Genomic DNA, 72,089 nt, shown 5'->3' with positions numbered 1-72,089 from the left:
GGATCCCTGTCAATACCACTATATAAGGGCTTGCATCTGGAGGGAGGTCTAATATGGGTAGTTCCCGGGTGTTGAGTGCCTGATCCGCTACTAGTGGCGCTAATTCATCAGGTTTTGCGGGTCTACTCCCATGTGGTCTATTTGTGATGCCAATATTCAAACGATCCTCTGGCCTCTCCACCTATGTCTACCCGCTGTCTTCCCTTGGGCTGGGTAGGCCTTGGTCCTTGCTATTAGTAGTTCCCTCTGTTGTGTTCTTCTTTGCCTCCTCTTGGCTGGGTTTAACCTGAACAATTTCATTGTTTGCCCCTCCCCTACAATCTTTCGGCTGTCCTGCCTTAGGGTGAATGCTAGTCTCAGCATCCCCCCTCCCCATGGGCCAAGGGCCCTTCTCCCGTGCGACCTTGTGTGATTACCCGCGAGAGGTGCCCTTCTATTACATTCAGCCTCTCGTGCAGGGGCCCCAGGTGAGAGGTTAATAGCGTCTCCAGCTTTAACATTAATTCTCTGTTGCTTCCCTGCAGCATTGCTGACTCACTGCAGTTCGGGCACCGAGTGGGGATTGTGGGTGCCCCTTCTCCCATAGCCCCTTTTGCTTTCACTCATTCCCTCTGCCTTGGTTTTTTAAAAATGTGTGGTCCCCCTCTCCTTGAGCTCTTAGCTGGGGCCTTGACCTCACCTGGGGTAGTAGTCATGGTTGAAATACCCTTGGCCTGCAAGGTCTTTTTAGAGCGGGTGACCACCTCTCCACTAGGCTCTGGGGTGATTTTTTTCTCTGCCTCCTGATTAGATATTACCTCCTCCACTTCCTCTATCCCTGTTAGGTCAAGTGTCATGGAAATGCGGCCTAATGTACCCCTCCCCCTCTTGTGTAGAGTTATGCGACTGATCACAGTCGTCGTCCAATAACTCAATGGCTTGTGGAGGTGGATCCACCCCTACTGTTGATAAACTAGTGTGAATTATAGACTTGGTGGTGGCCCTGTCTGCCGTTGTGTGTTGGCCAGGGGGAATCCCAGTTAAGGGGGATGGGCACCTAGCTATGGAACCCATGGACGATCACTTTTGTTCTATTAACTTGTCCAGTGAGAGCCTCTTTTCAGTTAACTGAATTTCGTGGTTTAAAAGAGATTCAGCCCCTATTAGGAAAGCATCCAAAGTCCCCCTTACTCCTCCTCCCACAGCTAAACTTGCCTCTTTGCGTTTACTCATATTACAAACGGTTAAGACAGTCCCCAGAGTGTGACAAGAATAACCTCCTTGCGGGAGTGCAATGTTCAGTACCTTGAGATGGAGAACACTCAGGCACGTCTCAGTCCTTCAAGCCCTCTTTATATCTGTCTCCTGCGGTTTGGCGGTGCAGATCCATGCCTGTAAATTGCAACCCACTCCAGCCCTAAACCTTCAAAGGATTTCCTCTTGACCCTGGTAGTTCTGTTGGTCCGTGGATAGGAATTAAGGGGGTGGCACAGCCCGGTCTCTTTCGGCCCTTGACGGGCAGCGCCCAGGCATGCCCGCGCACGTCCCGCGCTGCATTGGGGCTGGGGAGATTTATGCGCCTCCTGGCGCGTGTCCGCTTTATCGACGCGCTACCATTACGACACAGCCATCACAATGCAAGTCGTTACAATGACTTGCGCTGGAGGCGCTGGATTTAGGAATAGTATAATTTACTATTCCAACTACAGCCCACGTAACAGTAGGGAAGCTGTTGGAATAGTAAATCATGCTATTCCTTAGTATATAGCGCCATTCAGTGCAAGTCGTTGTAACGACTTACGTTGTGATTGCTGCGTCGTAATGGTAGCGCGGTGTAAAGCCCGCGTTGTAATGGCTGTTTCCCAGTAGGTAGGCAATAGGTAAACATGGCTAGAAGTTATTAAATAATAACTAATGTCAAGGAGGTGCTAAAATTATAATCCAAGGACTGCTTAGAATTGTATTGATAAATCCAACAATATGCTATTATTGAATTTATCCTAAAATGTACAGACAAGACGTTATAAGACTTTTTTGTCTGTAAGTCAAAATTCAGCCATCCAGTGGTCTGTCCGATTAGTCATAGTTAAGTGGATTATGAGGTAACCCACCCTGATGCCTTTTGAGACATTGACAACAGAATACGTCTTACCGCAAGACAATTCCTTTTACACAATTCGATTATGAGATCCCTAACTACGGCATGGGGAGACATTACTACTGAACCAGAGACACATCTTCTGTTATAATACCTGCATGTTATGGGTAAAGAGTCACACATTGTACATTGGTTAGTGGAGGCATTACTTATTCACACAATGAAACCCATGGGTCTATTGCGAGAGCCGTAATTGGGAGGAATCATGGTTTCCGTGAGCCGTGTTGGCTGGCTATAAGAAATTCAAATTATATCAAGCCCCAGTTTACAAGTCTCGAAGTGAAAGAGATCCCGAAGTTGTAAAACAACTAGCCCCCCTACTAAAGAAAAGTGAAAAAGAAAAGAAAATAATTCCAACCGGAATGGAACGGTGTCCTGACTTTACCCCAGCCCTGATGAGGCCCAAGATATGTCCGGCTGAAACACGTCGACCTTTTAAAATGGAGAAGCCCCATATAATTATTTTTTTTTATAAATAAGTGCGAGAGTGCTTTAATTAGAAAGGGACTTAGGAATTGTTGTCCAATGATGTACTCCTCATTGATTAGAAAGGGTGATCTCTACACAGAATGCTTTTGAATACAAAGGATTGGCATCTGTATTAGTGAGTAGGGTAAAAAGTATTCAAGTATATTCTTATATATTGTATTGGTTATTTGAAATAAGGTATATCATATAATTGTGTTCAAATATATATATAAAAAATCAATTTGGAGAACTACAGTTTGTGTTGGTGATATTCATTAAATAATCTGAGAATTTGGTTCAGTTGGATTGATATTTTCCTACCCTTGTATTGGTTGTGACAGTATTGATGCCAATGCATTACCTATTGCATCTACAGTTTATATATGCCCAGATGCGTTTGGAGTAGAGGGCTACTCCGTTTTTGATATTACTGTTATGGGCAAAGGGTCACATATTGTAAATTGGTTAGTGGAGGAATTACTTATTCGCACAATGAAACTCCGACGGCTCTCTGAGAACAGTGGGAAATAGATAGAGGACAACCATGGATAGATAAAGCATGGAACGCAATACTGGCTAGCTCCACAAATATGCTGAGAAGGTCGAAGTTCAAACGTATACAAACATATATAATACAGAGGGCATACCTTTCACCTGACAAAATAAACAGATATTTTCATATCCCCACTTTGACATGCACACGTTGCCTACAGGTAGATGTGGACCTCCTGCAGATGCTATGGTTCTGGACCTCCCCTGACACCTATTGACAAACAGTCACCACCACACTCGCTACATGCACCGACGAGTCATTAACATACACTTGGGAAGTCTGTGTATAGGTCCTTTATCCTAGATCTAAGAAAAACAAGGTCACCTCTAGATTTATTGATCTAGGATTAATCGTAGCAAAGTGACTAATAACCTAGCGATGGAAACATACTGACCCCCCTGCTGCTGCCAGCTGAAAAAAGTCACTTTCAGCGTGGGCACAAGCAGAAAGCACAACACTGTGTAGAGAGGAAATTGCTGGGTTACGTAAATACGGAATAGCGCAATATTGGGACACTACCCTCATGGAATTCATACATGGGAACCGGGAGGAAAACAACACTTCCTCACAGGAAAATGATGCGAGGGGTGAAGACACAAATGTACAGGAATATCAAACTCCGAAATTCAGGGTAAGAGCTGGGTTTATACTAGAACATGGCCCGTATCTACGGAACGAAAGGAACTCCAAGGGAAACGCTACAATATCTGCTAAGTTGAGTCTCTTGTGGCGCGAGTAAGATAGTAAACCCTACTAGGGAGGTGTTGGAACTGACACGCATATGTTACAAATACACTGACCCAGATGTGGTGAGTTGTTGATGGCACTATTAGTATGTTTGAGTGTTTAAGAAATTATATCTTGTTTTGCATTTTCCATTGGCCCAAATGACATATTTAGATGTAGACCTCGACTGGTTGCCCTTACAGGGCAGAAGGATAAAGAACGAATATCACAGCTGGGGAAATATACATTATGAGCAACTGAAAGACACAGAAGTACAATTATTTGGACACTGATATTGGACATAGAGTACAGTGGACATTATACATAATTGTTTATACTGCTATGAAGAACGAACATCAGACTCAATAAGAACTGTAAATGAAATAGCACTGCAAATCCTTAAAATGTAATATGCATTGTAATGTCCATTAACATATGTATACATGTAGTTCACGATGACTCTGGAAATTTTTTAAAAACGCAATAAAGATATTAAAATAAAAAATGAGGTGATAAGTAGCCCCTGGGCTTATAGAGCCCTTCTGGAAAAGCATGGTTCTGCTACAGAGGAATGCCAGACAGGGGGGGGGGGGGATTGTAAACAGTATTCTTCAATAAAAGGGGGAGACAGTTTCATTTACACCTCTACCCTTTGAACCCAGCCAGATGGTAGGATTTAGGAAGGAATGAGCAAATGCAAGGAAGAGAGACTATGGAGATTAACCATCCTGATGGTGTGTTTAGCCAGCTCTACTCTCTCTGCTGGAAATCAGCCATGTTGAATTTTGGAGAAATTATGCTCTCTGGTATACTATAGTGCATCACTATGGACGATATGGTCATACCCTGGGGTGTTGACCTGCGCCTCACTGGACAGTAGTGCCATCCTGCTTGACCCAGAGAACTTGGAATATGTATCTGATAGAGGCAGAGCCTCTCGGATATGCTAATTGAAACTTAAGGAAGAAGATGGGTCCATGCTGAAAGTTTGATTTGCACCAACCAGGCCCTGCACTCTGACTGACTTCGCCTCCTGCACAATCTGGCACTACAGCGGTATGGATGAAACCTGCTTCAAAAGGACTAAAGAGTGACCTCCCTGCAAGCTACTGGTTAAGAGAGCTCACCTGGCCCATCATCACCAAGAATACCCATCCTGGAGTACTACCAGTGGATTTGTAAGGGTTTTGTTCAAGTGGATTGTGAGAAATGAAGCCCTAAACTTTCAAGGACCAACTTGGAGCTTCCAGACCGTTGGAGTAAGTGTTGGACACTTTGGAACCCTCAAAGGAACTTCAGAAAGATGTTCCAGAAGGTTGAAGCAACTTTGGAGAAAAGCTCCATAAGGCGACCGACTCAACCTGGCTAGCCAAGCTGGCAACCCTCAACCACGAGCTGGCCTGCTGTCCAGGTTTGTGCAGCTCAAAAGCTCTGGAGGTCCAACTTCCAGAGTTTAACCAGGAGTTGGCTGAAACCCAAGCCGGCGAACCCTCACTGAAGCCGGTCCGGTGAAGAGCAGAGAAGGACCCATAAAGAAAAAGCTTTGTAAAAGTTTCCAAGTCCGCACGTAGTGTTGTGTGGCGTTTTAGGCTCTGAGTGAATTTTCCCGACTCATTCCCTTATATAGGTGCAATTCACATTGCCCTAATATAGACATAGAAATCAAGACCTTATTTAGACATAGCCCATGCACACCATATACAGGCATGGCTAATTCCACCCGTTTAAAAAGTCACAACGATTTCTAGGAAAATCAGCTTAAGCAGTTAGGGAAGTTCCCCTTGCTTGAATATTGATTTGTCCTAGAACTCATGTACTTTGCAAAGAACTACTATTCCCTAGGGGTTCTTTCCTGACGTTATCATGCCCGACTTTACATCAAACTAGACACCTTCAAGGAATAAATATGCCTTCACTTGCTCTGGCAAGACACAATGGTTCTGAGCAGTTCTACTAGCTACTTGCCCGACGGAGCTCGCTGCAGCAAGTGCCGAAGGAAGCCGACCCTCCAGCTGACGCACTTATTGAGAAGCTGTCCTTTCTCTCGCTGAGAATCCAGCTCCAGTGTTTCCAAACTCCCCTTGCGGTGTGTTGGGAAATCGAGTCCCGAGACAGAGATACCAGACCTCCTTCATTCTAAACTAAGGTATGGAGCTGATTAGAACCTAGGAGAAATCTTGGATAGATTCTTGGCAAAAACAACTAAACCTATGCTACACAATACTTACTTCTTCCCGCGTACTAGACTTAAGTTAGGTACATTGGGGTAGGCGTATTTAGAAGCACCAGTTGAGTATTTTTAGCCAATATTATTTATGTATGTATTTTTATATGACTTAGAAACCATACAATGCACTTACAGTATTATTCCATAATATTGTTCCCGCTGTACGCATTATACTTTACAGCCTGATTAACGATTGTAGCAGTTCATTTCTTTTGCATGAGAAAGTAGACTGTTCAATAAACCCTTTTATTGAAAACGTCCGTCTCTCTATTTCTCTGCACCTCTGTTGAAACGAAGCATGCACGATTGATAGGGTGAAATAGTTATCTATTGTTTCCGTGACTCTAGAGATGCATTTCTTATTCTTGGGATACAAAGTTGTCATGTTTATACGGTTGTCAGAAACTACAGCCTGATTCATGAAGCAAAATTGCGAGCGCAATAGCTGCGAAAATGCTATTGCGAGCGCAATTGACAAAATCGGTATTCTAGAAGAAACAAGCGAAATCGCAAACACAGAATTGCGAAATTGCAAAAACATTCGCAGAATCCCTGCAGTAGACCATTAGCGAATCGGAATTTGCGAGAAACCACGGATTCTGCGAATAAAATTGCGAAATCGCAATACAATCGCAATCGCTATTCATGAAAAATCGCAAATAGCGAAAAAACCCTAAATCGCTGTTTGCGAGGCGCCATTTAAGGACAACCCAAAGCAGGTGGTAACCATCAAAGCCATTGGAAAAAAATATTTGAAAATCCGTTGCCCAATCAGTAACAGGTGCAGGCCTGACCAAACACACTTAAGGAGATGCAGCATCCGCATACGGAGTCTCACAATGCCAGGACTCTACATGGTGGTCAGGCGGCGAAGGCTACAGCGAGCCGCACGTAAGAGACGCAGAATCCGGGAGAGGATATTCCACCAGCGGGTCACCCTGCTGGGCCAAACCAGAGAGCAAATATACGCAAAGTACCGCCTGAATGGGCCAATGATCATCAAGCTAATTCAGGACCTTGACCCCCTGATGCAGCACCCAACAAGGCGGACCAATGCCGTGCCCACACATGTCCAGGTATTGTGTAGCCTGCACCTTCTGGCCTCCGGGAGCTTCCAGGGGATAGTTACGTCTGCTGGGGGGATATCCCAGCCCACCATGTCCCGCTGCCTAAGGAGTTTCCTAGACGCAATGCTGACCCAGCTACACCACCACATCAAATTTCCCACCAGCCAACAGGATTTTGATGAGACCAAGCATCAATTCTACAATGTTGCGCATTTCCCACATGTGATAGGATGCATTGACTGTACCCACATCCACATCTGCCCACCAGCTGCAACGGAGTACATGTACCGCAATCGCAAGTCCTACCACTCCCTCAACATCCAGATGGTGTGCAATGCTAAGCCATACATCACGGACATAGTGGCACAGTACCCGGGGAGTACACATGGCTCCTTCATATTCCGGCACTGCGGCCTCCACACACGACTGGCCAGGGGAGACTTTGGTGAAGGGCACCTACTTGGTAAGTACACTTGGCCCACAATGTTACACTGCGATGAAGTAGCTGCACTGCACAGGCACTCACCCTCTGCTCCTCTCATTCAGGTGATAGTGGCTACGCCCTCCGTGAATACCTCCTCACCCCATACCTCAACCCTGCTACACCACAGCAACGGCGCTACAATGTTGCACACATACGCACAAGGAATTGCATTGAGAGGGCATTTGGGCTACTGAAGATCAGATTCCGCATACTACACAAGACTGGTGGGGCCATGTACTACAGTCCTGATGTGTGCTGCCGCATTGTGGCTGTGTGTGCAATACTACACAACATTGCTACCAAGCGCCGGATACCTGTAGAGATATCTGGCAGTGAGTCGGAAGGGGACGACCGGCCACCTGCACATGTGCGCCATGCACGCGGGGAGAACCCAGCTGAAGGACACAGACGCCGAAACCACATCACAATGAACAGTTTCTACTGTACCCACTCCCCTCACCCAACAAATCACAATTTCATGCCAATGTAAATAATGACAGGAGGCCGATGTACGATGCTAGAATAAATATTATTGTTAAAGGCACAATAATAATGTAATGTTGCCATTCTTTACATGCATTTAGCAAAATACAAGTGATGCCAATGGTGTTCAATTTGAACGTAATTGTTTAAGGACAAGGATACTATCAATTATCCCTCTCCACTACACACATTTACAATGACTCAATCCAATGTCCTACTTTTATGTTCATCTTATGGTTAATTTTCAAAAGAAACACCAAACACATAAGTGATATCGTTTTTTTCTTTTTAGTAATCTTTTCCAAAATTTTTTTTTTAGAGATCTTCAGTATTGTAATTATACACATCAAAAAATACACAATATCTTTTTTCTTTTGTCAAGCAATTTTCAACAAGACATACAGGCAGAAAAAACAAATAACAAAATAACATTTAGACAATTGTTAACCCTTAATCCATGGGTTATGTCTGAAGCCCAATAGCTTACAACTAAGGAAAATTGGAAATGTCTCTTATAACCATAATTCCTTTTTCGAACACCACAATTGTTTTTGGGAGTTGGTGAAGCACAACTCAATGTTTTTATGGCTTCACAAGTCACTCCAACTCCTCGAGCATATATCTCATATTTTTTCCAAGTAAAACAAAGTGTGTCGAGATCAATAATCAACTGTCGACGCGTTTCGGCCTGTCAAACAGTTTCAGGCCTCATCAGGACAATGGGCAAACAAAACAAGCAGTACTTTACCTAAGACAAAAATCAAAAAATACAATAAATAAGCAATAAAAATACTCACATTATCATGACATTTATATTCACGGACACAGGCACCCAAGGGTGCCACTACCATTCTAGAGGGAGAAGATCTTCCCTGAGGTTGGGGTCTCTAATAAAGTATCACACCAAAATAAAGTAAAATAAAATCCAAGGTGATTCTAGTCAACAATGTGATTGTAGTAAGAAACCACCACCAAGTGAGTACATTCAAAAGTACAAAAGACCAAATCTCAAGTCTCCCTTTTCCTTCTAACCTAAATACACCCTGTCAACATACATTATTATAATAATCAAACCAAAAACAAACCGAACACACCCTCCGTGAGACTATTTGCGTCACCTACCACATTCACTTCTGGTAAGTATTCCCAGTTATATATCAAAATTCTTCTTCGCTTTGGTATATCACACCAAGCATCTCATTTGGCAAATCTTCATATTTGCAGAACAACCTGCAATATCAACATGTACACAATCAAAACTAACTAAATCAAAATTGCAGGATACCATCAATCCCGGCTATTCACCCTAAGGCCAATTATTTATGAGTTAAGGTAATTCATATTCATATATGTATCCACGTTTAAAATTTTTTTGCCCTGTCCAAACTGGCAATGTCGACATAAAGATCACAGTATCACACTGTAATAATTCATAAAAGAAGGTCCACCTTTCCCCATTTAATCTGTGGACATTAAAGACACATGCAGTTATATTAATTACAATACTAGAGTACCTACGAGTCCTCAACACGTCTAATTCGCCACAATCATTGGCGATGTGTGAAAGCATACCATCAACTCGAGATTGTTTCGAATCCTAAATCGGCAACACATGATGTTACACACCGACTCTAAAGTGTAAAGTGTACCTGGCATTCAAATGCGTGAAGAAATCCAACGGTCCGGTCTGAACAAAGATACGGTCATTACAACCGCCCAGCACCGTCAAGCGTCTCCAAGTCACGCCAACTCTACTCTGTAGATTCGTTCCTCACAGTCACCGAGGAGCTACCATACCACTACGGCTCTCTAACGCGCATCTCCGCGCCAATTTCAAAGTGCCGCAAGCGAGGAAGGACTGACGCCCAACAACACGAAACCAAACTAAAATGGCCGCCATTAAATGCAACGTTCTCGTCACTACTTTAGAAAACAAACCTACTTGCTGCCAATTAGACAGCCAATGTCGCTGTACACAGCCTAAATTATCAATCGTGGGCATACATGGAATGAATAAATTTAATATAATTCAAATAAAGTTGCCAAAATAAAAATGAAAAAATGAAAAAATAATAATAAATCAATCGTGATAACAGCAGAATAATCAAAAAATATAATTAATGCTATACCGAATTGTCCCAAAAATTACACATTATCACCCGTGTGAGACCGTACCCCTCTTACAATCTATAGCCTCAATTATTAGCACAACGAATATTTACTGTAGCAATTCATTAAAAACACATAACATAAAATATGTACAGTCATTTGGCATAATGGTTATGAAATCCATTATCTTATTCAGAATGTGCACAATAACACCTCACGGTACTCTTCCTCCTACATAGTTGAACTTGTATGGATGCTATCCCTAAAGGACACTCAACCTATCAGGGACCACATTTCATCTTTCTCGTTCAAACCAGTTTTAGATGTTTGATATTTCTCAATGAGTCTTGCCTCCAATTGGTTCAATTTGGTTTCAGTGTCTGTCTTATTTCTGTTAGTAACCACACATAGTACCGACCAGTGTATGTCAGTAAATGAGTGGTTAAGTGTCTGGTAATGGTCGACCAAAGGAGCCCCCAAGGTCAAACATTTAATTCTAGATTTATGCTGTAAGACTCTCGCTTTAACAGCTTGGGTCGTTTGTCCAATGTAAAAGCGATTACATGGGCACCTGATACAATAAATCAGGTTTTTAGTATTGCAGTTGGAAAAATGCTTTTGAATGTGTGTGTATCCATTGATCTTGACCTCTTTGGAATCATTTGTCATCTCACAAGCCACACAATTGTGGCATCTGAAATGGCCAACGATTGGGGGTAATTTAAGTAAATCCCTAATAGTAGTAGATGCTGGTTTTGTGGGATTACTTTTGGCTCTTACCAATTGATTGTGCACATTTGAGCCCTTCTTAAAAGCAAAAAGTGGTTTAGGTATCTCAATGTCCCCTAGTAGTTTCCAATTATTTTGGATTATCTTTTTCACTTTGTTTGCTCTTGGGTCATATGTCAGTACACAAGTTAATGGAGTGTCATTTTGCTCTTTAATTTTTGGTGTCAATAATGTCTCACGGGGCGTGTACCATGCTCTCTTGAGTGCCACTTTAGTTAGTCTCTTAGGGTATCCGCGAGAAATCAATTTCTCTTTAAGATGGTTCGCATGTAAAAAGTATTGATCTTTATTGCTACAATTTATTCGAATACGAAGAAACTGCCCATAAGGCAAATTTTCTTTCAGTGACCTAGGATGTCCGCTGCTAAAATGAAGTAAAATATTTCGATCCGTCGGTTTCGTGTATAAACCGACAATCAATTTCCCTTCCTCATGTTCGATGTAGACATCTAAAAAGTTTATTTTCAAGGGATCACTAGACACCGTAAATTTGAACTCTTGGGTTCTGTTATTCAACCAAGTATGGAACTCAGTCAATTGTCCTGAGTCCCCATTCCAAATCATGAAGATATCGTCTATATAGCGACACCAGAGCCCACATAGATGTTTAAATGGGTTGGTGTCGCTATATATCCATCTCTTTTCAAACTGATCCATGACTAAATTCGCAATTTCTGGTGAAAAGCTGCAACCCATCGCGACTCCTGAGATCTGAAGGTATAACTTTTCCTTAAAATTAAAGAAATTATTTTTTAAACAGATCCTAGCCAGTTGAACAATAAATTCAGTCGGCACTTGATGGGGACGTTGTCTCGAATCCAAGGCAAACTCACACACACTCAGAGCATCCTCCTGCGGTATATTTGTGTATAGTGATTCGATATCAAAGGTGGAGAGTAGTTGTTTCGTGGGATCAAAGTCCAACCCCTCCACCTTTGATATCAAATCCATAGTATCTCTTATATATGACGGTATTTCCTTCACCAATGGGAATAAAAATATGTCAACATATTGTGCCAACGGTTCCAACAGGGAGCCACACGCTGCCACAATGGGTCTCCCCGGAGGAACCGTAAGAGATTTATGAATTTTTGGTAAAACATAAATATTAGGAATTTTGTTATGTTCGCTATTCAAAAACTCAAATTCATTCTTACATAACCAACCGGAGTCCAAGCCTCCTTGAGTAATGTTTCTGATTTGTTCTTTAAGTCGTAGAGTGGGATTGCCATCTAATTCTCTGTAGAATACCAGGTTAGAGAGTTGGTTATTAATCTCTTGTTCATATTTCACAGTATCCCACAGCACTATCCCACCCCCTTTATCTGCGGGTTTCACAGTAATATTCATGTTTTGGGCAAGATTTTTCAGTGCAAGCATTTCTAGTTTACTACAGTTGGTTTTGTAGAAGCATTTTTTATTTTGGAGTAAATCCAAGTCTCTAAGTACCTGATTTTCGAATATTAAAATTTCTGGAGGTAACAGGATGCTTTCAGGTATAAATTTCGATTTATTTTTGAGTCCACTGATGTTAAGTGTTTGTTGGCTCTCATGTTCTAAAAAGAAGGCTTTCAATCTTATCTTTCTTAGAAAGGCCAAAACTTCAGTCTTAGTATCAATGGGATTTTGTAATCTTGTAGGGACAAATGTCAAACCTTTAGATAAAATTGATATCTCATGTTCAGACAAAATATGGTTGGACAGATTATAAATTGGAATAATGTCTCTTATTATCTCGTCCTGAGTATGCAGTGTTATCGCCTGTAGGTCTTCTTCCTGGTTCGAAATGGTTCTGTTTCCTGAGTTTGATACTGGTCTCCCGATTGGAAGGCCATCTGTGGTGGGTATATATCCCCTTGATAATTGTACCCCCGCCATCTCGGTCCCCCTCCCCACGGTCTGAACCTTCCTCTGTTGAGAAAAGGAGGTCTAGATCTAGGATATTGTTGGTAGGGAAAATAGCCACTGTTTGATCCTTGGCTGGAATCCGATGAAGTATCTGACCAAGTTATAAATTTGTTTCTGGACCTTCCTCGATACTGCAAATTCAATGAGTTGGGATTATTGGTGGTAAAGAAATCGTCCTTTAAGTACGGATATATTTCGTCTATCTTGAAGTTTTTTATGTCTCTTGCTACCTTAGAAATTTTCAAATTGGTATTATAAATGGTAAAATCTGCAATTGTTTTTTCAGCTGCTTCTAAGAGTTTTTTAGCATCTTTAATGGTGCCATCTCCTAGGATCTCTTTCTCCAATTCCTCAATGGCCCTCAGTTCTTCTTCATTCAATCTAAGTGCCGTTTCTACTGAAAGGGCCATCCAGTCAATTGAACATTTTGTGCCTACTCCCCCAAAACCTTTCAAATATGTCTTATCAGTTATAAAAATAACAGGAATATTTTTCACCTGTAACCCTACAGGGATGGTGTTATTTTTAAGGTGTTCAGAGAGTACCTGCGCATGTAATTGTGTGCGTATGTTTTTCTTCTTAAGTTGTTTAAGTTTTTCTATTTTATCTACTTAGCAATTACGGCTTCTCCTTTATCTCCGCTAAGCAGCGAAGGTGTTTTGGATACTAGAGCATTTATCTGATCTGTACTATAAGTCACCGTAATTGGTTCTGACATATCTTGTGTCAGATTTATAATGAACTCTCTCTCAAAATCGTAGCTGTATCAACGTGAAAAAATGTCCTATTTCCTCATTAATTATAAACATAAATATACAAATCACACACATTAATAACCACAGATGAACAGCACAGTACAAGAAAGCTTTCTTGTGGTCCAACGTTTATGGACCAAGGATCTAATCCTTAGTAGACCCTCACACTTAAACAAGTGCAAATAATTCTCTAACAAAAACAGGGGGTACCCAATTAACCACTAGGCATCTGGGTAAATATACATTTAGCAAAATACAAGTGATGCCAATGGTGTTCAATTTGAACGTAATTGTTTAAGGACAAGGATACTATCAATTATCCCTCTCCACTACACACATTTACAATGACTCAATCCAATGTCCTACTTTTATGTTCATCTTATGGTTAATTTTCAAAAGAAACACCAAACACATAAGTGATATCGTTTTTTTCTTTTTAGTAATCTTTTCCAAAATTTTTTTTTAGAGATCTTCAGTATTGTAATTATACACATCAAAAAATACACAATATCTTTTTTCTTTTGTCAAGCAATTTTCAACAAGACATACAGGCAGAAAAAACAAATAACAAAATAACATTTAGACAATTGTTAACCCTTAATCCATGGGTTATGTCTGAAGCTCAATAGCTTACAACTAAGGAAAATTGGAAATGTCTCTTATAACCATAATTCCTTTTTCGAACACCACAATTGTTTTTGGGAGTTGGTGAAGCACAACTCAATGTTTTTATGGCTTCACAAGTCACTCCAACTCCTCGAGCATATATCTCATATTTTTTCCAAGTAAAACAAAGTGTGTCGAGATCAATAATCAACTGTCGACGCGTTTTGGCCTGTCAAACAGTTTCAGGCCTCATCAGGACAATGGGCAAACAAAACAAGCAGTACTTTACCTAAGACAAAAATCAAAAAATACAATAAATAAGCAATAAAAATACTCACATTATCATGACATTTATATTCACGGACACAGGCACCCAAGGGTGCCACTACCATTCTAGAGGGAGAAGATCTTCCCTGAGGTTGGGGTCTCTAATAAAGTATCACACCAAAATAAAGTAAAATAAAATCCAAGGTGATTCTAGTCAACAATGTGATTGTAGTAAGAAACCACCACCAAGTGAGTACATTCAAAAGTACAAAAGACCAAATCTCAAGTCTCCCTTTTCCTTGTAACCTAAATACACCCTGTCAACATACATTATTATAATAATTAAACCAAAAACAAACCGAACACACCCTCCGTGAGACTATTTGCGTCACCTACCACATTCACTTCTGGTAAGTATTCCCAGTTATATATCAAAATTCTTCTTCGCTTTGGTATATCACACCAAGCATCTCATTTGGCAAATCTTCATATTTGCAGAACAACCTGCAATATCAACATGTACACAATCAAAACTAACTAAATCAAAATTGCAGGATACCATCAATCCCAGCTATTCACCCTAAGGCCAATTATTTATGAGTTAAGGTAATTCATATTCATATATGTATCCACGTTTAAAATTTTTTTGCCCTGTCCAAACTGGCAATGTCGACATAAAGATCACAGTATCACACTGTAATAATTCATAAAAGAAGGTCCACCTTTCCCCATTTAATCTGCGGACATTAAAGACACATGCAGTTATATTAATTACAATACTAGAGTACCTACGAGTCCTCAACACGTCTAATTCGCCACAATCATTGGCGATGTGTGAAAGCATACCATCAACTCGAGATTGTTTCGAATCCTAAATCGGCAACACATGATGTTACACACCGACTCTAAAGTGTAAAGTGTACCTGGCATTCAAATGCGTGAAGAAATCCAACGGTCCGGTCTGAACAAAGATACGGTCATTACAACCGCCCAGCACCGTCAAGCGTCTCCAAGTCACGCCAACTCTACTCTGTAGATTCGTTCCTCACAGTCACCGAGGAGCTACCATACCACTACGGCTCTCTAACGCGCATCTCCGCGCCAATTTCAAAGTGCCGCAAGCGAGGAAGGACTGACGCCCAACAACACGAAACCAAACTAAAATGGCCGCCATTAAATGCAACGTTCTCGTCACTACTTTAGAAAACAAACCTACCTGCTGCCAATTAGACAGCCAATGTCGCTGTACACAGCCTAAATTATCAATCGTGGGCATACATGGAATGAATAAATTTAATATAATTCAAATAAAGTTGCCAAAATAAAAATGAAAAAATGAAAAAATAATAATAAATCAATCGTGATAACAGCAGAATAATCAAAAAATATAATTAATGCTATACCGAATTGTCCCAAAAATTACACATTATCACCCATGTGAGACCGTACCCCTCTTACAATCTATAGCCTCAATTATTAGCACAACGAATATTTACTGTAGCAATTCATTAAAAACACATAACATAAAATATGTACAGTCATTTGGCATAATGGTTATGAAATCCATTATCTTATTCAGAATGTGCACAATAACACCTCACGGTACTCTTCCTCCTACATAGTTGAACTTGTATGGATGCTATCCCTAAAGGACACTCAACCTATCAGGGACCACATTTCATCTTTCTCGTTCAAACCAGTTTTAGATGTTTGATATTTCTCAATGAGTCTTGCCTCCAATTGGTTCAATTTGGTTTCAGTGTCTGTCTTATTTCTGTTAGTAACCACACATAGTACCGACCAGTGTATGTCAGTAAATGAGTGGTTAAGTGTCTGGTAATGGTCGACCAAAGGAGCCCCCAAGGTCAAACATTTAATTCTAGATTTATGCTGTAAGACTCTCGCTTTAACAGCTTGGGTCGTTTGTCCAATGTAAAAGCGATTACATGGGCACCTGATACAATAAATCAGGTTTTTAGTATTGCAGTTGGAAAAATGCTTTTGAATGTGTGTGTATCCATTGATCTTGACCTCTTTGGAATCATTTGTCATCTCACAAGCCACACAATTGTGGCATCTGAAATGGCCAACGATTGGGGGTAATTTAATACTACACAACATTGCTACCAAGCGCCGGATACCTGTAGAGATATCTGGCAGTGAGTCGGAAGGGGTCGACCGGCCACCTTCACATGTGCGCCATGCACGCGGGGAGAACCCAGCTGAAGGACACAGACGCCGAAACCACATCACAATGAACAGTTTCTAGTGTACCCACTCCCCTCACCCAACAAATCACAATTTCATGCCAATGTAAATAATGACAGGAGGCCGATGTACGATGCTAGAATAAATATTATTGCTAAAGGCACAATAATAATGTAATGTTGCCATTCTTTACATGCAAGCAGTATTGCGCCATACTGCTCCAGACAATACACAGGACATGCTTCTATCATCAACATGTCCCTGCCAATGTACAGTTAAGTCAAGTGCGCCTCTGGCGCGCGGCACCCAAACGCCTCTCTGGCTCTTCCTCTGGGACGGCACGTGACCCTGCAGTGGGCCTGGTGCTGCGGCGTAGCACACCAACCTGTGAGGCAGACAGGCTGCTGACACTGGAGGTGCCCTCACTGGTGTCGTCCCCACCAACATTGGCTGGCCCAGTAGGATGTAGTGCCAGTACAGCACTGGTGACCTGCTCCAAGACTCGTGCCACATCCTCGCAGCATTGCACCATCTGCTGCTGCATAGCCAGGGACCGACGTGAGAGCTGGGAGGTGGCATTCCCAATGACATAGTTTGAGCGCGTGTAGGCTGATAGCCGCGTCAGTAGCTGGTGGTGGCGGCGGTGGGCGGTGTTGCGCTGCGATATGAGGGCTGCAGTGTTAGCCTCCATGGCAGTTGTCATGCGCTCTATCCTGTTGGACACATTTGCGACATTGCGGCCAATGTTGTGGAGCTGGAGTTGGATAGCCCCTTGCCGTCGTGCCTGCAACTGATGGATGCACAGCATCCGGCGCTCTATGCTGAGCCCTGGCACGCGCACAACCATCCCCCTCCTGCCGCTGCGTGCTGTGCTCTGCTGGCGATCCCTGCCATGCCTGCTGTGCTGGCTGGCCACAGTGGGTGTGCTCACTGTCACCGCAGTAGCAGCACCAGATGTATAGGGTCCCGCTGGTGGTGGTGTAGCGGTTGTCAATGGTGCAGCGCCTGATGGTGCTGGCGCAGATGGTGGTGCTCTGGCAGCAGGGATAGGTGCAGCACCTGATGGTGCTGGCGCAGATGGTGGTGCTCTGGCAGCAGGGATAGGTGCAGCGCCTGATGGTACTGGCGCAGATGGTGGTGCTCTGGCAGCAGGGATAGGTGCAGCGCCTGATGGTGGTGGCCTGGCTGCGGGGATAGGTGCAGCGCCTGATGGTGCAGGATGTATGGCTGTTGGCACCTCCTCTGCATCCTCTGGTGCCTCGTCTATGAGCAGCCTGTCGCTGTCGCTGCTGTTGTTGTCAGCGCCACCTGTGAGGGGAAGTGGACGTAGATTAATTGCATGTATCTGTCACACGTGCAGTTGCTACATGCATGCTGGCTGACATTCCTTGACTGGCTGTGGCATTGCATACTTTGGGTCATGTCTGGCTGCATTGGGGTTTTTGTACATTGTGGCCAGACTACATGTCCCACAATGCTTTTGGGCATGACCTAACCTGCATGGATTGCATGACTTGGGATGATTATGGGAGGCTATAGGGTCATGGCCATTGTTAGGGGACAGGGTCGCAGTCGCATGCCACTTACCTTGGCTGTCTTGGGTGGGTCGGGATGAGTCCAGATTGATGACCCCTATGCACGCCTCTCGCTCAAGTGTGTCCTCCACGCGGTCCTCCAAGGGGGTGTTGGGAGGGACTGTAGGATCTCCACCTCCAGTAGCCAGGGTCTCGCCCAGCCTCTCCGCCACCCTCTCCTTGGCACGACCTCGGAGGTCGTACCACCTCTTTTTCAGCTCCTCGAGCGACCTGTATGTCACACCCACAGCGTTGACTTTTGCGCCAATCCCCAGCCAGATTCTGTGTTTCTCCGCCTCAGGCACCCTCCTGGAGTCCTTTCCAAATAGTTTTGGGTGGTTGTCAACCACTCCGTCTATCAGGTGCTCCAACTCCTGCTCAGAAAATTTGAGCTTCCGCTTGCGCCCGGTGTCACTGGGCCCTGGTGCTGCATTCTCCGCCATTGCTGCAGTCACAAAAGTGAAGGATTAGGAAGTTTGGAGGTATCCTGGAAGGAGCTCTGTGAGATGCAGCCTCGAGATCAGCCTCACTGTTCTGAATGGGGGTGGAACCTGCGGATGGTCGAACGGGCGACGGACAGATTTCCAGAAATATCGATGGAGTCCCCATTGGAACCATGAAGGTATATATCTCTCCCTTATAAAACCGGTGCCCTCTGATTGGTGAAACCATACACTCCTATACAGTTATTCCGAATGGATTGAAGACCACGTTATTTATCAATATAATCGGTGAACCTAGGAGAATTTATCGACTGTGAATCTACAGACCATCCTCAGAATACTTACCCGGCATCCATATACCAGCTGGTGGACTGATTCCCAGATTACACTTCAGATTGCAAGCAATCGTTCGTGCTTCATCCGCCATTTAAGATATTGGTGCATGAATACAGACTTCCTGAAGAAGGCTTACGCCGAAACGCATTGAAAAAGGAATGCACTTCTGTATTGTTTTATAATAATTGATTCAACTGTTTATTATTTCACCGTTTGCACATGTATTGTCCTTTTTATATATTGTATTTATAATGAATCAAGAAAAATAATTGCCATGAAAAAAAGATGTTATAAAAATAAAATATCATAATAAATTAGCACTAGAGTGTTTCTAGTCATTAGTAGGTTAGTTTTCTCTCCCTTTTTCAACCAGGCACATAACCCGGTGCACATTTGCTCTCCTTTTACCCCCATATGCTGAATGGGGGTGGGAACTGCCTGCTTTCTGGTTGTGATGTCATCACTGTGCTCAAAATGCAACTTCCCGTTTTTGCGATCTCGCTAATTGCGAGATCGCATTTAGCGATCTCGCAAATTGCGATTTCGCAATTCCTACACGGATTTTGACGGAAATAGCGATTTTTCTGCGATTTTTAAAAATCGCTAACGCTTTTTGCGGCCGCGTGAAAATCGCTTTATTTCCTCGCAGATTTTCATGAATGCCAGTCTGCGAATTCTAAATTGCGATTTGCTGTCAATCGCAATTTAAAATTCGCAGAATTCGGTTTTCATGAATCAGGCTGCTAATCCCTTCTTGTGAATTCAAGAAAGTTTCTAGTGACCTCTGAGCTAGGTCGATAGAGACCTAGTCGACCTCAGTCCTACGTCTAATCTATATTAATTTTATTTATTTATTTATATTTTGCGATTTATAGAGCGGGCAAATACCCGGGGCGTCTCGGCGCTACGGACTGCTGTGGATGGAACCGGATAGAGAGCTTATTGATTAAACAACCAGGTTTTTAGCATTCTTCTAAATGTAAGAAGAGATTGAGAGGATCTGATCTCCAACAGAACAGTTTTCCAAAGTTTAGCCGTGGTAACCACAAACCTTCTGTCGCCCCAGGAGGCTGTTCTAGTGCGTGGCACCATCAGCTGAAGGGCAGTGGATGAGCGAAGTGCCCTATTGGGTGTGTAGATTTTTAGAAGGTTAATGAAAAACTCGGGTCTGTTGTTGCACGATGCTTTGAAGGCAATGCAAAGCATCTTGAACTTTATCCGTTTTTTTACTGGCAACCAGTGATAGTTTTTGACAACATGAGAGATGGATTTAAACTTAGGTGTACCTGAAAGAATTCTAGCTGCTGCGTTTTGGAATGTTTGCAGCTTTTGAATAACCCGCTTTTGGGCATTTGCGAACAGACCGTTGCAGTAATCTATAGAAGACATAACCAAGGTGCTAATTAGAGTTTTACCTGCATTCAGAGGGAGATATGGTAGGAGTTTTCTGATCATGCGCAATTTGTGAAATGAAGTAGATCCCACTGAGTTGGTATGGGTGACGAAGTTAAGTTTATTGTCAAATGTGACACCTAAATTCCTGGCCTTGGTTACTGGGATTGGTGGGGGGCCCATGGAGGCAGGCCACCAAGTTTGTGACCAGCCAGGATGGAGTTTGCCAAAGATCATGACCTCTGTTTTTTCCGAGTTTAATTTGAGGCAGTTGCTGTCCATCCAACTACTGATGGCGAGCATGCCTTTCTAAAAATTAGCTGCAACCCTTTCTCCATTGTTGTCTACTGCCAGCACCAATTGAGTATCATCGGCATAGGAAGTAAGGCCCATCCCGTAGGTCTTGATGACTTTGGCCAGTTCCGACACATAGATATTAAAAAATAAATCGGACTCAGGGATGAGCCTTGAGGGACCCCACATGGTAGGGCTAGTTGGGCAGAGTGGAAATTGCCTAATGTTACCGACTGGGTGCGGTTAGTGAGAAAGGATTGCAACAGTTCTCTGGCCTTATGTTGGATCCCCATTTTAGTGACACGGTCGATCAAGATGGTATGATCGACCGTGTCAAAAGCCGCAGAGAGGTCCAACAGGATGAGTATTGCTATTCCTCACCGGTCCATAATCATTCTAATGTCTTCTGATGCCTTAATTAAGGTGGTCTCAGTTCCATGTCCTTTACAAAACCCAAATTGAGAGCCGTCTAAGTGATGGTGTTCTTCTATGTACTTGGAAAGTTGGGTATTCATAAGTTTTTCTACCACTTTTGCTGGAAAGGATAGGCTAGCTATAGGCCTGTAATTTTTAGTGTCAGCTAGGTCTAGGTTGAGTTTTTTAAAAGTGGTTTTAGAATAGTCTTTTTCTAGATGGAAGGGTAGGTACCAGAAGTAAACATTATGTTAAAAACGTTGGCTAAAGCGACTGCCACCTGCTCAAAGAATGGAATGAGTGCGTCCGGAGGACATGGGTCATTAGCTGATCCTGACTTTATGGAGGACATTATGATAGGGATGTCTTCAGGGGTGATGCATTCAAATTGATTAAGGCGGCGATCTGAGTGACCGTTTTTCGGGAGTTGGTCGGCCAACTTTGGGCCCGATTAGGATCGCGGATGGACTTGAGTCCGGACGTGACCCCTCAGGAGGTAGGAACGTCCGCAGGGGCTGCGGCTTTCCCTCCGAGCAGATTAGGATGTGACCGCCAGGGTGGCGGTCACATCCACTATCTTTAACATTGCGGCGGGTGCAGCTTCAAGCTGCACCCGCCGCAAGGTGAAAAATGCATGCATCGCATTTGCATGCACAAAGCAGCAGGCACCGCGCGCTACCTGCTGCTTTGTGCACGCAAATGCATGTGCACCCCCCCACCCCCCTTCACCCAGGGGGCATGCAACGGGCCCCCAAAGTGGCAGTCCGTATGCTTTTCCACGGCGGGAAAGCCGCCGCAGAAAAGCATGTCTTTCCCACCATCCTAATATGGCTGACGGTGTCTGATAGACACCGCCACCATATTGTAGCTTTTCCGCCGCGGTCGGAAGGCGACCGCGGCGGAAAAGCGGCGGATGGACTTCTAGTCCCCCCAGCCATCCTAATCTGGCGGGGGGACATTGAAGGCTCCGTTGCGGAGAATCCGCATCCTCCGGGCCGGCGGTGGCTTCCGCCGGCCCGGAGGATGCGGATTCTCCGCGATCCTAATGAGGGCCTTAGTGTGTAATGCGAATTCAGTATAGATATTATTCAAAAAGTAGTCCAGCAAGGAGTTGCACAGTGACTGGGAAGGAATAATGGGAGCAGTTGTTGTGTGACCTGAAAGTTTAGACACTACTTGATAAAGTTTTTTGTTGGAATTTTTCGATAGTTCAAATTGAGTAATATAATGTTTACTTTTTTCTTGTATGATCATACGTTTATATTTGGCAAGCTCCTTTTTATAAAGAAGTTTTCCTTCACTAGTATAAGATTTGAGCCATTTCCTTTCTAGGTTTCTACAGACTTTCTTTTGCTCCCTGAGGGATTCCGTGAACCAGAGGGCTGATTGGGCTGTTCGATTTTTAGAGATGGTCTTGTTTGGGGTTAGCAGATTAAAGGCATTCTCTAGCCAATCAGTATAGTTGGCCACGGCCGTGTTGGGGTCTGATGAGGCCTCTGGTCGGGTGGTAGCCAGATGGGATTTAAGAAGAAGGTTATCTATCTGTTTCCATGCTTTAACAACATCTGGCTTACCAGAGCAGGCATAAGTGGGGGGTTTGCTGTCAATGGGGATGCCGAAGATAATTAAAATCACCTAGGATAGACGTGGTGTCTTCAGCTACTGTGGATTCAAGAAGGTTGCCTAGACCGGCCAAAAACTCTGTTCTGGATCCCGGGGGGCGGTATAACAGGATACCTTTAAATGTTTGGCATGGTGTGAGCAGGATCGTAAAATGCAGAGCTTCGCAACTGGGAGAAAGGATGGGATCTATTTTAGTGATTAAATGGCTGTGAAAGACTATTTCCAGGCCGCCTCCTTTTTTATTGTGTGGTCTATCTTGCTTTAAGACAGAGTATCCCTCAGGTGTGGCCGCTACGAGGTCAGGTCCAGATGCATGGTCAGTCCAGGTTTCAGTTATAAAAAGGACATCAATGGTGTGATGAGTAAGTAGCTCTGCTATCTCCTCCTTGTGTTTACCTAAGGAGTGAGCATAGATAAGGGCCATGGTGATATTTCCATTTTCTTCTTTATGCTGTAGAGCGGTGGCCTCAGAAATTGAGAGGATAGATGGTATAAATGTGCAGTTTAGACAGGGTTTAACTGACGTATCTGCCGATATTTCTAAAATTAGATGGGAGCAGTCTTTATTTGCAGTAGGTCTTAATTTGAGAAGTTCAGTACCTAAGTACTGAATTTTCCTCGCTTTCTTGGGGGCACAGCCAGGGGAGGTGGCCCTGGGCCTGGTCCAGGCGCAGACGGGCGCAGAGGGGTTTGCCTTTGGCGTGTCCGCTGCGCGACTGCACATAATATGCTGGCTAAATGGGTCCGGATGCGCCAATAGACTAGAGCGCTAACCCCCGCGACCGGAAGAAAGAATATGCTACCCAAGTGCCCTCCGCGCAACGGCACTCTGCCGCATTGGACCAGGGCGAGGGAGCAGAAGTAGGTGTCAAAAAAGAAGGTAAGGAGTTGTCACAACAATATTTAAAATATTTCCACACACAATAGAAGCAGGGTTAAAACCGTGTCATTACGTGCATTTAGCAGCTAGTAGCTCTAGTAACAGACTTCTGCGTCCACCGCGTGTCCGCATAATGTGCTGGCTAAATAGGATATATAGGATTTATTATTCCAATGTGCAGAGCCTATTGGGATTATAGGAACTACACTACATGGCGCCCAACGTTTGGTAAGGCACTAATTTAATGCTAGATACTAAAGTAACTCAGTCGTGCTTTTCTCAGAGACCCCTTTTTCCCGTAAATACTCCAATAAACGTCTGGAGTGGGTAAAAGGATAAAATATCCGCCATAACTTAGTAGGACGAGAATCCTATGTATTAGTTTTGGTTTTGTTCAAAGTTGAAGTATACAGTGTTCCACAATATTGTGCACCTTATCCTTGTTTCCTTGAAACTTGCTCTGCAACCTTCATTAAACAATGTAAGTTAACGGCGACAACAACGCGACCGGTGGAGTAAGAGCAGCTGCAGCCCTACCAGGCCTAAACGTTACAGGCTTTAATGAAGATAACCCAGATGCTATAATCATCCCGGAAAATTTAAGGAAAACCATCACTATAAAACTTATAACAAATGGCCTGTCATCAAGAGGTGGTAGGGTAATTTTTGTAATCGAGGCATATGAATATCGGCAGACAGAGGAATTCTATTCATGGATTATCTTCCCTGAAGCAAATCCAGTAACACATGTGTTTCACTTCTACAAAGAAGAGGAACATCCAACGGCATACACTCCTTTCGAGGATATTGAAATTCCACTGCATGCGCTCTGGTTTAAAGGCACCCTACAACATCAAAATCACATTACCAGGCTCGGTCCACTAGGTAGACCAGGAGCATCATGGCCAGTTTTAGCCAGCTATACACCATACCATGCCATTGAAGAAATATCAGGTGCGGAACTATTAGTTCAACTGAAACAACTAATCAAAATACATAGACAATTGGTTCAATATGTCATGCGGACTCTAACAGTCCAACCTCCTATAATGATTCCACAATACACCCCTTACCAGGGGAACACAAATAAAATCACACCACAGACTATACAATCGGTCATTGGTAAATCGCCCGCAAAACGGGAACAAATACCATTCTGGATAGCTCAGAAAATAACTCAAATAGAGGCAGTATTTTCTGATACTACCACGCATGAGAAACACAGGATTCTGACAATCTGTTTACCAATGGGGATCACACTACACCTGGAGGACTGTGACACTTGGGGTACAGTCTTTGCTGCAATCTACACAAAAACACATGGTGCTCAGTCTATGGCGGTAATACCAGATGTCCTGAAACAGATTCAAAATTAATACGGGTCAGAGCCTGCTTTGAATCTAGATATGAAACTACTGAAAGATTTCAAACAGGTCTCAACAATAATATTAGCTAATATTAAAGGTGAGGCAGCATCCGTGGCGATCCACCAAAAATTAAGGAAATTTGATGTAACTGAGCAACCATACGAACTGGCCACAATAATTAAAAAATCCTATGAAGAACTAGGTAGAGATAGTTTGGGTGGGAAACCAGTTAAATGTAAAAATTGTAAATTGATACTTGTATAGCGCACTACTCACCTGCAAGGGTCTCAAGGCGCTTGTACGAATACCGCTGTGGAACCCATCCTGGCTTTCCCTGTGAGGCATCCACTCCTGGGCACCCCCAAGGTGGAAGCCAGGCATCCTTAGCATTGTGGGGGCCGTTGTGGAGATTAAGCAAGCTATTGCCCAGAGTTGCAGAGTGGGACTCCATGATTGGAATAGGCACCGAGGCGAGAATTATCAGGTCCGTGGAATTTTGAGCCCAAGACCCGCAGAGGCAGGGAATTGAACCCTGGTCCCGGGCTAGACCTCTGCATCACTGTTCCTAAAAAGAAGTGGGAAAACACGAAATAAACTTCTAAAGAGAAGCGTTCTCAATCCCGAGGTAGGTCTCCTCAAAAGGAGCCCTCTGAAAAGAGGTATAACCTTAGGAATAGGGATAATTTGAGAAAACCTGATAGATATCAAGATACTGAAACACGTTCCTCTCGTACCTTTCAGACTTCCTCCCAAAAATCTGAAAGAAGAGGACGGTCAGAAAAAAAGGAAGAAGGCGTGAAGTCCAAAGACGATCAACACGATCCAAAAATAAAAAAACACAATTCACCAAAAAGAAGATAGCAGGTCTAAAAATCAGACATGCCGAGGATCTTGAATACACAACTCAAGAACTAGGAGTGGGCTTAGACAGCGCAGCAGAAGTAAACATAGCTCACAAGACCTTGAAGGATCATCTGGAGACAGTGGACTTGAATGAGTACATCCAAGTTGAAACTGCAGATACCAGGGTTAGCGTACCCCATAAGTTATAAGTTATAAGTTATATGAACTAACACTCCGGATGGAGGGGGATATAACTAGAAAAATAGGAGCACTCTTTTGGGAGAAGCTCTCTAAGGGTTATGAGATTCTTCTTGCTGAACAAGACTGGCCACCTGAATTTGTCAGGGAGTGCTCACATGGCGAAGACATCATTATGCCAGCCTTCTCCAATCATATTCCAATTCATTAAAAATACACCTATGCCAGGAAATGGGCAGTACCCAGGCTCCTGCATTATATAAAAACCATTTAGGATGGGATGAGGATTCTCCTCAGCATAAAATCCAGTTAAAAACTCAACCAACTGCACAAAGGCAGTATCCAGTTAAGGAAGAAGCTAAAAAACAAGTCAGGGAGATCCTAGATCAACTTGAATACCAAGAGGTAATTGAAACATGCACCTTGTCAATGAACAATCCTTTGTTTCCTGTCTCCAAACCAGACAATACATATTGTCTAGTTTTGGATTACAGACATTTAAACTCCTCTTGCAAAACGTTTGCAGTACAAAATGCACACAGTGCAGCACTAATGAATAACATTGTGCGTAAAAAATATAAAATGACATTAGATATTTCTAACGGTTTCTTCTGTCAAAACATTGCACCAGAAAGTAAGTATTTGACCGCTTTCTCAATGATGGGGTGCAGCGTCAATTCTGTCGTCTCACCCAGGGATTCAAGAATAGTCCAGGGTTATTTTCAGCCAGAGTAACAGAGTTACTACAAACGTATGATGATGAGGCATTATCATATGTTGATGACATCTATCTAATGGACGATGACTTGGATAGGCACTTGAACAGGGTGAACACCATAATACTTGGCTTCGCCTCTGAAGGGTATAAATTAAATTTTAAGAAATCGAGAATTGCCCATCTCAATGTTCTTTTTCTAGGATATGAGTTATCAAGTGAAGGCAAAAGCCTGGCAGCAAACTTTCTAGAGAAATGTGCAACCTCCAAAGACACTGAAAAACTTACAGTCAATTCTAGGTTTCCTAAATTTTGGAAGAATTTACATTCTAAACTACGCAGAAAGGGTTAAACCTCTCTAGGAATTAATCAAACCTGATTTCAAAACAACTAATTGGACTCAAACACGCACAGAAATTTTGCATTCAGTGCAAACAGACATGTTAGCAACAACACATTTACAGACTTGCGTAAATATACGCAACCTTGGAATCCGAATCATTCCAGCAAGATGCAGATTCATGTACTTAACCTTTAATAAAGGAGAAAAAGTACCAATAGCTTATAAATCACACTTGTACACACAAGCTGAAATGAAATTCACTTCTACAGAAAAAATTCTGGCAGAGGTTCAAACTGCAGTAGCAAAAGAGAGAGCCCTCTCACAGGGAAAACGCATTATGGTCATTACTACTGTACCTGCCTTAGAAGCAGTGACAAAAGTGAGCATTCAAAATGCAAAGGCTTTACATCCGAGATAGATACAATGGGTTAATTCTCTTGCTGCAACAGACGTTGAATACTTTTTTTACCCCTATTTGAAAACACAAGAATTTCTACAATACGAACAAGAATGTCCTCCCCTGCCTACTGAGATTCTGTCTCTAGAACAGTATGAATGTATAATTTATACAGATGGATCAGCATAGCCCGCAATTGGGGGTAAACAAGTTTATAGTGCTGCGTGCGCGATCATTAAAGGTCGCTGGCGCGATGGTAAATTCTGATCAATGGTCACAAAAATGCAATCTCTTTGAGATTGTAGAGCTCAGCGAGCTAAACTACAAGCATTCAAGATGGCGCTTGAAAATACTGATCACAAATTCCCCACACTCATAGTGTGCGATTCTTATTACTGCGTTCAATCTTACAATGAATACTTGTAGAGCTGGATTCAAAACGGTTTCAAAGATGCAAAAGGTGGAACAATCAAGCATAAGTTGCTTTGAGAACATATAGTTCAGTTACAAAAAGAACTACAAAAAACTCATGTGATCCATACACTGAGTCATCAATGTGATGGCGTTCACGTTGCAGGGAATTCCTTGGCTGACGAAGCTGCGATGGCAGCTGTGCAAACAGATTCCGTAGTTGCAATCACTTGTTTGAAAACAAAAATAGACAGCGATATAATGCAAGCTGTCAATGCTTCAATAAAAGACAGTGGTAAAACACTTCTCAAAGGCTTTCCACTCAAATACTCATACATAACTGATGCAAATAATGTTCTGTTTGCTCGAATCCCTGGAGTGGGGGATAGAGTAATTCCAAACATGGAACATAGATTAGGACTTATTTTAGCAGCACATGAAGGTCTCTCTTCTGCACACGCAGGTGTTTCCGCCACAGTGTCCTTATTAAAACAGAGAAACCGGTGGCCGCACATGAGGAAAAAAACTAGCTACTATGTTTTAGAATGTGAAATCTGCCACAAAAATGTAAGTCTTTACAGTGAAACGTCCTGTGCAGACACCCTTTTTAATTTCAGATAAACCATTAGCTTGTGTTTACCTGGACCACTGCTGTCCCTTACAGAGGGATGGTAACTAAAAATATATAATGGTCGCAGTGGATTCGTGCTCAAGATTCATTTGGATGTGGCCTCACCGTTTGGCTGACGCCCGAACGGTTATTAAAGATTTGCGAGTCTTTATCAGCACATACACAGTCGGCACGCTACATTCTGACAAGGGTCCTGCGTTTAGCTCTCGAGCTCACATGGAGGCCATAGCCAATCTGGGCATTGCATTGCGGTATTCTAGTCCATTCCATCCTGAGGGAAATTCGGTAGTGAAGAGAAAAAACCGGGACATAAAGCAATCTATAACAGCTAGGGTATTAGGCTCGGGTGACGGGTGGGTCAAATATCTAATAAGTGTCCAACGTAGTCTTAATAGTCTGCCAAGAACTTCTATAGGGGGTATCACGCCATATGAAATCCTTTTTGGAACTAGAATGATTGTCCAGGACCTTCATCGTCACACTTCAGTGGTAGAACAAAAAGCTTTTGATATCAAAGACCGTTTGGCTGTTTTGCAGGACTTACATGAAACAAGGAAAAGTCAAAGCAACACATTGCAGAAGCCCTCCTTGTAGATGTTCCGGAAGAATTCCTAAAAAATCAGTCCCAACTCCTGGGTTTGAGGTCCTAGTTGTAGCGTCCCCTTCCACTTTTATTTCCCTGATGTATTTCTTGGCCTGGTCTGATTTAACTTTCCAGGCCAAAACCTTACCTCCTGCCTCTCCATACTCGAAGTATGAGAGCTTACTTACCTCCCACTTCTTAGCCACCCTATCTTGGAGTAAGTTTTCCAAGTTTTTTTTTAATTCCGCCCGCCTTTCTTGATCAGCTAAAGATCCAGTATCGAAGTCACCCTTCTGATCTAAGAGAGTCAATTCCCTCTCTATGTTTGTGGTCGCTTCTCTAAGGAGAACCAAACGGCCAGGGACCTGTGGCTAGATAAGGTCAGATTGCCTACGCTCTCATTAGAGCAGAGCGATTGTTTGGATAAGGCAATATCAGAAGCAGAAGTCAGCAAGGCTATTAGTAAACTGAAGCGGGGGAAGGCTGCTGGGCCAGACGACCTGCCTGGGGAGCTGTACCGAGTATTGGGTCCGGTCATTATTCCAACCTTGACTGCCCTCTTTAACAACATCTTTGTAAATGGCGTGGCGCCTCCTGAGCCGTGGAATGAGGCAACTATCGCCTTGATCCCCAAACCTGGCAAGGACCCGACTGTTTGCGGGTCCTATCGGCCGATCTCGCTCCTGAACAATGATTATAAGATCTTTGCAGCCATTTTGTCGGCACGGTTTGGGAGCGAGATCGGCTCAATCATCCATCAAGACCAGAAGGGATTTATAAGGGGGCACCAGTTGGTAGACCTCACTCACGACCTGGTTGGTGCAATAGACATCGCCTCAGCTTTTGTTCTTCCACTGGCTACCTTGACCTTGGATGCTACCAAAGCATTCGATAGGGTCAATTGGCCCTATCTGGCTGCGGTATTGAGAAAATTTCAGTGTGGGGCTAAGTTCTGTCGAGTCATCAACCTTTTATACAGGGACCCCAGGGCCAGACTGCTGGTCAATGGTGCCCTCACTGAGCCCTTCCAAATTATGAGGGGTACGAGGCTGGGCTGCCAGCTTTCCCCGCTTTTATTCAATTTATATATTGAACCCTTCGTGCAAATATTGAGAGAGGAACATAGCATTCCCCCTTTTGAATTCGGAGGTTGGGTAAAAAGGGTATGACGTTATGCGGATGACATCCTTATCTATACAACCGACCCAGTTCAAGCTTTTCCCGTAGTCATAAAAAGGGCGGAGGAATTCGGACAGATTTCGGGGTATGAAATCAATGCGGGGAAAACCGAGATCATGACCTGGAACATCGACAATCGACAACTTGTAGTGACTCCATCCATGCGCTACTTGGGAATAAGGATCACTCAGGACATTAGTACTATGGCACAGATTAATCTGGACCGGGTCTTTCAAGAATGCAGGGTGCTGTTAAAATCTCGGTCTTTCCTCCCATTGACTGTTCTCGGGAGAATAAGCTTAGTAAAAATGTCCATTCTCCTCAAATTTACGTTTATTTTCAACTCCATCCCATTAGCCTTCGATTCAAAACAACTGCAAAAATGTCAGCAGGAAATTAATTCCTTTATTTGGTGTTACAAGGCAACAAGGCTGGCATGGAAGAAATTAAGGAGGAGGAGGGAAAAGGGAGTGCTTGCATTGCCAGACCTAGAGTACTATGCTTGGGCATTCCTGCTGTCCCATTCAAGGATGCTGTTGAAAACTCCTTCAAGCTCTTCAAAAGGGATTATGTTTAAGGCCATGTTAACTGGGGCGAATCTGCCACTTGACGGATTTTTAATCAAATTCGGAGATCAGAGGTTTTTCAAGAAGGTGAGGTTGAAGATCTTACAATCTTTGGCGAAGGCTTGGGCGCAAATTAAGAGAAGAGCAGGGTTAGCTTATTATTCCAATTTCACCCCAATTTGGGATTCCTCAGGGCTTCTGCTGTGCCTAAAGGATAGTCTTGCAGTCCCCATAAAGGAGGCAGGGATTCTAACATGGGGAGAGTTGCTAGCAGAAGGATCATTGGTAAAATGGGAGGAGTTATATGGGAGGGTTGGCCCAGCCTTATCTGGATTCACACACATACAACTCATTAATTGGTTCCGGGAGTTGATCAGGAAAAAGGTTCCAGTCGGGAGGAGTAGCCTTTTGGAACAACAACTGGTAGAGAGGCAAGCGGGGAGTAAAGAGGTAGCATTTTGGTACTGGACTATTCTGGAGGAGGTAGATGGGAAGTTTACTCTCCCAGAAGAATTGTGGGGAGGGGTCTTGGGTGCTCAATGTGAGGACTTATGGACAAGATCTTTCATTCTCCTGTATAAAGCAGTTAAGCTAGCTTGGTTGAGCCGCAACCACCTGTTTACGATACATCGAGCCTACCTTTCCCACTTAAGGCTATCCAAATTTCAGCCAGGAAAGTGTTGTAACAAGTGTCTCCTCCCTGCAGCCTCCGACGTCCACATGTTTTTGGAATGTCCCCTTATAAAGGCTTTCTGGGATGAAGTAAAGGGCACCCTGGATTCAATCCTTAAAACATCACTATCACTCACCCTGTCCCTAATAATATTTGGTCTGGACAACAAAATTATCGGGCCAGCAAGGACCTTCTTGTTTTATGCAATCCTCCTCGCGAGACGGCAGATCTGCAAGTTTTGGGTCGATCCGAAGGCACCACTACATGCAGGTTGGCTAATGTCACTGTACGAAACATCAACGGCGTATCTGGGCAGGTCTTGTAGTAAACGAAACCTCACCTTTTGGAACCTGTTGGTTCAGTGGAGTTAGATCGATCGTCAGGTTCACCAGGGTTTATTTTTTTTCCCCCGGGTCCGATGATTATGCCGACATACTCCACGGTCCTGTTTGTGGCGTCGTCCGATAAAGAGAACAAACTTGGTCTAACAGGCTGAAAGACGCCTTGATGGAGTAAGAATTTCCTGAAAGCATCTTCCGCCAGTCTGGTATCTTTCATCAGGCTTAGGAAAGGATTATGTTCTTGCCCTGTGCCTAATGACACTCAAGGTGGTTGGCGTTTTCAATGGAACGAGGGTTTGGCAAATGAGGACATAAAAAAAAAAACACATTGCAGAAGCCAACTACCACTGAAGCGGAACCACCCATCCCAGCAAGGCCTGCCAGGATTCCAAAGATTGGGGATCTAGTCAGAGAAAAGATTGTGGACAAGAAGGAATTTGGGCCTTCTTACAGACAACCAGTACCTGTCCTAGCCATCCACTGATGAAGAACAGTGTTACTACCGTCCCTTGCTGGAAGAAGGAGAACAGGTTCGTATCCATCGACCTGGTAAAACCACATTATGTGGCCGATCATAAGTAATAGGCCAAGTGGGCTCCAGAGATATAGCAGACGACCAAATCTGGCTACTATCCAAGAGGTTCAAACTGAGAGACTCATCATCTTTGAAGACTCTGCATTACAGAATAAAGGACTATGCAACAAAGCCATGGAACTTGTGCCTCTTGAGGCCCAAATAACAGTTTGTCAAGAAAAGCCTGTCTACAATGAAATAGTATCTTACTATACTAATATGAAAAGGGATCAAGTAGCTCCAGCGATTTCAAATAATCTTGATGCAATACCTACAATTGACAGAACGGCCTCTGGCTATTTCATTAACTTTGATATGCTTTCCGAGGATCAGAGCAAACCTGAAACGACGCCAGCTAAACAAACTTTTAAAGAACAAGCAACAGAACTTTTCCATCACCTAGAAGAGACTTATCTCGTTTCACCATGGGTTGAACTTTGGATTGTGTTAGGTGTACTTTTTCTTCTACTTTGGTTGACTCTGATATTTATCTAGGGAATGCTGATCAATGGGAGATATAGTAAAAAGGACACAACAAGTAAGAACATCAACTTACTCCTCAAACCACACAAATCATCCCATTGTGAACAAAGAGACTTGTCATCAGTGAAAATCACAGCCTTTCCAATACCTGGTGGTATAGCTTGGGACAGAACTGATTATGACATCTTTGGTCCTGCAGAGCTGTTGAAGATTCTACACCAATTCAAGGTTTCCTTGGGTGACTTTGTTTCACCCAGCACCTTTTCTGAAGATTGGGACTTTGAGGCTGTTAATATTATGATGTCAGACTTAGAAATGTCTGCAACGTTTACACATCATGAATACTTAGAAGGTTCATCAGATTATGAACAAATGCACTGTTATAATCACTATGGTCATCATTTTTTGCCTAAATCTGCACATCCGAGAAATGTTTATACTTATAATCAATGGGAACATTGTCCAACACCACCAAACAGTAGCTCAAAAACATTTTATGACAAATTTCCATGCTTTTCAGGGTTTAATGTCTCAAATCCAGAAGCATTTTACTTTAAAAATGTTAATAAGACAGGAATGAAAAGTATGTTGACTAATACTAAGCAAATTTATTCTGCGGCCTTTTATGCTCAGCTGTCTACATTAGGTTTTGACTTTTGTAAAGACAACATTGAGACAAAAACTGTCTGCGGCACAAAAAACTGGCAGGTGCAGGGATTAGAAGCTTTATTTAGAGCCTGCATCATCCCAGAACAAATAATGTTTTTAAATGACACTGTTCAACAGAGATCTTGTCTTGGATTAGCTAAGAAAAAAGATTTAAACAAACAGTCAGTACCTACACCTACACCTGACAGCAATAAATCTTCAGAGGGGGTGGTTGACGTAAAAACTATTTTACTTAAAACCAGAACAGATCCTGATTGGAAAACATGGTTAATCTGGCCCACAGACACAAACAACTGTCAAGATAGATTCCTGAATAAGACACAAGGGTTCACATTCACTAGGCCTGATCCAAGATATGTCCAGAGACAACATCCAGGGATAGTAACATCATACAGTGTGGGAAAACTTTGCCTTGAGTAGCTACAAAGATCTACACTAAATGAAGTAAAACAACACTTATCTTTACTTAAAGATTGCATTGATTTAAGGGACTTCTTACAAGGACCTGCAAAACCGCGTCATATACGTTTTATATACGTCGGTATCTATGCCATGTATAATGAAGCAGGGAAAACAACTCAAGCAGAGACTGCAGAACGAATACGGGAAATTGATCGTATTAATTTAGAGAAATCTCTCTCTGTAGTTGACAATGGGTTAACAACTCTGTCATCCAGAATATATTCTTTGGACAGCATATTATCCTCTGCCATAGACATAATGGAACAGGACTTGGTCATGGTACAACATGGTTAGTCACAATTGCGTTCTATAATTCTTTTAGGCTGGACGTTATAAAATCTTCGTTCTGGCTATGTGTCATGGCGTCTAATCAACACCACGTCATTGTTTTCTGAATTTAACTTTACAGATTAAAAAATCACATTGGCACAAAAAGGAGCAGACTATACGGTGCTGAGGATTGAAAAACCGGAAAGATTACCATTAACTGTTTCTGAAAAGCCAGCAACAGAATGGATAATACATGGGACAATCACTCTGCCTGTGACGATTTTCCATTTTCAGTATTGTTTGAAACATATACCAGCAGGCGTATATGAAAGGTTGGGTAATGAATACATCAAGACATCCTGGGATTTACCATATACACACAGATGTTGGAGTGGGGGAAAAGAAGTGTTTCTTAGTGGTACAAACTGCAAAAAACGCACTAAGCGGTACACTTTTATATCAGGGTATTAATTTACACGGGTCTGCGATGGTTCCTCAACCAATTTATCCTGCCACCTACAAGGTTCTCCAGCTGCAGTGATAGATCCAATTTTTAGGCAGATTTCTAATGGAAGTTATATTATGTTGAATGATTACAGCTGCTGTGGCATGTTGCCAGGAATACCCTATCTCGTAAGCGTGTCAGCCAGGGTCACTTGCAGTATGCAAGTATTGTTTCCTACAACCAAGACAGACGGGGAGTCGCCGTTATGGCCTTCAGTGAACATCTCATCTATACGAATTGATACTTTAACACCTTTGCTACAGCGGCTATTCCGCCGCAGTGCTAACGGTTATGGGGGGGGGGGGCGCGCGGCTCACCTGCGCGGGTGACAGAACCGTTCCGTCACGGCTCGCGGGTGAGCTGTGCTTGTGATGGAACGGTTCCGTCACGGCCCCGCCCGCTTAATGAAACGCGCTGCACAGGTGCGAAATCAGTGCCGCGCAGGCGCAGCGAGCGGGCCGTGACGGAACGGTTCCGTCACAAGCACAGCCCTTCCGAGGGTCGTGACGGAATGGTTCCGTCAATATAGCTGAAAGGGTTAAGCAGAATGAAAGCCATTCTTTTACAAAAAACTGTGCCACTGACCTCGGCCAAAGAGACTGATGATCTGCAAGTTGCAAGGACTTCTGCAGAGATACATGCCTTTTTATCGACAAACTGCCCTATACATTTCTCAGAAAAGTTAGGTTGTATCTTAAACATGTCTGACACGAGTGGTATTGTACATGTATTTAAGACAGTTTTTCCAGGACTGTTCGCACCCTTTGAAGCAGTCCTAGGTATTTTTCCAAACTTCGTGCACTCAGTGTTTGGCGGCCTGCCTCTCATTTTGGGACTCGTTGCAGGGATACTATTTTTGCTACTTTTGCTCCAATATGGCAAGTCAAATCACCATCGACACCCAGATCACCTTGGAGAACACCCTCTTGGCAATGAAGTGTCGTGAGCGCATGATACAGATTCTGGGACTTGCTCGTTTAAGAGATTTGAATACCACGTGGTTCCTGTCGTTCAGACCAATCTGGCAAGATTGCATCTTACCTGTACTGCGATGCCTGCTATGTGGATAAGAATGCGTGCTAGACATCGGTCTGACACTCCCATCAGTCCTGCCAACGGAAGTTGATACTTTGCTTGAACCAGTAACGGCTCATGCACTGTGTTGACCCAGCGGCTACCAATCTTGATGACGGCATTCGTTGAGATCTCACAGATGCAAAATGCTGATGGTGAGATACGTGATGCAACAGGTGCACAGGTACCATCTACTTCGAGCATTGCTAATGCGACTGACGCTGATGGCGATGCTTCGCATCTATGTGTAATTGATCTACTTAACGAGGTAGTCCAACTTTCACCTACAGTTGTAGACGAGTTCTTTACCAGCTTAGAAGATTTGATGTTTTCTCCAAACAATAACACTGACTTTTGAAATTGGCACACAGTGTTTTGAGAGACTCTGAATTCAACCTTCAGTTTTTCAAAACAAGGTTCTAGCTTTGGAACTCTATTTTTTTCTCTTCTCCTCTATGATCAGACCTTTTTCCAAATTTGTATTTTTTTCCCTTTTGGCACAAAGTACTCTGCTTAAAGTAGAACTATTCATTGAAAATCTTTCAAGAGACAATATTTGACCTTGTCCATAATCAAACAGTTTTTATATAATCTGCCATGATATGGTCTCGACTTTTTCTTCTGTATTTAAGAGCCATTTCATAAATATATTTTCGTGATTCATTCGGATAGCGTTTCCAATGTCATACTATATGCTTTGAATGAAACTTTGCTTTTAAAATGTGTACAGCGCCTGCTTCTCGCATAGTTTTTCTTTTTGAGAAGCAGCTAAATCGAGGCAAGATGGCGGCCAGCATTCTGGCCGTGTGAGCTGGTCCTAGCGCTTCTCCCCCAGATTAGCTGTCATTTTCCCCTCCGGCTCAAACAATGCCACCGTTAAGAGAAAAGCCTAAGGGGAGCCGCGTGGAGGCTGTAACAGGAAAGAATATCGCAAAGACGGGGAAAACTCTTCCAGCCCCGGTACAGACTTTCTTCAAACCTCAGATCAATCCCAGTACCGAAAAGCCCTCATAGAGCCCGGTCACAGAGAGCTCTTCTAGTACATCTACGGCTGCAACAGTGCCTGTGTCTGATAAGACAAATCTGATTTCTTTACCAGTAACCACAGTTTTAGTGCCAATCGACTCTGGTAGTGGGGCCCATACAATGTCAGCTCCAGTACAGGACGAGGAGGAGGGGGTGGTGTTAGAAAATGCTATTTGGAGCACTCAGCTTTTGGATCCCTCTCTTACTTTGGACCCACAACTCAGAAGGATTCTGGGAGATGTAGTCCCTAGTGAACCAGCATCTAGCATACCACCAGTAGCCCTCCCTCCCCCTCAACTAGCTGTTTTACCAAACCCCGAGGCTGACAATGATTGAGATAACTTCTTTTCCCTCTCGGAGCATACGGGCTCTTCTGGTGAAGATGATGAGGGGCTGGATAAAGATTGGACTGATGATGATGGTAGTGAGTCAGGGGACTGGCGCACAAATAAGGCTCTGAGCTCGGCGGCCATCTCTAACGGGCCACCAATAGTCCGAAAGGTACCCCAAGACCCTGGGGCAGGTATTGGCTCCCTAGCCTGGGACTACTCATTCTCTACTAAATCCAATGTACAAGGCGCATTTAATGACTCAGCTCCTAATGTTCAGGAATCCAATTCTGGTTTAACCCCAGGCGAAATGACACTGGCCATAATTTATCAAACGATTATGGCCCACCGGGAGGAAACCCATCAAGAAAGTGCCCGCGCCCAGGGAGCTTGCCGCAGAGTCCAAAACTTGCTGCGCAGAATAATAAAAACCTGCAAGGATATTGCATCCAGGGTGACAGAGAATGGAACTCAAATTTCTACCTTGGAGGACGATTTAGTGACCCAAAAATCCACAATAGACGCAATTCAATCTCAGCGGTTCGACATTCAAGGAAAACTTGTTGATATGGAAAATCGCACACGTAGACACAACTTGCGAATTCTGGGGATCCCCTAGGGAACAGAGGGGCCAGATATTCGCCAGTTCATGGCCGAACTGTTTACAGAGGCAATTCCAGAGGTCAAGGAATGGGACTGGCAGGTAGAGATTCAGCGTGCCCACCGTTTTCCCTTCAAACTTAAACAATATCGCTCGGGCCAAACTAACAATAAACCCTGTGCTATTATGATATGCTTGCACAATTTTTTTGCCAGAGAAAGGATCTATGATCTAGCCAGGCCTGACAGGCAAAGAGCAGGAAAAGGCTGTCAGTTTTTTGTTAGGCCAGATTTTTGGCCGGTCATGGTTGAACGGAGGTGGCTCCTCCGTCAGTTGATAGCCCCACTTCAGGCCAAGGGGGCACAGGTTTTTTTGCTTTTTCCGTCTAAGCTAAAAATTATTCAGCAAGGTCAGACTAAATTTTTTGAATCAGAAATTCAGGCAACAGCATTCCTGGACACATTGTAAACCTATTTAATGCCATGTACCTGCCTGAGTTCACTCGTATATGTTTGATCCTTTCTCACCTTCGACTAATTGGGGGGATGCTCTCTTAAGGGATGTCTTTTTTCTTTTGTTTGCTTGCATGACTTAGTATGCTCTCTTTCTTCATCTCTGGGGGCTTATCCCATAGTGCGCTCGCTGTTGTTTTTTCTTTAGTTTTATAGTTGGCAGCGACTCTCAGGGGGGTCCTGCTCATACCAGCTCTTCCATCACTAGGACTTAGGTCCTGTCTCCTAGCTCATGGGTGGTAGGGGGAGTGGGCGGGGGTGGGTTGCTTGCTGGGGTGGGGCGGTGGGGGTGGGTGGGGGGTGCATTAAAAAAACAGCTTAAAAGATTTCTTTCTATCATGGCTTCTTTGGTCTTATGTTAAGAATTGTTATAACTCAGATGATGTTCCATAAAAATCCTAATGGCATCAGGTAGAGTACGGTTAGCTTGATGGAATGTTTGTGGCCTGAATAATGGGAGGAAGCGGGCTTTATTTTCACGTGTGATTCAGGCCCTTCATCTTGAGGTTCTGTGCCTACAGGAAACCCATGTTCCCTGGACTAACAGAGATTATCTAAAAGTCCCGGGGTTTAACCTAATAGCCTGTTTCCGTCAGACCTCAATGATAAGGGGGGTGGCCACATTAATCTAACGAGGGCTCGGATCGTGTGTGAGAACCAGTCAGGATGCTGCTGGGGGATGGGTTATTGCAGAGCGTTTGATTAATGGTAAACCTTTAACAATTTGTACCGTATATAATGACAACCTAGCAATTTTAGACTATCTGAATGCTGATTTGGCTTTATGGCCTCAGCCTATCTGTTTCTGCGGTGATTTTAATATTAATCTACTAGCCAAGTTTGATCTGTTGGGAGGGGAGAAATATGCAGGCCAGAAACCCAAGATTTTTAGGGCACTTCAGGCTCTGACTCAAGAACATTATATGATTGATCTTTGGTTTCATCATTGTAAGAATCTTGACGGCTTTACATATTTTTCTGCCCCCCATAAAAAAATGGTCCGTCTAGATTATTGTTTTGTTTCAGACCAAATCGCAGATACTACCACTATTTCAGTCTCCCCTAGAATTATTTCAGACCATAACCCACTGATTATTGATTGTATCCTGAGCCAGACTATAAAAATTCCCAGACTCTGGACTTTCGAGAGAAAATTGCTTCTAGAATACACATATTTAGATCACATGAGACCATGGCTTTTGGAATTCTTGAATATAAACAGATGCACCGCATCTAGAAATATTGTATGGGATTCACTGAAGGCGGCAATTCGCGGAGAGACTAAAAGCTTTTCATTTTCACGTCAAAAGCGAATTCAGGAACAAACTAATGCGCGGATTAAGGAATTGTCCCGTGCAGCTTATAACAGTAATCAAGAACGGTGGCGATATAGCCCAAGTCCAAATACAAGTCGCATGTACTAAAGCCTCCTTGCTTGAGTTCCTTGGCCATGATCTTGCCGCTAAGTATCTACAGTTTTGCTCTTCAATGTTTGAATTTGGTGAAAAATCTGGCAGGGTTCTTGCGAAGCGACTCCAGCAATGTAGCCTGGCTAACCGTATTATCAAGATTCAGGATCCCCAGGGTTTCACTCAGGATACTCCGGAAGGGGTTATGAAGGTTTTTTCTGACTTTTACCAATCTTTATATACAGAGGAAGTTTCTGAAGTTAATATACCTCATGATTTTGGAGTCTTTATTGAAAGGGTTAACACTGCAAAGATCTCAGACCGTCAGAATGCCGTTCTTGCCGCACCTATAGAGTGGGATGAAATTGAACTAGCATTAAATACTCTGGCTAAGGGCAAGGCGGCCGGCCCGGATTTGACCCCTTTAGAATTTTATTCTGTATTTCGGTCAGAGATTCGAGAAGATCTTATAACAACTCTTAGGGACGCTCAACTTGGTATTATTCCAGATTCATGGTCACACAACAATTATTTTGTTTAAAAAAAAAGGTAAGCCAGAGCTCGATCCCGCTTCTTTTCGCCCGATATCGCTTATCAACACTGATAGCAAAATCTTCTCTAAAATTCTTGCAACCAGACTTGCTTCAGTAATATCTACTCTAGTATCAATTCGCCGGCATGGCTTCATCCCATGCAGGGATACGGCGGACCATGTTTGGCGTGTGATAGCCCTGTTGGACTGGGCTCAAGTTTCAAAATCCCCCCTCGGTGCGATCCTGTTGGATGCCGAAAAGGAGTTTGACAGGGTCGCCTGGGGGTACTTGTGGAAGGTCCTGCAGTGGGAGGGGTTTTGTTCCAAGTTTATACAGGCTCTACAGTCACTCTACATTGCCCCCCACGCAACCCTATCTATATCAGGGATGCTTTCAAGACCATTTGCCATTAGCAGGGGCACCAGGCAGGGTTGCCCCTGTTCGCCCCTGCTATTCGCGCTCTACATAGATCCGTTTATAAATAAATTAGAGCTCTCATTAAATATATCACCAGTTAAGATCAACACGTACAAATTTAAAGTCCTAGCGTACGCCGATGATATTCTTGTTCTATCCAGTGATGTGGCGACATCATTCGCAGCCATCAAGAACTTGGCTAATTCATTTGGTCATTTTTCCGGCTATAAAATTAACGTTAAAAAAACACAGGTCATTTAATCTACGGCAATAACGCACCAGTCGTACAAAGTGCAATCTATCTGGGTATCATAATTACAGCGGCAGTCGAAAATCTTGCTGAAATTAATATTCAGCCGATCATTAATATGGTTAATTCTACTTTGTGCAGGCTGGATAACCTACATCTATCTATATTTGGTAGGAGGAACGTACTCAAGATGTTGATCTTACCAAAATTTGTTTACGTCTTTAGGACTATCCCGCTGGAATTTGCTCAGACTAGTCTTGCACTGGTGTCAAGATGTTGTAATAGATTTTTGTGGGATTATCGGCAACCACGACGGGCAGCAAAATGGATGCAGCTGCCTCTGGATAAGGGTGGCTGGTCAGTTCCTAACTTGGTATCTACAACTGGGCAGCCTTACCCCAACATTTTGCCTTACCCATATTTGGGGAGAAAGCTGGCCCCCCACCAGCCTGCAGGCCCTCTATTTTTTAGATTGATCTGGGTGAGGAGGCCGGGGGGAGTCTGTTGTCGGTTTTGGAGTCTAGTTACTATAAAAAAAACAAATTCAAGGTCATATTAGCAATGTATTCGGTCTGGAGGAAGGTACGTCATAAATGGGCCATCCCTAGCATTAATTATTACACACCGTTGTCAGCTGCTAGGTTACTACCTTCCATCTTCCAAGACCAGATCACAATTAGGTGGAGATTGCACGGTATTTCGACGCTTGGGGACTTATTTTATGAAGGTGATTTAGTCTCTTTTGAATTTTTAAAAGATAAGTTTGCTCTAGGGACACATGAGTTTTTTAAGTATCTACAGATACAAAGCTTTCTTGATAGGCGTCTTAGTAATGATCCTATTGCATTTGCAAAAAATCCACTTATGAAGCTGATAATGAGAAAGGCGCCTATCGGGTCTTTATATCAAAATTGAATACTAGGCCGTCCAGATGATCCTCTGCTTCAGAACACTAAGCTGGATAGTAAGTTTGGCACAACGGGCATAGATATTTGTGCTGCATTAGAGCTATCCAACTCAGTGTTAATCTCTGGGAGCCTTCGCTCTCAAAGTTATATGGCTCTACTAGATCTATACTACACCCCGGCCAAAACATCTAAATGGGGAGGCAGCAGTGGTCAGGGATGCCCGAGGTGTGGTACAATAGCTGCAAATGATGTACACATGTTCTTTTCTTGCTTCAAACTGGCCCTTTTTCTTCAGGATGTTGAATCATTTATTAACGTCTGTCTTAACATTCCTTTGGTTCTCTCTCCCGAATTAGTGATAACTGGTTTTGAAATGGACTGTGTGTTGGATAGAACTTCTCATATGACTGTATCTGGTAACACTGCAATTATAAAGGATAAGGCTACGAGGAATAGTGCATTGCTTAGCTCCCTAGCGAGGCATTTTGTTTTTAGGGAATAATTTTTAATAAGTTTGGTGGGATAGTGGTCTCACTGACAATCTTTTAGTTTAGGATGCCTGCTTACCTGCACTGTAATTGTTACCGCACCGCTGTTTAGCGGATCTCCTCCCATAGTTACGATCATCCCTGACCGCCATCTTGGGGATAGTTGGGACGTCTGTGGGTGCCATCTTGGGGCAGCATTCTAGCTGTACGGCGGACACGTAGGACGCCTATTTAAGACGCCTTCAGTTGCGGGCTGGTCCCGTATCAGGTAACACTGCAATTATAAAGGATAAGGCTACGAGGAATAGCGCATTGCTTAGCTCCATAGCGAGGCATTTTGCTTTTAGGGAATCATTTTTAATAAGTTTGGTGGGACAGCGGTCTCACTGACAATCTTTTAGTTTAGGATGCCCGCTTACCTGCACTGTAATTGTTTCCGCACTGCTGTTTAGCGGATCTCCTCCCATAGTTACGATCATCCCTGACCGCCATCTTGGGGATAGTCGGGCGTCTGTGGGCGCCATCTTGGGCCAGCATTCTAGCTGTACGGCGGACACGTAGGACGCCTATTTAAGCCTGCCATATGTTAGCGGGCAGCGCGAGCGCGCCGCGGGTGCCCCGTGGGTGCACCGTGGGTGCACCGGAGGCTCGCCAGAGGCGAGCCCATCTACGCCCATCCACGACCAACCGGGACCCGGGGCCACTACCCCTGGCCAAATGTTAAGGTACAGTAGAGCTGCACTATTGAAACTTCGCTCTGGAGATATGGGGCTTAGCCAGGAATGCCTGAATTTGTTAGGTCAGGAAGGGCTGCTCAAATCTTTGCGGGTACGGGGAAGAAAGGGGAAGAGGAGTGTAGATATGACTGTGAAGTATGGCCTCTTAAACACTCGATCCCTACAGAAGCACAACTTGGAGATTTTCTCGCTATTACAGGATGGGGAGATGGATATCCTTGGGGTCACGGAAACGAGGCTTGAGGAATCTTCTACCCCAGATGTGGTGGCCTCACTCCCCTTGGGCTTTCTGGTGATCTGCCATAACCGTGCGGATACAAAGAGAGGAGGTGGTGTTGCTCTCCTCTATAATAGTCGCTGGAGGGCGGAAAGAGTTTGTGCCAAAAATATTGGGGGAGCAGATGTCCTGGGTGTGAAGTTTGAAATGGGCACTCATTGCTTAGTCATGTACCGTCCTCCTTAGACTAAACCAAAGTTTATGGATCTCTTTGTGGAGGTAGCCCACAACCTCAGAACCAGGTACAGGAATTTGATGGTGATGGGAGATTTTAATTTCCATTGGGAGATATCTCCTAAAGTAGGGCAGGCTCACCATCTAGAAGAGGCATTAACGGCCTTAGGCATGGCCCAGTTGGTGACAGGCCCTACGCATGATTTGGCCATACCTTATCTAAGGCCATACCTTAGATTTGGTATGGTCGACGGACCCAGCCCCAAGTCAGGTTGTTATTATTTCGTGTCTATGGTCCGACCACTATTTTATCAGGGGCCAGCGAATAGCGCATGGCTGTGGAGGTAAACCTAAAACGGAGTGGAAATCGGTGAGGAGATGGAATACTGTAAAGGAGGAGGAATTGGTTGATCTTCTACTATATTCCACTGCATCCAATACAATCTGTGAGAATATCGAGGTGGGTAGTCAAAAGCTATTTGGAAAATTAGAGAAAGCCATTGACGTGGTTGCGCCGTTGAAAAAGGTTAATGGATGGACAAAGGGGCGGGAGCACCTTGGTTTAACGAGACCCTGAGAATTAGAAAGCAGATCCTACGGAAAGCTGAGAGAGCCTGGCGGAGGGACTATAACTCAAACGCACAGAGTTTATACGTGCAGGAGCTCGCGCTTTATAAAAAGGCTATTCTGGCCCGTAAAGCGGAGTTTTTTGAGACCAGAATTGCGACAGCTCGTGATCCCCAGAAAGAAATCTTTAAGATATTCACGGAACTGAGGATTAATGAAGAGCAGAAGCCTGAGTTCTCGCAGGAGGATTGCCAGAACTTTCAGGATTTCTTTACGAATAAAATTGAAGATCTCCTGATTGAAATAGCTCGCACCCCCATCTTTGATTGTCCACTCCAAAGTGGGCCAGTCTCCCAGAGGTTCGCCACCCCCTTAATTCAATACCTTTGATCACAAAGGAGAGGTTAGCTGGCTTGGTGGAGAGAGTGAAGTCAGGTTCCCGGGCGGATACTTGCCCTCCCAGTGTTTTTAAGATGGCTATGCCAGGGATTGAAGAGGATGTCCTTGCACTCCTAAATAGATCTTTGGAGACGGGACAGGATTCCGACCTCCTTTAAAGAGGCCCGGTTGATTCCATTACTCAAGAAGCCAGGGGCGGATGTCAAAAATTTTAAGAACTTCAGGCCCATATACCAACTACCCTTTCTAGCTAAAGTGGTAGAACAGCATGTGCTGACTCATCTCTCGAAACATCTGGAGACAAACGATCTGTGAGAACATAATCAGGCTGGCTTCCAGAGTCATCACAGCACGGAGCTGGTGATGTTGTCCATTTTGGATGAATTAAGATGCAGAGCTGATAAGAAGATTCCCGGGGCCCTGGTGCTCCTTGATCTCTCGGCCGCTTTTGACACGGTGTGTCATAATCAACTGTTGAAGCGCCTGAGAGATCTGGGCATCGGGGGGACCGCACTAGGCTGGCTTACCTCATTCCTGCAGGGAAGATCGCAGAGGGTGCAGTTGTCAGACCTAGTATCTACAGCAGCGGCCATTACCTGTGAAGTCCCGCAAGGCTTTGCCCTTTCGCCACTCCTTTTTAACATCTATTTGCAGCCACTGATTTCTGCTCTTAATCAGATGGATTGCCAGACATATATCTACGCTGATGATACACAGATTATCATCCAAATAGAGGACTCGCCAGGAGCACAAGCTAAGCTGCATAACATCTTAAAGTTCACTATCAACTGGATGTCCACCAACTCCTTGAAGATTAATCCAGACAAAACTGAAGTGTTGCCTATCACCATCTCAGGCAACCCTTGGAACAATTGTTTCTGGCCCAAGGAGTTGGGTAGGACTCCAGTACCGGCAGCCTCAGTGAAAAGTCTGGGAATCCATATTGATGGCAGTCTGTCGATGAAGAAGCAAGTGTCGTCTGTGGTGAGAACTTGCGTGGGCCTGCTCAGACAGTTGCGGAAAAGTTCCCAACTGCTGTCCTCCTCTACCTTAAGGAGTGTGGTGTCTGCTATAATCCTTGGACGGCTGGTTTATGGTAATGCCCTTTATGTTGGGCTACCACAGCAGCTACTTTCAAGACTGCAAATAGTCATGAATGATGCTGCTAGATTGATTTAAAAAAAAATCTAGGAGCACGCATGCCACGCCGCTCTTGCGCCAATTACATTGGCTTCCTATCAAGCAGAGGGTAATGTTTAAAGGCCTATGCATTACGCATAAGGCGGTGTACGGCAATGCGCCTAGTTACATCAAGGCCAGACTGTTGCGGTATACCCTTAGGAGGACACTGCGCTCATCCGAGGATATTCTGCTGGTCAGCCCACGTTTCCATCTGTCCACTTTGGGTGGACGTGCTTTTTCAACTGTACTCCCAGCAGTCTGGAATAAACTGCCATACTGCCTTCGGAAGGAACCTAATCTACTACCGTTTCGCCGGATGTTAAAAACGGTGCTCTTCCAAGAGACATGGGATGTGCTATAAATTAGTCGCCTGTTTCTGTCATGGTCAGTGTCTCCTGTTACAGCGCTTAGAGACCTATGGGTGATAATGCGCTATACAAATAGAATAAATAAGAATAATAAAAGAAGACTGCCTTACTATGTATAATAATGTCGCTAATACGACTTTGTATTACATCGGAATGGATTAGTCCAGAGCAAGAATCTTAGCTCTCCATAAATTAGAACCAGCTGTGTTTTCAAGAGGGGGGAAGAAGAGACGAGAGAAAGGCCTAAACATATGGGTCCCCTTTGTGCAATCGTTGAACAATTGAAAATAGGAACTTTCTATAAAGATTTGATAGGATGACTGACCAACCCCCATGGGATATGGGGGTTTGTGTCGTTATATAATTCTTTGTATTTTCTCCCTTGCTTCTTCTTTTCTCTTTTGGTGTTGGCTTTATCTTTTTATTGTCTGATGCATTATATTGCATGTTTAATCCGTAATTAATTATAAGGAATGCCATGATATACTTTATTGGAAAAAAAATAATAATATTGTGTACAGCACAAATGCTCTTTTCATGTACCAACCATTTCGAATGCATTTTTATGTATTTTTGAGTGGGGTTTTAACACATCACGTTTAGATATGTTTTAATGTGTTTAGAAACTTAGTAATGTCGTACATAATAAAGTGGAGTGGGTGTTGTGTGACGTTTTAGGCTCAGAGTGAATTTTCCAGACTCATGCCCTAATATAGGCATAGAAATCAAGCCCTTATTTAGACATAGCCCATGCACACCAAATACAGGCATGGCTACTTCCACCCGTATAAAGCAACGATTTCTAGGAAAATCGGCTTAAGCAGTTACGGAAATTCTCCTTGCTTGAATATTTATTTGTCCTAGAACTCATGTACTTTGCAAAGAACTACTATTCCCTAGGAGTTCTTTCCTGACGTTATCATGCCAGACTTTATGTCAAACTAGACACCTTCAAGGTATAAATATGCCATCACTTGCTCTAGCAAGACACAGTGATTCGGAGCAGTTCGACTATCTACTTGCCCGACGTAGCTCGCTACAGCAAGTGCCGAAGGAAGTCGACCCTCCAGCTGATGCACTGATCGAGAAGCTGTCCTTTCTGTCGCTGAGAATCCAGCTCCAGTGTTTCCAAGCTCCCCTTGCGGGGTGTTGGGAAATCGAGTGCCAAGACAGAGATACCAGACCTCCTTCATTTTAAACTAAAGTATGGAGCCGATTAGAACCTAGGAGAAATCTTGGATAGATTCTTGGCAAAAACAACTAAACCTATGCTACACAATACTTACTTCTTCCCGCGTACTAGACTTAGGTTAGGTACATTGGGGTAAGCGTATTTAGAAGCACCAGTTGAGTATTTTTAGTCAATATTATTTATGTATGTATTTTGATATGGCTTAGAAACCATAAAATGCTCTTACAGTATTATTTCATAATATTGTTCTCGCTGTACGCATTATACTTTACAGCCTGCATTACGATTGTAGCAGTTCATTTCTTTTGCATGAGAAAGACTGTTCAATAAACCCTTTTATTAAAAACGCCAGTCTCTCTATTTCTCTGCACCTCTGTTGAAACGAAGCATGCACGAATGACTGAGTGAAATACTTAAACATTGTTTCCGCAACTCTAGAGATACATTTCTTTTTCTTGGGAAACAAAGTTGTCATGTTTGTGCGGTTGTCAGGAACTAATCCCATCTTGTGAATTCGAGAAAGTTTCTAGTGACCTCTGAGCTAGCTGGCACTCACTATTTAAGTTTAATATATTCGGTAGAGACCTAGTCGACCTCAGTCCTACTTCTAATCTATAGGATATATTATTCCAATGCGCAGACCCTATTGGGAATATAGGAACTACACTACAGTAGGAGAGGTGACTGGGACCAACCGTGAGATTCAAGCCACCCACCTTCAACTGCAAGCCGGCCCGGATCCCAGGTTCATTCCCCTGGAAAGCTCCGAGGTCTGATTTCCATAAGTTTGACTGGGAACTCGTCGCAAGGCAAGCCGGTGAACTCTCACCAAATCCAGAGTGGCTGATTGCTTCAAGGAACCTGGGGAAGAAAAGCTCCAGAAAAGTCTGAAGGTAAAAACTTTAACCAAGACCTACCACCAGGGATAGCCGTGCAGGGCTCCATCGTGGTCCGCCTGAAATGTTGACTTTGTCCCGGTCTAGCATGGTCGGATGTCCCAATAGGAGCTATAGGTTTCTAAGTGCGATATAGTGCTAAATCTTTAAACATTTATATCTCATGTTCCCTATATTGGATTTTTTTTGTTTTGGTGTCATGTTAAAGATTGAAATATTTCTTATTTATATATATTGGTGTTGGATTTTTATTTGGGTTGTATTTTAATTATTTACTGAATTGGTGTTTTTATATGCTTTATGTGCCTGTCTTCGAAGTTAAGCCTGTCTGCTCGCAGCCAAGCTACCAAGGGTTGAGCATGGGAATACTTTTCTAGGCCTATCCTGAGCCCTATATTGTGTCAGTGGTATTATTGCTAGCGGTAGATTTATAATTACCACTAGTAATAACCTACTTTCCAACAGATAGATTTTACTGGACACTCCAGCTGTGGACCAAACAGCTTTGGCTTCAGAAATGGCAGATGTATAAGCACAGACTATTTAGATGTATCCATCTTCCACACTCACACCCACCAATGTCTTCTTTCTTCTACTGAGGAATCTGTAACTGTTACTGCTGCACATATGGAATCAAAAGAAATGTCAAACAGAAATCATACCTGTTGTTCAGTTATAGTCAATGGAGGAGACACATTCACTCCTTTTTACATCTGATCTGATCAGATCTGATCTGCAAGTCATTAAAAAAGTGTGTAACAGTATAATAACCAAATGTGCTCGTTCTAATAGAATCAAATACCTAATGGGATCTATGAAGGCCAGAAAGTTCTGATCCATCAAATCATTATAAGTCACACAGAAGAACTTTGGCTAGGAGTAGAAAAAAGGGGGAGAGAGAGCACAAGAGAATAGAGCTATTTGTCTTAAAAAGGACAGGTGCTGTCTTGCAGCTGCTGTGACGGGAAAGAGATCACTCAGGACAAAAACTCTCACTCACTGTTAGGTGATATGCTTCACCATATGGCCTCCCTCCTCACACCGTAGGTGTTTTCTCAAAAGATGAGCGTAGAAAAGTGGGTGAGTGAAGGGCAGAGTGCAAAAGAACAAGAATGTGATTGAAAGATGTCTGTTTGAATCCACTGAAAGTTTATTGGGTGGGTACAGCAACATGATTAAAATGCGAGAGGAAATAGGGTTTCAACAGATATACCCTGGTCTTATATGGTATACATGTTTCTGCCAACAGGCAATCGTCAGGACCTATAATAACAGTCACTCTGCAAATAGTGGTAAAAAGTGAAATATAAAAGAAGAATACAAGCCACCACTGGAACTGTGTGGCCCGTTCTCCAACGTCCCTCTTCCTTCCCGTTCCGCAGCTACCGAAGTCATCTGCAGCGTCCCACAGGGATCCTCGATCAGCCCCACCCTCTTCAACGTCTACATGAGCCCCCTCGCGGCCATCGCATGCAAACACAACCTCAACATCATCTCCTACGCCGACGACACACAGTTGATCCTCTCCCTCACCAACGACCCGGCCACCGCCAGAGCCAGCCTCCAGGAAGGAATGAAGGACGTCGCGGAATGGATGAAGCTCAGCCGTCAGAAGCTGAGCTCAGACAAGACGGAAGTCCTCATCCTCGGACCATCGCCCTCCGCCTGGGATGACTCCTGGTGGCCACCTGCCCTGGGCACCGCCCCCAAACCCACAGACCACGCCCGCAACCTGGGCTTCATCCTGGACTCCTCCCTCACGATGACCAAGCAAGTCAACACCGTCTCATCGTCCTGTTTCAAAACCCTGCGCATGCTCCCAAAAATCTTCTGATGGAACCCCACCGCAACCAGGAAAACGGTCACCCAGGCCCTTGTCACCAGCCGCCTAGACTACGGAAACACCCTCTACGCCGGAACCACAGCCAAGCTCCAGAAAAGACTACAGCGCATACAGAATGCCTCAGAAAGATTTATCCTGGACATCCCCCGCCACAGCCACATCTCTGCCCATCTGAAAAATCTGCACTGGCTCCCCGTCAGCAAGAGAATCACATTCCGACTCCTCAGCCACGCACACAAGGCTCTCCACGACGCGGGCCCGAAGTACTTCAACAACCGCCTCGCATTCTATACGCCAACCCGCCAGCTCCGCTCCGCCAGCCTCGCCCTGGCCACCGTCCCATGTATTCGCAAAGCCACCGCCGGAGGAAGATCCTTCTCCTACCTGGCAGCCAAGACATGAAACTCCCTCCCCACCCACATCCGGCTGACACAGGACCGTCTCGCCTTCAGAAAGCAGCTCAAGACCTGGCTGTTCGAGCATTAGCGACCCCCCCCCCCCCAGCGCCTTGAGACCCTAACGGGTGAGTAGCACGCTTTACAAATTCCTTGATTGGTTGATTGATTTCAGAGGGATTTGTGAAACTGTGGGAGAAATGGGCATATTAAAGATACATGTCCTCATCAACCCATTAACAATAAGCACCCGTGCTTCAATCTTTCATAAACGTTACTACTGTGCAATACAGTCACATGAACTCTCCAAACTCAGTTACCATCTCATGGTGCCCAGCTGTAGGTGCATACAATATAAATGTAATTAGAACTGTATGTTTGTGATGTGTCATGTGTTCAATCGACATGGCAATACATCATCATTCCTATCCTGCAGTATACTCAACATGTAAACATGATCGCTGGATAGTGTGTGGCACTTAGCCTAACATATGGTCACTCAGTCACCAGTAGCCTCTGGTCCCAGCAGTGAATTTATGAGTGTGTTCGTGTGTGGCCCACGCACGACCTTTACAACCAATTGTGCCCCGCTGAAAGGAACAAACCACTCATCCCCTAAAGGGAGTCACCACCTCAGAATTCCGGAACACGAGAGCACGCCCAGGTGTGGTTGTCAGGGCCCGATCCCCAAAGAAATGTGCAAGAATGTAGCAAGCATGCATGCCCTCGGTCACAGTGGGAACACTCTGGACTGTGGTAGTCCAGCGTGTTCCCAACGTGACCCTGGGCAGTACTCAGGGGGTTTGGTGGATGGGTATCTCAAGGGTGATTTAGCATTCCCAGGTTCTCATGGAAGTTGCTATTGCTAGTGTGGCACGGGAAGAGGGTATCAAGTCATAATGAGGCATAACTCTCAGGGTGGGACTGTGCTGATGCAAGAGGGGGCATCAAGGTAACTTAGTGGTCCACAAGCCTCTGTAGGGGTGCTCAACCCTGTCATCGGGTGCGCCCTAGCGGGACCCCGACAGTCTGTGATTGCGCAATGCTGGTCTCACACCGGTGCAATTACAACAGCGCAGACTGCCTCTGGCTCTTAGTCGGACGGACCAGGGGGTCTGGTGGGTATGCTGACGCAAAAGCTTTACAGCGAGACTTCGCCGACTGCTGAGTATGCTCGTGACTATCTGGTGGTTGTTAGTGGGGTCAGTAGGGCTAGCATGCAAAGCTAAAGGTGCCGTTAATTGGTGGGATCTATAAACAAAAAAAACTAAATGAGCTGATGCGAACCTGGCTGTGAGGCTGGAGTGGTACTCAAGTATGGATGCTGGTGCCCAAACTTGATGAGAGGTACGGCGAGAGTGGCGAGCCGCTTCTCCTCGCTCTTGAAATACGTGTGCCGGAGGAATGGAATGGTAATTTCCAGGCATGTGATCAGGGCATCATGGGAAATGTAGTCCGCAATGGTGAAATTGCATTTCCCATTATAAAAATAATAATAATAAAAATAAACTCAAGTCTGTGATGGCAAGAGTGGGCCAGAGACAGAGCGGTATGAGCAATCTGATAGCAAGTGTCGGCCATGGAGAGTGCGAGTAGAGCAAAGTGTAGGCCCAAGTCTTGGAAGAGACAGGACAACAGCCAAGGGTTTGTCAGCCTGTCACCCGTGCCAGCACCAGGGTGTCCCATGAGGGGCAGCGTGCAGCGCACAACCGGGCTGGAGCAATCCAAGGGGAAGAGGTGAAATGGCTCACCGGGGTCTGGCGGACAGATAGCTGGACATGGAGGGCGAGCCCCTAAACGTGCTGTTGCAATCACGGAGAGTGATCTCAACAAAAGGGGTCAAAGGTGCAGCATCAGCCTGGGTACATCTGCGTGGAAGGGGAAAAAGGCATCTAATGACCAGACTGGGGTGGAAAACACAAAAAAACTAAATAAGACGAGACAGAGCCGCTCGAAATGGACTCCAAGGTGGTGCTGGCTAACAAGTACACTCACCAGGGGTCACCGGAACCGTCTGTCAGCAATGAATCCAACATGAACATACCCAATAACCACCTAGTCTCTCAGCTAGAGATGGTGGTCCAAGGGATTTCCTCATTGAGTCCCTTGCTGTCACTTTCGAGCCAACAAACCCATCATTGCTCCCTTTGGAATAGGACCCTCTCTTGTGGGCCCATGATGTTATTATGATTGGGTTTGTCCAAGACCACCCAGAAAATGTAATTGGCTGTGTACCCTCTTTCAAGGAAGCAACGAGTCAGTTTGGTGTTCGTTTTGTGACACCTGATGGAACTTCGGTGTTCCGTGATCCTAGTCTTTACCTTGAGCGTGGTCATGCCTATGTAATGAAATGAAATGAAAAATTCCACTTATATAGCGCATAACCACCCGGAGGCCTCGCAGCGCTGTTGACTGATTACTGTGTCCGGCTACAGGGTAAAATTAGTACGCTTTTGAAAACAGGTAGGTTTTTAAATCTCTCCTAAATGACATCAGGTTGTCGTTTTGTCTGAGGGGTAAAGGCAAGGAGTTCCATGCCTTCGCCGCTGAGTGAGTGAACGAACGGCCACCCCAACGGGCTTTCTTAATTTTTGCCTTAGTTGCCAAATGCAATGAAGCCGAACGAAGGGTTCTAGGCGGCGCATAAGGCAACACTAAGGGGTACAGCACTGCCGGGCCGGTTCGATGAAAAGATTTGTGCAGAATGCACATGGCCTTAAACAGTGTTCTGGCAGCCACTGGGAGCCAATGAAGCTCTTTTAGGGCAGTTCTCGCTGACTGCCAGCGAGGGATGTTAAACAATAGGCGTGCGGCACAGTTTTGAGTGACTTGGAGTTTTTTTGTCACTGTTGCCGAGGCCCCTAGATATAAAACATTTCCATAATCCAGGCGAGAGAGTATCAGGGCCTGTACCATGACCGTTCTCGTCTGGAATGGAAGTAAGGGGAGCACTTTCCTGAGCATTTTCATTAGCCCCACACATACAGAGGCAGTTTTAGTAGCTTGGACCGAGAAATCCAGTGCTCTATCAAGCCAGATTCCTAAGCTCTTTATCTGGTCTTTAGGGGGAGGGGGAGCGCCGAGACACGAAGGCCAGTTCTACATCAGGGAGGTAGGAGAGGAGTTACCTAGTAACATAATCTCGGTCTTCTCCCCGTTGAGTTTGAGGTGGGAGAATTGCATCCACCCAGCAACAGCCTCTAAACACGGGCCCAAGGTGTTAGACGAGCCCTCCTTGTGGTCCAAAGAGACCACAAGTTGGGTGTCGTCTGCATAGGTGACAATCCGCACACCAAAAGGGAGAACTATCTTCTCTAGGCTGCATGTAAACATTGAATAATGTGGGGCTCAGGGAGGAGCCCTGTGGAACCCCACAGCTGAGCGGATGCTTTGATGATACCACCTCGCCTTCAAATACCTGGAAAAAGCGTTCCTCTAAAAAAGAGGTCAGCCACATCAGGGCCGCGCCCGACACCCCCATGCCCTTCAAACGATGTAATAGTGTGGCATGGTTAACAGTGTCGAACGCAGCACTGAGGTCCAGAAGTATAATAGCAGTTTTTCCACCTCGGTCCATTATAGCTCTGTCTGCCTCTGTGACTGCCAGGAGGGCGGTCTCAGTGCCATGCTGAGGTCGAAACCCTGTTTGGGAGACCTGTAGAAGTTTATTGGACTCCAAATAGTCCCCTAATGTTTTGTTAATATGTCTCTCCAACAACTTACTCATCCACGGAAGCAGCGAGATAGGGCGGAAATTGGATAGATTGTTAGAATCCAAGTTCAGCTTTTTCAGCAAAGCCCTTACCAACGCACACTTCCACGTGGATGGGACAGAGTTGGAGGTAATGGAGGTATTGAGAACCTCCAGCATAAACAAGATTGCATTGGCATTTCAAAAGGTATACCACCTCTCGGTATAGCAGTTAGTGTGTTTGTTGATCCACCACGGGGTGCGTAAACTAATGTCCAGCTCTCCTTTAGGACGTGTGTATGAATAGACCCCACATGAGCCACACGGAAAGTGTCCAGTGATAGACGGAAGGGACCACTGGAGTGGGGGGTCACTTTCCTGTTGCACGTCAAAGGTCTAGTGTGTACACCCATCTCTCAAATGTTTTTGCTTTTTTTGAAAACGAAGAGAGGTTTCGACAATGTCCTGTTCCCTACATTGAGGATCTGCCAGTTATTTCCAATTGCCTTCTTAATTGTCTTTGTTAGATGGCTGTATGTTGTGACACACATCAGTCTGTCAGATGCAGGTTTGGGATATGTGTTACATTCCAATCTTCCCTCTTTTCTCCCCTTCTCCTTTAAGTGCATGCGACTGGTTGTGTTTCATAATGTATTCCATGTTCTTAAAAGAGCTTTCTTCATGTAACATTCTGCTCTGAATTGTCAGTTGTATCCTGATGCTGTTGTACTTAGACCCTATGCTCTGCTGAGAAATAAACCTTTTAAATTATACCTTTTTCCTTGGATTTCTACAAATTTTGGCGACGAGGCTTATTCACTCCTGCCATTGCCAGCAGAGGAGCGGAGTTTTGGACCCATTTTATTCATTTTTGCTTTACTTTTGAACCCATCTGGATTTATCTACTGCCTGTTATTTTTTTTTTCAACCTTGGAATTATTTCTACCACTTCATTACGACTTCTACTTGAGGTAAACCTGGATTTTTTTCTGCAATTTCGCCGTCAATCTACTACTTTGCCGCATTGCATCTTTTAAAATCTTTCTGTACCTTCACGAAGCCGCGCTGCTTCGAATCTTCACACACGGAGCTGCGAAGCCTGTCACGTCATTAATCCTATCTGACGTGTTTGCCGACAAAGCCTCCGCTCCAACAAGAGACCACGCATGCGCGTCTGTGTTTCCCTGACAACGGAAATCACAAGCGCAAGCGCCACGTCTTCATGCAAACGCGTCCTTGGTTTCCTGGCAACGGAGGTCAAAAGCGTCATTACACGCTCCCTAACAACGGAAGCGCCATTACGCGCTGAATAACAAACGAAGCAACGTCCAACAACAACAATTAAAGCGGCAATATTTCATTAAATAAAGCATCGGAAACGGCGTTTTTTTACAAAGCGACTCACATTTACTTCACAGCTTCAATTACAGAACGCTTGCAAGTATTTATTTACTATGAAATGTTTATTTCATTAATATTTACATTTTAAACGTTTTTATACATATGCAATGTAAAATATTTTCTCAAGTTCTACATATTTTGTTTATTTTAATTCAATACTTTCACCACTATTCTTCATAATGCAATTTGATCCTCCATCTAAATTTCTTCAAACCAAAGGTGATCCACCCATACCTTGGTCTAGATGGAAAGAAGAATTTTTTAATTACATGCGTGCTATTGATGGAGAACGCATGGGTTCTGAGAGAAAGAAAAGCATTCTTTTACATTGCATTGGCTCTGAAGGACAAGAGATTTTCAGAAATTTACCGCAATTGACTGTTCCTACTGGAAGTGGAGATACTTTAAATGTTTATGTTGAAGCTTTAAATAGATTAGAAAAAAGATTCAAACCGACCGCTAATATTGCCCTAAATCGTTTTAAATTCTACACTAGGGCACAAAAACAGGATGAATCTTTTGATGACTTTTTGACTGCATTGAGAGCATTGTCCATACATTGCAATTTTGGAGCAATGACTGATGAAATGATTCGAGACCAGATAATCGTACATGTCAAAAACAAAAAGACTCAAGATAAACTATGGTGTTTGGGTGATCCTAATTTAGAAGAAACTATTGCCATTGCCAAATCTACGGAATTATCTGAAAAATGGATGGATATTGTGGTTAAACAAAGTTCTTCTTCAAATAAAACCACAACAGAAGAAGAAGTATGCATTGTCAAGCCAAAAGGAGACTACAAAATTTTTTCTTCTACACAAAAAGTGAATAAAACCTCCTACATGGGAAGCAATAGAAAAACAGAATTTAACAATAACTTAGTCTGTTATAGATGTGGGAGCAAATCCCATATTGCTTCATTTCAAGGCTGTCCCGCTTTGAATAAAGAATGTATTGTGTGTGGGAAGATTGGATATTTTGGCAATGTTTGCAGGGAAAAACGTTTCAATAATCAGTCTCGAATGTTACAATCACGACCATCTTCTAGTAACTTTACTCCTGCAAAGGTCTCTTCTATTACAGATACTGAAGAAGACATACAAGTTTTAGATAGAGGTTATGTTGTTTCTATTGTACATTCAGGTCGTGTATTGTTCACTTGTAAAAAATCACCTAAATGCATCTTTAACATTTTTTCTGTTCAAGTAGAACTCATGGTAGATTCAGGGTCGCCCTGGACCATTATTACCATGGAATATTTTAAAGAAAAATTACTGGGTGTGTGTGATATTGCTAATATAGAAGTACCTGATATTCTTGCTGATGATTTTAATGGTGCTAAGATTAATGTAGAAGGTTACTTTAGAGTTCCTTTAACTTTCAGAGGTAGAATGGCTCATATCAAATTGTATATTGCTGCCAAAGGCGTAAATGTTCTTGGATGGCATGATCAGTGGGAGCTTGGCATCACACTAAATCCACGTGCCAAAGATCCTGTGTCATTATGCAGCGATCAAGATATGTTAAATAGTGAACAAGAGATGATTAATTTTATCTCTCCTTGTTTTGAAGAGAAGAAAAATATGTCCTTTTGGAGCAAGAAATTCAACAATGTGTTTTGTGATCAGTTAGGTAAATTGAAGAATTTCACGCATAAAATCGTACTTAAGGATGGAGCGCTCCCTGTCAAACAGAAATTAAGAGGTGTTCCTCTTAATGTTAGGGATGAATTGAAAGAAATGTTGAATGAGTTGTTGAGTGAGAACATTATTGAAGCCATTGAATCCTCAGAATGGGTTTCCCCCATTGTTCTCGTGCGCAAACCGGACCAAAAATTGAGGGTCTGCATTGATTTAAGAGCTTTAAATGCTAATATCATTATTGACTGCCACCCTTTACCTAACATTAATGAGCTTGTGTCTCTTTTTGATGGTGCGCAGATTTTTTCTACTTTAGACCTTAGGTCTGCGTATCATCAAATTGAACTTGCAGAAGAATCTAAAAAGTATACAGCTTTCATCACTCCTTTGGGTTTATTTCAGTACAGAAGGATGCCTTTTGGATTAGCTTCTGCTGCTTCTGTATTCCAACGAGTTATGTTCCAAATTTTCAGGGATCTTGATTCCTTCGTCAAATGTTTTCAAGACGACATATTAATTTTTTCTAAGAATGACAGTGACCATGTTGTACATTTAGATGCAGTTTGTAAGAGACTGGAACAATATGGTCTTACTCTTAAAGGGCATAAGTGCAAATTATTTCAGAAATCTGTAGAATATTTGGGCCATACTTTATCCGGTGAAGGCCTTATTCCTAAAAAATCCAATGTTGAGGCCATCCTTAATGCTCCATCTCCGGTAAATAAAGATCAACTCCTTTCATTTTCAGGAATGTGTGAGTACTACAGTAAGTTTGTGGTGAATTTTGCCACTAAAATGGAGCCGTTGAGGAAATTATTGAGGCAAAGTAATGCATTTAAATGGGAAGATGAACAGGAGAAGGCTTTCATGGCTATTAAAAAAGATATTGTAAATTCTCCAACGTTAAAGCCCTTTAGAATGGGTAGGACATGTATTATCACCACAGATGCAAGCTTGTATGGTCTGGGTTGTGTGTTGTCACAAACTGATGGTAGATTAGAATGGAATGTTGCGTTTTCCTCTAGAACGCTGAAGGAGACTGAGCGCAGATATGCAGTCATTGAGCGTGAATTGCTTTCATGTGTTTGGGCGATTGAACACTACAGAATTTACATTTGGGGCAGTAAATTTATTCTGCGTACAGATCATAAACCCCTTTTGAATATTCTTTCTGCTGGAGGTGGTTGGAATTCCACAGCAAGAATTGCACATCTTGCATCTAGGTTACAAGAATACAATTTTACAGTGGAATACATTCCTGGAAAAAAAATGTAACTGCAGATTGCCTTTCACGCCTTCCTTGTGTGGATAGCCAGAATAGTGTAAATGGACTTGTTGAGGCTGATTGTGTGTTAAGTCTTTCTGATGTTGTTTCTCCCCACTATCAAGAGATTTCTGAAGAATTTTGGTTGAAGTGTCAGGATGAGGACGAAAAATTTGTTTTACTTAAAAGATTCATTCTAGAAGGCTGGCCTGATAAACACTGTATCAAGGATGAGTTACTTCCTTTTTATAAGTTATGGAGGAGTTAGGTTGTGAAGGGGATTTGATTTTCAAGGCGGGTAAGTGTGTCCCACCTAGTGGAGTACAAGAATTGATTTTAAAACTGGCACATAAAACTCATCCAGGTATATCAGCTATGAAGCGTTTAATTAGACTGCATTTTTGGTGGCCAGGCATGGACAGATATGTGGCTCGTACTGTCAGGGAGTGTACTGCGTGTTGTTCTAATGATAAAATGCTTAGAGTACATGTTCCTCCTCTTAGAACTGTGAAATGGCCTGAATTGCCTTGGAGTAAAATTGCATTCGACATCTCAGGTCCATTCCACATTCTTCCAGAATCTTCACGTTTTGCTTTGGTCATCATAGACTATCACTCCAAATGGCCAGAAGTTAAGTTTGTGGCAAAAGCAACTTCTGAGGCCGTCATTACATTTTTCAAGGAAGTTTTTTCTAGAGAAGGGTGCCCCTCTGTTTTGATTTCTGATAATGGTGTACAGCTAGTTTCATCAGAAATGAAGTCCTTTCTGAAGAATTGTAACATCAGGCACATTCAAACCTCTCTCTATGAGCCACATGAGAATGGTCAAGTAGAAAGGTTCAATAGGGTTCTCAAAGGTTTTGTTACTGATTCCATAAAGGAGAAAGGTAATTGGTTAAATATACTCAGGGAAAAGCTTTGGTGTTATCGTATCACACCTCACACTACTACTGAGATTAGCCCTTTTAGATTGCTCAAAGGCAGAGACCCTGCTTCTTCGATCTGTCCTTGGTGGTTCAAGGAGAAGTATGGGGACTTGATTGATAATAGAGTTGACATTCAGAGTGTTGCCAACAAGACTTGTGACAAGCAGAATAAATCAGCTTTGTGGTACAACAACAAATGGAAAACAAGGGTACATGAATTTGAGATTGGTGATTGGGTCAGGATTGCGAAACCCATTATGGTAAGCAAGGGAATGAGTAAGTATGGAAGGCCCATTCAGATTGTTAAAGTTTTTAATAACACTGTTGTCACCCAGGATGGCAAAACTTGGAATGTGAGTAAAGTTGCTAAATGTCCTTCTTTTCAAGATGCTCAATTAAGAAACAACCAATGTCAAAATGACTATTCGAATGTTAGCATTGGTCCTGAACTGTCTTCTGACACTGTGGCTTCAAGAGTTAAAGATGATGTACGTATCAGAAGAAGACCTAATTCTTTGCAAGACTATGTTTAATCTTTCCTTTTCATTTTCCTATTTTTTCATATAAGGGAGATGTGTTACATTCCAATCTTCCCTCTTTTCTCCCCTTCTCCTTTAAGTGCATGCGACTGGTTGTGTTTCATAATGTATTCCATGTTCTTAACAGAGCTTTCTTCATGTAACATTCTGCTCTGAATTGTCAGTTGTATCCTGATGCTGTTGTACTTAGACCCTATGCTCTGCTGAGAAATAAACCTTTTAAATTATACCTTTTTCCTTGGATTTCTACAATATGTTTGCAACAATGATTCTCTATTGTTGTTCAAAGCTCTTTTCTCCTCTCTTCTGACCAAATAGGGAGGATATGATCTTTCAGTAAGGCTGGTACTTAGGGTGTTTTCGTGTAATCTGTATTTTGCTAGCTCGCTGCAGTTCCTCCTCAATCTAAGGCACTGGCCTACTGGTAAATTGTTCCTTAAGGCACACGGGTGATAGCTGTTGTAACAGAGTATTGAGTTCCTTGACATCGGTTTTCGGTACAGTTCGGAGCATCGCCCACCATCTTTGGAGTATAGTAGTAAATCTAGAAAGGGTAATTCAGTCTTGCTGTTGTTATGGGTGAATCTGAGATTAGGGTCTCTGGTGTTGAGCCTGTTGGAGAAATCTTGGAGAGCTGCCAAATCACACTCCCTTAAGACATAAATATCATCTATATACCTCTTCCACACCGTGATGTTCCGTTTGTATGGGTTCTCTGGTGGGTAGATGTGTGAGGTTTCAAATTGGTGCATATAGAGGTTTGCCATGGTCCCCATGGATGTCCCTGATGTTTGCCAGGAGAGAGAATCTTGGTATTGAAAGAAATTCTCTTTCATTTCCAGAGGTGCTAAGTCCATGATGAAAGAGGTGGGTGTCATATCTTCTTCCAATCTGTCGTCAATGATTGTCCTGATGGTCTGCAATGTGTGGTCCTGGGGTATTTTGGTGTAGAGTGACTCTACATCGAATGAAGCCAAGTAGTGGATGCTGGGATTAAAGGCCAGGTCTTTGATGACATGCTTCGGGTCCTGTAGGTAGGATGGCATCTTAGCTACATACAGACGTAGGAACCAATCCACAAATTGGGAGAGCGGTTCCAGATCCGACCCAATCCCAGACACAATGGGTCTCCCTGGTGGTGGTATTGTTGATTTATGAATCTCAGGGAGCGTGTAAAAATATGATGTCCTGGGATTGTCGATTTGGGGGTCTTTTGGGTGACCACCCAAAGATGCAGGGTCACCCTATAGTCCACGGGTCCGGAATACAAACTGAGACTAACACTGGAGCATGGAGAGAAAGGATATTATTATAATCTCATGGAGAGAAAGCATCAACAGACACCCATAGCTGTCTGAGGATGCAGCCTGCTGAGTGCTTTGGTTCTGCACATTATATACCCTTCATCCCCACCCTGTGTGTGCTAGGTGAACAATAACAAACACCAATAATTTACAGACAAGCAGTGGTCAGTTCTGATACAATCCGCAGGTGATGGCTGATTGGCCCCTGCAGGGCATAGGTGAAACAGGCATGATTATAAGTCAAGCAAAGGTAAATCTGATAAGTCCACAGATGGTAGTTGTTGGGCCCCTGCAGGGCATAGTGCACAGGGTGAAGGTGATACACATCTGGGAAATTCCCTGTCCGACTGGTTGAGCATGTGCTGGTCAGTTTGTGGTCAGGTCAGGACACGAACAGGGTGTGAGCGTCCGTGCAGGAATGTGGCAGGTCAAAAGTGGAGCTCCAGAGTGTTTGTGATACAGAGAGAAGGTCAGTCATGAAGGTTATAGCACAAAATGGCAGAGTGAATGGCAAGACACCAGACCTACTTTTCCACAGGATCACTCAGTTTTAAGATGTCACACTCATTCTTGGTGATCCAGCCTTCCTCCTCACTCTTCTCTGCCAGACGTTTGATCTTCTTCTGCAATCCTGGTGTCAGGTCTGTTCGTAGTTTGGTATAGTGCTTGGTGTCTGAAATTTGGCGAGTGCACACGGCATGGTAGTGGTCGCGGTTCATGATGACGATGGCACCTCCTTTGGGGTCGTGGACCAGGGTCAAAACGGACTCGATAATTCTCGCCTCGGTGCCTACTCTAACCAGGGAACACACTCGGCAACTCTGGGCATTAAGCTTGCCTCATCTCTACAACGGCCCCCCACAGACGCCGGGGATGCCTGGTTTCACCTTGGAGATACCCAGAAAGGGACCATCTCACAGGGAAAACCAGGACGGGTTCCCCAGCGGTCTTCAGCGCCAGGATACTCCATGGAGTCGCAGTGCGCTTTACAAGTACACCCACATTTACATTTGTCTGCTGGCTTGACAATTATTTTTTCATCCTTTCCAAGCTCTTGTTGACATCGATGTTCCCCCCTTCGTGATTTTTATGAAGGGGATTTTAGCTCTTGTCTTTAATTCCTCAAAGTCCTTTAGTTCCGCTTTCTCAAATGTGGCTACTTCAGTAGGTAACAAGTATAATTGTGGATTAAAGGTGGACTTGTTCCGTAGTCCTGTGTTCCTCTCTATCTCAGGTGTTGGGTTTTCTTCAGGTCTATTGAAGAAGAATTTGAGCCTTATCCTATGAAAGAACTGGGCTAGTTCAATGTGTGTAGAGAAGTTGTCCCCCAAATGGGTGGGTACAAACCGAGCTCTTTGTTTAGTACTTGTGCTTCAAGAGCATTTAGTAGTTGATCACTCAGATTCACGACAAGGTTGGGGCAATGCTGCTTGATGCCTTGCTCTGCGTCACTCGCTGTTCTAATGTTGGGTCCCACTGTATATGTTGTCTCTGTGGATCCTGGTGTTGTTCCGGGATGGTACGGTTGTTCCTTTTTCTCGTTCTGCCTCCTCGGCCCTGCCCCCAAAAAGACGGCTGGTAAGGTCGTTCACCAGAAAATGGAGGTTGGAAGGGTTATGGTTGGAATCCCCATGGTTGTTGTGGCCACCAGGGTTGGAGTTGAGGTACGAACTGTGGTTGGAAATTTCCGGGGTTATGTCTCCTCATTCTCCCTTGTCGTTGTCTGGCTAATGGAAAGTCCGAGGGTGTGCTTGAGTCTGAGTCTTCGCTCCAACTCCACTCATCTGAGTTGGAGGTCCACTCATCGGTGTCTTGGTGCCACCCTCTGGTCCCTTTTCTATGCTGTTTCTTGGTACTCTGAGTGTTGCAATCTTCAGCCACGTAAAGATACACTCTGACATGGCTGAATCTTTCAATGAATTTCCTCAGCTTAATGATTTAATAATAGAGAATGCCTTCTTTGGTTTCAGTCACAATTTTGCTGACTTCTTCAAGTTTTTTCTTATAGGCACTAAGTTGTATTGTGCTTTAGATCTGGGTCTCCATTAGCTGAAATTCAATGAGAATCAGTTCTGCCGTTTCTTTGGCTGCGTTGGTGAGGAGCACTAGCCAGTCTTTAGGACACTTCCATGTGAATAACAACCAATTTTACTTGAAAACCTTGTTGTCTAGAAAAAAGCCTAGGTGTCTTGGTAATAATGAGTCCCTGTGGTGCTATATTGCCTCTCAAATATTCAGTAGGAATGGTTGCGTGCATGATGTTTTGTGTGTGTTGTCTCTTAAGATTAGTAAGTTTCCCCCATTCATATGCATGACTCACTGTGGTCACATGATTAGTCTCCAGAATACTGGGTGTCTGAAGTATAGTCTGGATCATGTCATAGTCAGATGTAAGTCCAGCTATGTCCGCCATGTCTTGGTAGGATGAAATCGAGGTAGTCACCTCACACTGAGTGTCACTCTGGAATGAACTGCCAAGGTCCTCACCTGGGAGGATGTGCTTTAATCAAATACACACTTAGGATCTAATGGGATCTATGAAGGCCAGAGAGTACTGATCCCTAAAATCAGTATAAGTCACACAGAAATACTTTGGCCAGGTAGTCCAGTGTGTTCCAACCATGACCGGGGGCAGTACATGCTTGCTACCCTCTTGCACATTTCTTTGGAGATGGGGCCCTGACAACCAAACCCGGGCGAGCTTTTGCACTCTGGAATTCTGAGGTGGTGAATCCCTTAGGGGCTGAGTGGATTGTTCCTTCCAGCGGGGCACACTTGGTTGTAAATGTCGGCTGTGGGCCACACATGTACACACTCATATACACCGCTGGGACCATGGGCTACTGGTGACTGAGTGACCATATGTTAGGCTAAGCGCCACACACTATCCAGCTATCATGTTTACATGTTGAGTATACTGCATGATAGGAATGACGATGTGTTGCCATGTCAGTTGAACACATGACACATCACAAGCATACAGTTCTAATTACATTTATATTGTATGCACCTACAGCTGGCACCACGAGATGGTAACTGAGCTTGGAGAGTGCATGTGACTGTATTGCACAGTAGGTAAGCATAAAGTTTATGAAAGTATGGAGCACGGGTGCTTAATGTTAATGGGTTTTGTTGAGGCCATGTATCTTTAATATGCCCATTTCTCCCCGAGTATCACAAATCCCTCGGAAAGGAAGATAGACGTTGGAGAACCAGTGGTGGGTTGTATCCTTCCTTTATATTTCACCTTTTACCACTATTTGCAGAGTGACTGTTATTATAGGTCCTTCAAAATGCCGGTTGGTAGAAACATGTTGACTTTATAAGACCATGGTATATCTGTTGAAACCCTATTTCCTCTCGCATTTTAATCATGTCCCTGTGACCATCCAATAAACTTTCAGTGGACTCAGACAGACATTTTTAAAACACATTTCTTGTTCTTTTGCACTCTGCCCCTCACTCACCCACTTTTCTACGCTCGTCTTTAGAGAAAACACCTCTGCTTCTCCCCTTGGGGAGTCGTAGCTCACACTACGGTGTGCGGAGGAAACCCATATGATGAACCATGCCACCTAATGGTGAGTGAGGGTTCTCGTCCTGAGGGATCTCTCTCCCCTCACAGTAGCTTCAAGACAGCACGTGTCCTTTTTAAGCCAAATAGCTTTATTCTCTCGTGCTCTCTCTCCCCCTTTTTTCTACACCTGGCCAAAGTACTTCTGCGTAACTTATACTAGTTCTAATAGAACCATAAGATGCACCACTGGATGCAGCAAATGCTCTGTCTACTGCAATCTCTATCTCTGTGTCAAGTCTTCTGAGATGAGTATTCAGTGAAATGATAAACCTGCCTTCAAGGAATCCATTTTTACAATTAAGGGTAATTCTTCAGAAAAATTATGTAAATTATGCAAAGAATCGGTCTTATCAGAATGCTTTGAAGATAATGTTTGTCCACATCCTTCCATTTGTGTCTCCCAGGACTTTGCCCACCTCACCATGGAGAGGTAGTGACTTAGATTCCTTCCTTTGATACTGGCAAAAATCCTCTCTCTCTATAGAAGATACTGGCTCTGGAAGGAGAAACTTTCCTTAAATGGGCCAATACTTTCAAAAGTTATATGCTCTTATATCCACTTCTTATTTCTGAATATCTTCTTGTATAGGAAACATTCTAACCCTACTTGGAAATGGTGTGCTTTTTCTACCATGAAATGATACTGTCACTGCAGGTTCATCCATCTTTTTATTGGTTTTCATAACAAACAGTGCAGGTTATTAATGTATTTTGTTATACAAACAACATTTTATATATTTAATGCAAGAAACACATTTCTGATGTGACTTCTGGGGTGTATTTTCTCAGGTTTATCCACACCCATCATTGTCTTTTCTCGCCATTTCCATTGATGTGGAGATGCAGATCTCTCCTCGATATAGATTCCATTTCTTTCATTTTGTATACTTTTTTTGGGACACCTTTTTTTATACTAATTTACTACATTGTTTTAAAGTTTTTATTTTTAGATATCTTATTTTTTAAATTACATTACATATTTTTAATATAAATTGGAAAAAAATATTTTTAAAAATATTTAAATTGTAGTATTTTTTTATTTTGTTTTATATTTTTTTAATTTATATATATTTTATATAGCAGGCACTGATATCCTATGGAAAGAAATTCAAGTTACTGATAAGTTCAGTTAAATTTACTTTTCAGGAATAGTAGTGAGCTGAAAGATGCAGCACTGCGGTCTCTCCTGATAACAGGTAAGTAAATCGGAATTCGTAGTTCGGCTGATTTTAGAGGAATTTTTTAAAGTTCCAAAACTTCACACTTAAAAGAATTTACAAGTGAAACCAGTCAATGTTAGCCTATGGAAGGAAATTCAAGTTACTGTAAGTATGGTTAGAATTACTTTTCAGGATCAGTAGTGGGCTGAAAGATGCAGCACTGAGGGCCCACCTGATAACAGGTGAGTAAATCGGAATTCGTAGTTCGGCTGATTTTAGAGGTATATTTTGCTCAATAGTGAAGGAAGGGGGCGAGGCCTGAGGTAACATGTGTGCAAACACGCTCAGTGGCGCGTTTTAGTTTGGGGAATTAATTCCTCTTCAATACTGAGGTCCCCTGTGAGCCAACTAGCCCACCAGGTACCTCCAGTATGTTCCAGGGAGCTGCGTTGCAGAGGAGTGTTCAAAGGGAATGTCCCCTTATTACAACACTCTGCAACGCAGCTCCATGGCGCTTACTGGAGGTACCTGTTGGACTAGTTGGCCCCTAGGTGACCTCTGGATTGAAGAGGAATTAATTCTCCAACTTAAAACGCGCCACAGGGCATGTATGCACACATATCACCTCAAGCCGGCTTGAGGTGATATGTGTGTGCAAACACGCACCGTAGCGCGTTCTAAATTGGGGATTAGGTCCCCTTGCATACTGGGGGTCCATGGGGGCCAACTAGCCCACCAGGAACCTCCAGTATGCGCCAGGGGGCTGCGTTGCAGAGAGGTGTAAAAAGGGGCGTGATCTCATTACACCTCTCTGCAACGCAGCCCCCTGGTGCGTTTGCAGAGGGGGAACTAATTCCCCTTGCATACTGGGGGTTCCTGGGGACCAACTAGCCCACCATGTACCCTCAGTATGCGCCAGGGGTCTGCATTGTAGAGAGGTGTAATGAGGCCACGCCCCTTTTTACACCTCTCGGCAACGCAGCCCCCTGGCACATTTGCAGAGGAGGAACTAACTCCCCTTGCATATTGGGGGTCCCTGGGGCCAACTAGCCCACCAGGAACCTCCAGTATGCGGCAGGGGGCTGCGTTGCAGAGAGGTGTAATGAGGCCACGCCCCTTTTTACACCTCTCTGCAATGCAGCCCCCTGGAACGTTTGCACAGGGGGAACTAATTCCCCTTGCATACTGGGGGTCCCTGGGGGCCAACTAGCCCACCAGAAACCTCCAGTATGCGCCGGGGGGCTGCATTGCAGAGAGTTGTAATCAGGCCACGCCCCTTTTTACACCTCTCTGCAACGCAGCCCCCTGGCACATTTGCAGAGGAGGAACAAACTCCCCTTGCATACTGGGGGTCATTTCATTTCATCAACTTTTATTCCATTATAGACTTGCATAATCATAAAAAGTACATTTTAAAACAGAACGTAAAACATAGTCAAAAAGAAAAAAATCAATATGCAATTGATCACAGATCTGGCATCGCTGTGCCGAACAAAAGATATCAAAGTGGGTTACTGCTATGGAAATGATACAAGTTTAGGAGTTGACTTTGCGACGAGTTGATATTACTATTTTAAGAAAGGTCGCTATCATTTTTGCTTCATGCGGGGATGTCGGGGATTGTAAGTGGGAAAGTGCTGAGTATGTTTGTCTGAGACCGCTTGAGCGGAGGAGGGGCAAAATCCATGTTTTCCTTGCTAGTCTGTAATATTTGCAAAAAAGGACAACATGTATCGTCGATTGTTCAGAGACTCCGTCGCAAGGGCAACTCGTCAGATTTCTGGACCAGTTCTTCATTTCTGGAAATGAGACCAGACGGAAAAAAAGATTGAACCAGAGTCTTGTAATTAGAAACTTTTCATAGTTTGAGAGGAAGTATGTCAGGTATGGCTGCATGAATTTCCCTGTCTGCAATGTGGGAGATTTTTCATTTTGTTTTTTGGTAATCTCAGCTTGGTTGCGGAGTTCCCTTAAGTGGCCCATACATAGTTCCTTCAACTGTTTCTTCGAGATATCTTCTATTGAAGGGGGTTCGAGGAAGTAGTGCTCGCAGTCAAGATCTAGCAAGAATTTGTGAATATAATGGAGCCAAGGTATTTTCTTCCAGTACGCTAGACCAAGACATTCGGTGATGAGGGAGCGGGTGATGTGGCTTTCGGGGTTACACCATATACGCTGCCACAGTAGGATGGGCTGGCATCGTATAGTGTCGGTCATATATTCCATACCCAGCTCTCGATGTGAAGCTAGGATCGGGGAGCTTTGGGGGAGAGCTAGAATGTATTTGATAAAAGCGTTCTCAGTAACCTGGAGTTGATCGATACATCCGTGGCCCCAGATGCCTGCTCCGTACGTAGCCACACTGTGGCATTTTGCGTAGTATATCGTTTATAGTTCCACTGGAGCTGGTTTGCCTAGTTTCCTTGAGAAAGCACTTAATGCTGATACTGCGCGACGAAAATTAAGGTTTCTAGCTTCCACTGCCTTACTCCAGGTCATTGTGTCTTCCACTAAAATGCCCAAATATGGGTACACCGATGTTTTTTCTAATCTGCTGTTGTTAATGAATATGGGCTTGGAGACTCCTGGTCTTGATCCGATGGTCATTGTGAAGGTTTTTTTTATATTAACTTTTAGTCCCAAGGAGTCCATAAAAGACACATATTTATTTAGCTGTCGCTGGAGTTGATTAGATGTCCGTGCCAGGATGACAGAGTCGTCGGCATATAGGAGGATGGGTATCGGGCGATGGTCTATCTGCGGGAGGTCCTGGCTCCCTTCCAGCATGACCCGTTCAAGCCCGTTTGTGTATATATTAAACAGGAAGGGAGCCAGCACGCACCCCTGCCTTACTCCTCTTGATATTTTAAAGGGACGTGATAGTTCACCGCCAATGCCGAAACGAACTCGACCTTCTGCGTTGGTGTATAGCTCTCTCAGGAAGGCTAGTATGGGAGGGTCCACTCTGAGGTTTTCCAGGATCTGCCATAGCTTTGCATGCTGTACGCAATCGAATGCCGCGCTTAGGTCTACGTAGACCAGATAGATGTTGCCACCTTTGGCGCGCGTGTACTTTCCAGCCAAAAGGATGAGGTTTAGGGCCTGTTCGACCGTTCCGAGCCCCTTCTGGAAACCATATTGCAGGTCTGTAATGATGTTATTCTCCCGGGCCCATGATTGTAGTCGGTCCAGGAGTATTCGACCTGCAATCTTGCCCGTGGAGTCCAGAAGGGAGATCGGTCGGTAGCACGCAGGGTCGTTGCGGTCCCCTTTCTTGAAAATGGGCAATAGTGTAGATGTTGACCATGATTGGTAGAGACCGGTTTCAGCGACTGCTGACATTACCCGTGTGATTATTATTGACCAATAATCAACATTATGTAGGAACAAGTCCATGGGCACCCCGTCTGGGCCGGGGGCCTTGCCAGGTTTTGAGGCCTTAATTGCCTTTCTGACCTCGTTGAGGGTAAAGCGTAGCCTAATGGGATAGATATTAGTTTTGGCTGGTTCAGAGTCTTGTGCTTGGACCATTTGAGCAGCACCCGTTGGTATTCCGAAGATTTTTGAAAAATGGGAGACCCAGTCATCCTCAGTTATTGCCACATCCAGGTGGTTTGGGTCGGTGATGTTAGCCAGAAAGGGTGATCTTATGGTCTGCCAGAAAGCAGTGCTGTCTTTCCTTGATGCACTGTCGTGTAGTTGAAGCCATAGATCTTGCTTTATCTGCTTTTTGCGATTTTTCCGGGCGTTGTTGTAAATTTTCCTCCGTTGTGAGATTGTTTGGGGATCTCTCGGTTTCTGTCTTAGGGCTTCTTTAAGAGATGTAAGGGCCTTTCGGCAGTCAGTGTCGAACCATCTCGTGGTAGGAAGTCTTGGCTTGTTTTTTGTGTTTATAAATAGCTCGTCCCTTATTGCTTCCTGGATGTTATAAAAGGAAGTGATAATTAATTCTGGGGGTGCCTCGGGGGACAGACAGTTCGTTACCCAGGGATGTGTTTTTTCAAGGACCCTTTGTGTTATCTCTTCCGGGTCGATCTTTGACCATTTAACTGCGTAGCCATTCGTCTTCCTCATGGCCAGTGATTGTTGGTCAAGGGAGCTAGCTTTTGGAGAGAGTGTTCCAGCTTTCTTCATGAGGTTTTCCACACTAAGAGGATAATGGTCGCTAGTTGGATTAGACCCTGTTTTGTAGTTTTTTAGTTGCCCTTTATAGGAGTTTGAGGCTAAAATATAGTCGATGGTAGACAGGCAGCCTTGCCCGTGAAAGGTGGGTAGAAAGTCCTGCACCGGATTGACTAGTTCGTTGGCAAAGTCAAGGTCTAGGGTGAAGAGGATTTCATTTAGTTTGTTACCACCCGGCGTGTGCACAAAGTGGGGGATGGGATTTCCAAGTTCATTCTGGAGCCCGCAGTTCCCATTTTTGTAGTTTGGGCACAATGTTAAATTGAAGTCACCTCCCCAGATGTAGTTGAGTATGGAATTAGGATTTGTCTTTTGAAGTAAGAATAGATATGCCTCTATTTCGTCTAAGTGTGAGCAGCATTCCTGAGTGCCGGTGTTATTATAGTAGTTTATGAATATATGTAAATTTTTCTTCGATACCGTTGGCTGTGTGACTTGAATGATTTGGAAGATGTATGTTTCCTTTAATAGTTTCACGGTAAGTGGAACGGTATTGGAAAAATAAATCATAAGTCCACCTTTTGGTCTTCCCATAGTACTGGGTACTGCTTTGGTGAAGAATGTTTTGTAGCCTGCTAAATGAAGTGGAGTTGTGCGCCAGGTCTCTTGCAGGCAAAGAATTTGTTGGCTCCTTGCTGTGTCGAGCCATGATGGACAAGTTATTTTTGTAGTTAAGCCTGCAACGTTCCAATAGGCAATGGCCAGGCTCAGGGTTGATGGTTCCTTCGCAGTTGCGGGTGTTGTCGGGTTGTTGATATTCGCTGCGGCTTGTTGAGTGCATATTCCCAAGTTGGTATCAATTTCTGCTGGAGGGATGTTTGGTGGGCGCTTATTTGGGTGTACTGAAAGTGCCTTGGACTCTGGAGATGTTGCATGCTGCTTGGTGATTGCTATTTGCGGATTGATATCAGGTATTTGTTTGCTAGATTTGTCCCGGGATGGTCAGTCGACCATTTCGAGACAATCAAAACGGTTTTGGGTTGGGAAGCCCTGCCATCCTTCGTAGATTTGATAGGGTTTGTCCTGCCAATATGGCCTCTGGCGTTCTCTAGGCCTTTCTCTCGGTCCGCCCCTATCTATATAGTCATAAGAGTATTCCATCTGTTTCCATGGCGCTTGGTACCATAACTCCTGGTTCCAGGGCTCTTTGGGGAGCTGGTGCCATGCCCAGGGTGGAGGATTACGCTGTTGTTTCGCTGGGGGGTAGAAGAAGGAAAGATGTCGAGCATCGATCCCCCCTTTTTTGTCGAGCTGAGGCCAAGCACAAATATAATCTACTGTTGAGGGATCTCTGCACGTTATATTGATGCAGTCTCCGCGTATTGATTTTTTCGTTTTGCCTATCCAGGCTACCCTACGGGCTGTGGTGATCCCTCCCGATAGGTGGGATTCGAGAGGTCTATTGATGCTTAACCACTGCATGGCTTTATTTTTAAGAGACCATGCAGTTTCTGGTGTATCGTCGGTTAGCTCTGGTACTCCTGTGAGGACTATTGTGTAGGGAGTAGCTTCCGGGGGCAAATGGGCAGGACGTCTGATTGATGGAGGTTTTTTGGGTGTGTTTTTAGGAGTCTTTTGGGTGGGCACTGGTTTCAGTGAAAGAGTATCGGGCCTTTTTTCTAAGCAGGCTCTGCTAGTGTCTGTGTTTATCGCTGGGCCTGGAGTGTCTATCTTGTCTGTATCTGTGCTTACTGTTTGCTGTACAGTTATAGCGGGAGGTTTCTCTTTCTGAGGTTGGGACGTTTTAGCTGCAGGTTTGGGAAGTGTGGTGTTTTGTTTAGGGTTTTTCTGTGCTAGGGACGTTGGGTTTGTGTGATTGACTATTTTCTGCGTGGGTGCTTGGTTCTGTTTTTTAGGTGGCTGCGAGGTGTTA

At 43.9% G+C, this 72,089-nt stretch overlaps 1 protein-coding gene across 1 annotated transcript; it reads right to left on the bottom strand.

Moving 5' to 3' along the window:
* Positions 1 to 17,067: 17,067 nt before the first annotated feature.
* LOC147724714 (uncharacterized) lies at positions 17,068 to 54,911 on the bottom strand. The gene is made up of 2 exons (XM_086918098.1): positions 54,808 to 54,911; positions 17,068 to 18,073 (listed from the first exon to the last, which is right to left on the bottom strand). Exons 1-2 carry the CDS (start codon positions 54,909 to 54,911, stop codon positions 17,068 to 17,070), a joined length of 1,110 nt encoding a protein of 369 aa, XP_086774224.1.
* Positions 54,912 to 72,089: the final 17,178 nt, after the last annotated feature.

The sequence above is a fragment of the Lissotriton vulgaris genome, chromosome 4_1 (genome assembly GCF_964263255.1).
Source record: "Lissotriton vulgaris chromosome 4_1, aLisVul1.2, whole genome shotgun sequence".
NCBI lineage: Eukaryota > Metazoa > Chordata > Amphibia > Caudata > Salamandridae > Lissotriton > Lissotriton vulgaris.
This window is presented reverse-complemented; position numbering and strand designations above follow the sequence as displayed.

What these genes read in the sequence shown, in the direction of transcription:
- LOC147724714 (XM_086918098.1), bottom strand. Translation starts at nt 54,911, where the DNA reads ATGTTACATGAAGAAAGCTCTTTTAAGAACATGGAATACATTATGAAA. An exon ending in AAAAGAGGGAAGATTGGAAT is followed by an intron (nt 18,074 to 54,807) that starts GTAACACATATC and finishes CAACAACAGCAG; the next exon opens with CGACAGCGACAGGCTGCTCA.